Here is a 72,089-nt window from a genome sequence, read left to right as displayed (position 1 = left end):
GCAGCAGCAGTTCCTCGTGTGATGGACTTCACCTGCAACACGGGCCCTTGGGCATTTTGTGGTTGCACCACCAATTACCAGGGAATGCTTGTGATGCCCAAGGAGACTTAATCGACTACAATAATGATTTAGAGCAGCACAGCAATGACATTAGAACGTGTGTAATATAGCCAAGGACACAATTTACTGTATTGGATCATCAAGGACAGATGGGACTTCAAGGACAGCTTGGAGATTAATTATGCTTTGCCTCATCATTTGTTTTCCTTAGCGGGATGGTTGCTGTGCCATTCTGGGTAATGATTTCACGAGACAGTTGGTTCAGCTTTGTATTTTAGGATAATACTCCTCCTTTATGTAATGCAGTAAGGCTGGCTGTTTTGGAGTGTGTCACTGGAAGAGTACTGGTCATACAAGTGACAAAGCAAACAACTGCAGGATTAAAGGCCATAAATCAGTTAAATTGCAGTGTTCTTCAGTATTGCCCAGTGCTGGCCAGACTAAAAAAAAAATGTAATTGAATTGAATTGAATTGAATTTAAATTTTAAACAGTTTCACAAGTCCCTATCCTTAACAACGGACCTGTCTAAAAATTGAAAAAGGAGGAGGGAAAGCAACACTGTTACGTGAATGTAGAAGTCAAATTTAAGTTGGAGATCAGTTGAATCAAAGACTCATAAACTCTCCACACTCTTACAGAAGGAACAGAACCCTGACAGCACAACTACAATGTAGGCCCGATGTTGCATTCTGGGAGGGAGTAGTGATGTACCATGGAGATAGTTTTGAAAAAATCATACTTTGGACACAGATTCGTGTTAGAATTATCAAGCAAGACATTTTTGACTGAGGGCAAAAAAATAAATTGTGCAAAGAAAAATATTGATTTCAAAAAGCTTGAGTGTTCAAAAAGCTTGAAAAGTTTGGAAGAAACAAAATTGCAAGTGACTTAGTCTCCACAGGCAGAGAAAAAATCTGTTTTGTCTGATACATTTCACAGAAATCTGTTTCTATAGCAGAGCAACAGTAAGCAATGTAGGTGCTCCATCTTCGTAATGGCTGACATCAACCCTTTGTCTCTTTTCTCTGTGCGTTGTCTGGGAGGGATTTACTTAGAAATACACATTTTTCTGCATCCGGATATGTCTGCCCTTTCATTTCCTGTAAGTGCAAAACCTCATTATTTAACGGCTTCCATTCAGTCCATTTCTCCCATCAATTTCTTACACCTATGACTAATCATAGATGTAGAACATGAGCTGGCAATAGGATACAATATCCACGGTCTCTCTGCAAGTGCCCCTACTCTTCTGAATGTCAGACATCCACGTAGCCCAGGCCCAGATTCGAGTGCCAATACCGATTTACAGGTAGCGGTCAAACGAAAACGCAAGCGTCCCACAAAAGGATTGTGCTGGTTCTGCTATACAATGAACATACCCTCCTGGGATGAGGCTAGACTCTTAATGACTGAGAGCAGCTTGTGAACAAGCCAGCGGGAATGCAAAAGTGTTCCAGGAGTAGAGGTCTCTGGAGGTTCACTAATGGTGGGTTCATATTCTACTGCGTAGTGGTGTGAACTTCATTTTTTCTGACATGGTTGGACTGAGCTTGTACCATTGAAATTCAAGGTTAATGTCAACAGCTTCTTAATGCTACACTGATATACAGTATCTATGGATGTTAAATCGAGGTAAGCTGAAGTACTGTAGGTGCCATAGGTTGTTGATGCACATAAAGAAAAAAGGAACTAATCAAGTATGCCTACTCCTGCCGCAAGCCATTTCATTATTATGAGAAGCATATTTATATTTTTTGCAGGTGATATAACCACACTTTTTAATGTGCACGGGTTGGAAAAATATAGCACGGCGCTGTAAGCATAGTGCTGCCACAGCACTTGTTTTTAATAACGATAGTAAGTGCGGTATGTGGCAGTGTGGGAACAGCGTCAATGATTGACAAATTAAATTTGACTTATCAATGTGGATGATTGAGGGGTGTAAAGTGATAACTGTCAAACATGCGCCAGGCTCGATTGACCTCATACAGAGAGACGTCTGAAACGCAGGTGAGAAAACTGCTTTGGAAAAACTGGTAACCCTAAAAATACCCCATGCTGGGGCGTGCTTGAAAATTGGGAGATAGGGCAATAAGGTCTCTTTGGCAGTGGTGAGACGAGCTGAAAGAGACACTTGATGACAGGGCGCAGCGAGGAGTGAGAATACAGTCACCAAGCCAAGATGACACAGAAAACAGAACGGTCAGGGTGTGCCTTGAGCCTCAAGACGTCAATAAGGCGACTAATGTTCAACAGACTGTGGGGAAGGGTTCAGTCTCTTCCTTTCAGCATGATAAAGGTCCACTCTGTTCAGTATGATAAGGGTCTGCTCTGTTCAGTGTGATAAGGGTTCACTCTCTTCAGCATGATAAGGGTTCAGTCTCTTCCTTTCAGCATGATAAGGGTCCACTCTGTTCAGTATGATAAGGGTCTGCTCTGTTCAGTGTGATAAGTGTTCACTCACTTCAGCATGATAAGTGTTCACTCACTTCAGCATGATAAGTGTTCACTCTCTTCAGCATGATAAGGGTTCACTCTCTTCAGCATGATAAGGGTCCACTCTCTTCAGCATGATAAGTGTTCACTCTCTTCAGCATGATAAGGGTTCAGTCTCTTTCCTTCAGCATGATAAGGATTCCCTCTCTTCAGCATGATAAGTGTTCACTCTCTTCAGCATGATAAGGGTTCACTCTCTTCAGCATGATAAGGGTCCACTCTCTTCAGCATGATAAGGGTCCACTCTCTTCAGCATGATAAGTGTTCACTCACTTCAGCATGATAAGTGTTCACTCTCTTCAGCATGATAAGGGTTCAGTCTCTTTCCTTCAGCATGATAAGGATTCCCTCTCTTCAGCATGATAAGGGTTCACTCTCTTCAGCATGATAAGGGTTCAGTCTCTTCCCTGCAGCATACATTCAGCGAGTGAGGTGCTCCAGATAATCAACTCTGTGAGTTTTGGCGATAGAGATGGTGTCTATGTAAATGCGGATGACGTGATAATTGTTGCTGCCACAAAAGAGGAACACAACTTCCTTAAGCAGGTGATGGACAGAGCCATTCTTCTCAATGTTTAACCAGGATAAAATCCTGCTCATGGTAAACGAGGTAAAATACATGGTGGGACACATCATAAGTGTTGCGGGTGTCAAACCTGATAGTCCTACGGTCTCCGTGTAACAAGAGAGAGATTGCCTCTCAACACGTTACCAGTCGCCTCTAGCCAAGGCTGATGACGTTCTTTAGAATTTGAGGGTTACATCATCAGGGAGCGTTGTCGCGGTAACCTGCTACAAGCCACTTTCATAGCAAACTAGCCGAGCTAACGCTGCTACGACTGGCATCATGCAGATGCCACCACCTACTGACCAAAAAGCCCTACAATGGGCATGACACATTGATTTTAGCTCAGTACTTACGTAATGAGTAGGGCCACCAGTTTGTCTCCACCATGTGACCTGCAGGGATTTAAACTTTTTAGTTTAATGCTATGAAAAGCATTTATTTGAGCGAGTGGTCCTCACCCTGGAGAGCCTGGAGAGCAGGGTCTACTGGCTTTCCTAGTTACTCATTACATTACAGTATTGGCATTTGGCAGACGCTCTTATCCAGAGCGACGTACAGTTGATTTGACAAAGCAGGAGACAATCCTCCCCTGGAGCAATGCAGGGTTAAGGGCCTTGCTCAAGGGTCCAACAGCTGTGCAGATCTTATTGTGGCTACACTGGGATTAGAACCACCGACGTTGCATGTCCCAGTCATTTACCTTAACCACTACGCTACAAGCCACTCAGCACTTGAGCTTAATGCTGAGGTTCCCAAACTTGATCCTGGGAGATATCTGTATGCGGATTTTTCTTCCAACCAAGCTGTTCATTTTTCCCTCTAATCATGAAAGACACCGAATTAAGAAATAATTAACAGCTTGTTAAAGTTCTGGGACTGCAATCGTGAGTGGGACAAAAACTAGCATATGCAGACGTCCCCCAGGAATTAAATTTGGGAGCCACTGCCTTAATGCGCTCCAAAGTTGAGGAATCTGCTGTTCAGATTAGATTTGGCCATCAGCTTTTACAAACGTCCATATGTATCTATCTTTGTGAGATCAGGCCTCATGCTAAACATATTTATTCATCCTTGTTGGACATGTATAAACTGGTAAGAGTAAAAGTAAGTACTGTGCAGGTTCAGAACTATTCTACATTGTCTTTGCATGCGTACTGTTAATAATTGTACGTGTTGTTTGTTTGCGTGAAGGACATTGTATTTTTGCCAGACCCTGCAGGGCAAGCCTAAAATCGGATTTGTCCCTTACTGACCGACTATCCATCCATCCATTATCTTAACCCACTTATCCTGAACAGGGTTGCAGGGGGGCTGGAGCCTATCCCAGCATACATTGGGCGAAAGGCAGGAATACACCCCGGACAGGTCACCAGTCCATCACAGGGCACATACACCATTCACTCACACACTCACACACTCACACACTCATACTCATGGGCAATTTAGACTCTCCAATCAGCCTAACCTGCATCTCTTTGGACTGTGGGAGGAAACCGGAGTACCCGGAGGAAACCCACGCAAACATGGGGAGAACATGTAAACTCCACACAGAGAGGCCCCGAATGACTGGAATTCGAACCCAGGACCTCCTTGCTGTGAGGCGGCAGTGCTACCCACTGCACCATCCGTGCCGCCCCCATACTGACTGACTAATCTTGTTGAAACGCGCATGCACGAGAAGGCTTGCACAGTACTAATGATGCAGGTTCTGCCCCTGCAGAGTCTATTGTCTCAAGACAGCCCTGGATTTTTAAATGGCATGCTGTATGGATGTCATCAACATTGACAGATACTTCCTAAGGGTAATTACTTTAGCATTTGTCAGAAAGTGTAAGACTATGACAAGGGAATATGGATTATTTAGAGTTCATAAAGGTATTACAGAGATCTACTTCAACAGTGTCACCAAACTAATTACACTACACTTTGTTTGTTCGGAAACTCAGGGTTTATTCAGACTCCCACATTGTGAGTCCAGTAACATCTGTTATGTGTAACCCACTTAGAAAAGGGATTATAAATTGTGCAGGCTGCAAGGTGTTAAGTTATTTTCTCGTTTTGTTCCAAATGTGTTACTGAACTTTAGTTCACCGTCTGGCCATTGCTTTTTTTCTATTCGGCGATTGGCTAATGAGTTGGTCATTTTGTTTTAAACTGATGTCTTTGTTTTTTATTAATGTCTGGGCTTCAGTTAGTCTTTTGTTGAGTTGCAGAGTGGACTGGTGGCAGTGCAGACACTGCAGATACAGATCTGTTGGGCGAGTTTGCAGCTGAAAGTTCGAGAATTTGTGTTGAGATTTTCTACAGAATCATTTATCATTATTATTTTTACATTTTTTACATTTCCAGAAGGGGAAGGCCTTCTGGGGGTAGCTTGTAGCCTAGTGGTTAAAGTACCCGCAAGGCTAGCGGCTCTATCACTTGTGTTGCCACTATAAGACAAGCATAGCTGTTGGGCACTTGAATAAACCCCACATTGCTCCAGGGGGTTTTGTCCCCTGCTTAGTCTAATCAACTGTAAGTCACCATTCTCAAGCATCAGCTAACTAACATGTCATGTTTGGGTTTGTAAGCACACAGCTAAAAGTCTACCATTTTTTGAGGACAGGGAAGTTCAACCAGATGGATTGTGCTTGAAACCTGGAAAGAATCTCGGCCTACATGGGATGGACTAAGCCTTTTCCAAAGTAACCACAGAAATCTTCACTCTCCCTCCAAAAATTCTCTGCAAGGGTAGTGATTACATGGGCTACTGGGCTCCAATGATAATTTAACCAACTGTGTTTGTGTTTTTTTTTTTTTTTGTGTATGGTGGCTGTTGTTCCATTGTTTTAATATTACCAGGTTTACTTACTGCTGAAGTGTAGCTAGCTAACAGCTACTATCTACTGTCATAAACTGAGTACAGTTTGGATGTTGCACTCTCGCTTTGCTATCCTGGCAAGAATTATATTTTTAATACAATTTAAAATGTATTCTTTCCTCTGCTGGTTCAGGTTCCCATCGAGACTGGTGTTACGTATGCGATGCCCCCGAATGTTCCCTGACTTAGCACTGAAATAGGTGGAACAGATTCCAGAACATACCGTCTGCTCTCAATCATGTAAAGGTCAAGCAGACAGATGAATTTGCACATCATTTCATGGAAGCACCACTGTAGGAAAAGGAGAGAATTTCACATGTGGACCAGGCTCCAGGTTACAGATTTTCATGCGATGTTACTCAATCGTATCCATACTCTTTCCCAGAATGCATTTGTGCACACTTAAAATGCAAAGCTTTAGCAGGGCCCACATATTTTATTCAACTCATTTATTCTGAATTAGATATGTGTGCCATTTTCGTGGAATATGTTTTTGTTTTTACCTAGCTTAATCCTGCCGTCCATCCGGCCAAAGGTGCTTTTCAACAGGATGGATCGGGAAGATGGAATTATTTAGCAGGGATTTCCGTGGCACAATGCTGACAGTGTCATTTTTCCATTCGCAAGATGACAGAATAAAAAGGCTGAGTCTCAGATAATAGGGAGAGATGCTCTGTTCAATTTAAATTGTGAAATTATTCATACCCCCACAGTGACAGAGAGGAGCAGGTCTGCATGTGGTAAGTAGTCCTGTCTAAGGTTTAACAGGCTACTTTCCCTTTTAACGTAATTCTGAAAGGGCTTTTCAACTGCCCCAATCCCTACTACAGAGTCCAGCAGCGAAATATAGCTGACATAATCATCGGCCTAATCTCCTGTACCGCACGTTTTGAAAATGTCTTGGAATAAAAAAAGGAGAGTCATTTTAAAAGCCGGGACGAGCTGCAGAGAGATCAATGCACAGCTTCATGGGTTTTGGCCAGCAGATCTCCAGTCAGGAGAAACACCCTGGTCTCCAAACAGAATCATTAGGGTGCAGAATCGCTGAGGCTTTTGATCATTTATGAATTTCTGAGACGTTTCTCTGCATTACCCAGAATTGATTTGGTATGTCTTGCTTAGGCTTTCCCAGAAACATTGGCATTCATCCTGCATCAGAGGGTGCGATCAACGACGTCACCATGCCTGTCACCGTCTGTGTGCAATGGACATCGTACGTCAGACACGGGGCCACGGCTAGGGCGGTGAAAACTGCTGAAGATTCTAGGGGCCAACAGCTTGTGGAGGGTGGGGTCACAGATGGAGAGGGCGCACAAAACTGGGAGGCCCACAGTAGGTATTTCTTCAGGGGGATCAGAATTCCTATCTATTCATGCTCTGGATAACTAAATCACTTTGCAGAGGAGCAATTTCCACTCAAAGGCCTTCTTAGCTTTCTCAATTTACCAATTTACAAACACTGATATCTGAAATGAAGGAGGGAAAAAAGTTATTGTACACATCTACAAGTGTTTTCATCTCAGTTTGGTTAGTCATGCCTAATACTTCAAGAATATTGGAGGCTGAGTGTAATCATATTTAACAGCATTTAACAAGAAATGTGTTTGATTTAAAGAATTGTGTTTTAGGGGAATACAAGAGACACTCAAAAAGGCTATAGCTACAGTATATTCAAAGAATGAAAATTACCTGTGTTATTTACCTCATGTGCTGTCTGGGGGCTCAAAGCCGGAGTTTCCATTTGTTTCTTCGCTTCCCTCACTCGACACGTCTGTGACAGTCCTCTGTGAAAGGTGCTATACAAATAAAATTTCATTGAATTCTTGCAAAATGATAAAAATAGCAGCGCCCACCGAGCACAGTTCCAGTAAACACGCTGAAATGTACCGACAGGAAAAACGCACAAGCAATTACTCACATCAGCACATTTTGGGCCTTGAAATACCTCCCTCAGACAACTGAAACCAACACATCTTATTAGAATTACGAAATAAAAGCTATGTTGACAAAATCATTTTCATCTGTTGCGATACAATACATTAATACAGCATATCACATCCCTTTCCTCAGACTGATTCAATTCGTAACAACTCTTGCACCTCGCCTCATCAAAATCCCACAGCTGTCGGCCCCTGGCAGGTAGACCCATCAGCTCCACGGCTCGATGAGTTTAACCCCTCTGCCCACACCCACCCGCCCTCCGGTTTCAGCAGGGATGATTTTCATTGAGTGCGTGTTTCTGGGTCACTGTGCATGTCACCCGGCATTCACACCTCCCATCAATTCCTGGCATAAGGAGTGTGCCCCTCTTTGCATACCATTAAAATGGATGGAGGGTAGCCAAGCTGACTAGGCCCCCAGGGGCCCAGGAAGACAGCGGGGTCAGCGATGAGGTGGAATTACTTTGCGTTAGGGTCGACATCTGCCAGTTAAGCTGTTGCGCTGCATGGCTGATGACGATGAGCAAGCCCCTCGAAACCACAACCGTGAGAAAGGTTTCAATACGTCTGCCATCACTTCTGTCAATCACCAAGTGGAGTTTCCCTCAGTCAACAGGGGAGCAATGCAGGAAAGCGTCTATAAAAGACAGCTTGGTTTGCACAACATCTTGGTTTGGACAGGAACAACCCACTGTAGACATATGTAGGACCAGGTTGCCCCTCCATCAGACGGGGCCCTAAGTGATGAGCAATCGCCTATGTCTGGAACTGGCCCTGGGAAAACTATTTCATATTAGTCAAGTCAGTTATAAACTGGTCTGGTTTGGTTAAAGGCACAGAAAGTATATCTACACTTAAATATCCTGGTTTTGTATTATTACATTTAGGGGGGCACTTACGTTTTCACATGGGTGATATTGGCATTTTCATGAAATAAATGAAATAATCATTTTTAAATGTACCCATAGTCTAATATTAATTTTTTTGGAAAGATCTGAAACCAGTCCGTGTAACAAATATGCAATAATAGAAGAAATTTGGCATTTGGCAGATCCTCTTACCCAGAGCAACAAAGTGCAAAGTGCATAGCCATCACCAAAAACAAGTGCCCTGAAAGACCCTAGAGTACAGAGTGCTAAGAGTACAACAAAGATAAGGACTAGGGCCTATTTGATGAACGGGTGACAATGGATTATATTTAAAACTATGTTTGTCCCGCAAACGCAATAGAATGATAAGAACTTACGTAGGAACAATGAACAGCTTACATAACCAAACTAAACTAGCAAAAATATCATCCTACAGAACAAGTTATAGCACAAGTAGCGTCACACTATTGAGAACTGAAAAACACCAAGTTGAGTGGCTGGGTCTGAAGTCAGACTGGTGCGGGTCTAGCAGGTTGTTTAGAAGCGGCTCTTTCAATTGTTTTGGACAAAGAGCAAGAAGAGATACCGGGCAGTAGTTCTGGATGATGGAGGGATCCAGGGTCTGCTTTTTCAGCAGCGGGGTGATGTAGGCCCTCTTGAGGGATGATGGAGGAAGACGAGGAGTTCACGAGGGAGGTGACAAATGGGAGAATGTCAGGTGTGATTGCCTGGAGGACAGAAGAGGGTGAAGGGCACAGGCGGTAGGGCGGGGGAGAGCGGGAGTTGGGAAACATTGGAGCCTGTAAGGGGAGAGAAAGTGGAGGTTACAGCAGGCTGAAATAGTGGGGGTGGAACGAGGGGAGGAAGGATGGGGAGAAAGGGGGAGGGAGAAGGAGGTGGAGGAGGTTGCCCACTTTGCGCTTTGGGGGAGAGTGTTGCAGGGAAAGGTTGAAGCAGTGGAGTAGTGGGAGCAGAAAACAGCAGGCTGGGAGGCTCTGAGGTGGATGTCCCTGGGGGGGATGAGTGGGGTGCCATCCTCAGGGAAGGAGCTGGGAAGGAGGTCTAGTTCATCAAAGAAACTTCCCAGGGGCCCTGGAGGACGATAGACAACAAATAGACAATAAAGAGGTTAACCCTCCTATTATAATTTGACCCCACACAGTGATTGACTAGTTAACCCTTTTTTATATTGATACTGTATGATCTTTCTAATTTTATAACTTGGTGGGGTTAAATAGTAAAAATACAAAAACATAATGCTATGTGAAGTCCTGTACCAACTTGGCATACAAATGTGTTGTGCAGTGCTATTTCGACCGTCTGTAAGTGTATAAAATGTAAGAAAACATACAACCATTTCTTTTTTTTCTCAGATTTATTTGAGAATGATTCTGGTGGTACTTCTATTTCTATATTTCTATTACAGTATGTGTGTGTTTATTTCAACTGTTGGGCTCAATTTGACCCCAAATGTAAAACCGGTCATAAAATCTGAACATAATAGGAGGGTTAATAGGGGAGGATATTGAGACAGAATGGTACTGAACAGATTGGTACTCAAAATGGACAGGTTGGAGAGTGGGAGAACTGAACACTTCCAGGAGGGGCAGATCAACAAACCAGTACCACCGCCACGGCCGGATGGCCGGGGAGTGTGAGAGAAGGAGAAGGAGAAGGAAGATGAGAGGGCAGTGGGGGTGGTGGTGTTCTCTGGTGTAATCCAGGTCTGTAAGGGTGAGTAACTGTAGGGACAGGAGGGAGGCATATGCGGGGATGAAGTCAGCCTTCCGAGTGGCAGACTGGCAGTTCCATAGTCCCCCTGTGACAGCAAAGTCCTCACAGGGGGTAAGCGGGGGGTAGCAGAGGTTGTAGGGGCTTCCGGTGTCGTGGAGGCCCATGATGCAACAGGGGTTGTGGGGGTGAGAGCAGACTGGAATGGGGTGAAACGTAACATAACGAACTAGGACGGAGCGTCGCTTTAAGCACACCTCGTCACTTTACTATTGGCTACTCGCTTGAAAGAAATTCCAAATCAAAACTAATCTAGCGAAAGATATGCCAATAACTGCTAGTTTGTTACCATTAATAAATTATGATAAATGTACTATGCATTGTATTATTTTTTTTTTTATCAACACTGTATACTGACTAAGATAACTTTTATTCATAATATTTTCTTATTTTGAGTATCATATTTAACACCTAAAGTCAAAGAAAATATATACATGCATAACACCTGCCGGAGTAGAAATGTGTGCATTATATTTCTCCAGTATATGAACCACTGTAAGAGACAGAGACGCTGTTTTTCCGAAGCATCACAAAGCAGTGTCTCGTCAGGGCCAGACAGTCTAGTACACAAAGAACACTCTGGAACATCCTCCTCTAACAGCCTGTCAGGACCAGCCTCTTCCATTGCTGACAGCCTCCCCCATTTCCTTTGTACACTTGTTTAAAATAGAAAACTTTATTCTTCAAAACAAAAAAAAACACACACAGCTTTAAAAACGATGTGGTTCGAATAAGAACAAATGTATAATGGGGATTTCAGCTATGGTCTTACCAAAAAAAAAAAAACATTCGACAAATGAAATATTTTTGGAATGTACATCTGCGGGAGGCGAATATGGCCCTGTTAAAGTTCTGTGCAAGTGCACAGGCTGGCAGGTGGCTGACATCTCCTTTGTTGGAGGACAGTCTACGGCTGTCTGTGCTTTCCCGAATAAGTAGCGGAGGATGCAGTCAGTTGATGAATACAGTTGGACATTAGAGATAAGAAGGAAAACATCGGGGGGCACAACAGTTGAATTATGATACAGGGAGCCCTTCTACACAGATGAATCTATTCATCCAAAAATAAGAGATGCAGAAATACAACAATGGAATAAATACCAATAATGGAAAATGACAGCTTTTTTTTCTTTTCAAGACTTAAATAAGCTGTTTTAAAGAGCTAAATAAGTTCCACTTCTCCTGACTGCTGGAGCCATGTTCTGTTATGTTGTATATAAATAAATGACCTGGATAAAAGAAAAAAATAACTGGAGCTAAACCTCAAGTAACTGAAAATGTGTTTTAATCATCAATAAAAAATGCTCAATGCATGGCTGAGGTAGATTCAGCAAAAACACACATTTCAACGTTTTTAAGCAAGGCCTTTCAGTATTCCAATTCAATGAATCATTCAATGTATTATCAGAAATAATTACAAAAAAATGACAAAACAGTAGCAAGTTAACAGTAAAGCATGGTAAAGATGGAATACATTTGAAATAAATACTGCATATGTAGCGTGATTTGCTTTGTGGGAGACACTCAAGAACGGGCAGAGCATTTATATTTGTACAGCACGTTGCACTAAGAGGGGTGGAAGTAACAATAATGACTAAATAAATGCTGCATCAATCAAAATTGTGATTAAACATCAAGTAAATTGAATTAAATCAAATACTGAAGTGTTAAAACGCAATCAAATTAAGGAATCAATTTATTATTGTATCTGATTGCCTTGATATTTATTTATTTCCCAGTAGTTTAATCAATTTGATGCACTGCAATTCCAAGTGATGGTGCAATTTGATTCACACATGGCAAGCAGTGTTGAAAGCAACATATTTCTTCCCATCAATGAAGGGTCATATCCCTGAGCTGATCACTTTAAGTTTCATTTGGATTGTCCTGTTACCCATTCTTGGAAATAACCACCGAAGGACTCATTTATGTTGTGGTTATAACAGTGTCATGACTCATGACATCATTTAGACCATGTCAAATAAAGTGAAAACGTTTGTATTTGTCATTAATAGGTCATTAGGAGTTATGACAGCGAAACTCAAGGTAAAGATTCTGGGGTCATCCTTAAATGTTGTTGTCATATGAAGTGCTTGAGAGTATCATGTCATTATTTAGACCATGACAAATGAAGTGATATAAATTTTACATGTCATTAATATGTCATTAGGAGTCACAAAATTCAAGTTGAAGCTATTGGGGCATACAATCTGAAATAAAAGGGTATAGTTTTCAAGTGTTGCAGATACATAATATACTTCTATGGTATTCAAGGCTCTGCAATTGGAGGTGAAATAAGACACAAAGGCATTTTATATGTAAATCAAATATGGGTAACAATAGCAAGGGGGGTAATTCCATGAGCACTCAACCAGGTGTGGAGGGGCTACCACTCCAATTTTGCTCAAACTGTCAGTGAATTTTCTTTATACATTCAATAGAAAACATCCAGAAAATTTGCCTGGATTTGTTGTTCTAGGCGCCTAAAAATTCATTCGGATGTTGGAAAAAAAGCTGTTGTAAACTCTATCAATTTCCATATGCTATGCAACAGGTAAAACAAAAACGGGTTGAAAAACAGGCAGAAAAACAAATTAAGCACATCAGCCGCAGGGGAAGGTCAGAGTTTGGCCCAGTTGTGTACACTGGAGGAACGCATTGGCCAAATTATAGAATACATTGCTGTCTGGAATCACCACGGAGGGTGACAGTGATATGTCTTCCCTATCTCTGCACAAAGCCACAGGGAGGTGTCTGGAGTCTGAACCGACTCACTAGGCACAGCAAACAAATTTGTCTTTGAAGACACGTAACCTCCCACGAAAGTGTGCCATTCGGCAAATCTTCTCACTAAGCAATAATAAAGCAATACATGTACATGTAATGTAAGCTATGACTTCTAAGCTCTATTTATAGCAAACTTCATTCACGTGTTTTACGAAATTTATATTCAACTCCAGTTAAGCATAGAAAAAACATTAATCAGGATTACCTGAATGAAGCATCACTCGGTTCAATGTTGAGCCCAGTTGTGATTTTTTCATATGATATGAGCAAATATATTATTCAATTGGCTTACTATTTCAAATAATTTTGCCACTCTAAAAATAAAAGATGAAGACAAGACAAGCTTTACAACCGTGAAGGATTTTTTTAAAGGATTTTAATATTTAAAAGGATTTTTCATATTTATTGATAAAGTATTCCAGTATTATCAAACCTTTTCAGCTAACCTCTAATCAAACCTATATTGTTGTTTACAATTTGTAACAATAGCAGTCAAGAAATTGGCTTCTGTTCGGCGTTGCTAAATATGTGCTAATAGTTTCACAATACGGACAGGGTCAGCAACCTTTGCATATGCCGCACAACACCTACTGTACACAGAGCCAATCTTATGTGTACTCTGCAGAAGTATAAAACGGCCTTAAAACAGCCCTTACTCTTAAAGAAACAGCGATGGAAAAGGGTGAAATGCGTCATTGCCTTGCCTGGTGCAACTGAGCCAACCAGAATGTGGTGTTTGCATAGGTTCCAATACAACAGGCAATTACGTTTTTCACCCTGGTCTGTCTGTGCCCCGTCTGTGTGGCCTGTCTGAAACCTCCTGAAAAACAGCCAGGCAGACATGAAAAACCTTCTTAAGTCATTAATCTATTATTTCCTGCAACAATAGAATGCATAAAGGCACCATTAGGCACAGGCTAGCACCCTCCGGAAGGAACACAAATCTCTGGAATCAGGACTAAGGTCTTGGGTCTGTGTAACTCGCGTGGAGTGGAGAGTGGAGGGGAGACTCATCGCTAGGGACAGTGGCAGACCGGCCTGCAGGATCAGAGCTGGCATCCAGCAGAGGATGTGCGGGATGACAGGCCCGAATCAAAGCAGCCAGATCAGAGCCGAGATCCAGCAGGGAAGGACTGCATCTTCCACAGCGCAGCAGGAGGCCTGACCACATCCTGTCCGTCCCTAGCTTTGTGAATCTCACGCCCACGCCGCAGTGAAGTCAGGCGAACTCCCCCCTGCTTTAATACCCATGGAAGCACAAACGGCAGGCCCGGCCTCAAATGAGCGTGGCCGCTAGGTAACACGCTAGGTAACACGGGAGCAGGAGGGTCAGACAATGAAGGAAATCGATCCGCCTCACGCAGGATCAGTCATAGCGACACCGGACACTTACATTCACATCTTTGTCATTTGGCAGAAGCTTTTAATCCAAAAGCGACTTACAAGTGCATAGGTTCTTCCACAAGTTAAAGCATCACATCCATAACTAGTAAAATACACATGAAGTGCTGTTCTAAACATATAGTCATCATAAGTGAGAGTGGTGTCATTTTTTTTTTTTGGGGGGGGGGGGGGGGGGTTAGACAAGAGGGATAGGGATATCAGAAAGGGGGGCAGGGGAAATCAGGAGGGAGGACTAACACCGGAATGTTCCAGACTGCCATTACAGGCTTGCTTGTGAATTGAGTGGTTCAGCGGTCGGTTGCAACGACTTTTGGATTATACTAGAACGACGGACGGTTTGATGTTTTCGCTATCATTGTTCTGCCCATCGCGGCACAGTGACCCAGTCAATATCTGTGGCAACATTTCACAAAAGCAGTACCTCTGCACTGTGGCTAAAAACTATGGTAGAAATAACATACGCTGAGGCAATTCAAGTGCACATCCACACTTCCAGAGAGAGAGAGAGAGAGAGAGAGAGAGATTGCTCTGTCATATGTGACTGCATGCTGCAGGGTGGTTGTGGTAAGTGAAGCGGGAATTTGACGGACAGGGTCTGCCCCCTGTGACCTCCTGCCCCCCTGAATCTGAACACATGATATGCACCACTGGACCGACTGAAGCCTGAACCACCAAACGGCACGGACAGTCTGCATACCTCACTGTTCACCAAGTGTGGCTCCAAACTGCATTTTATTCACAGTTTGGCTGCTTTTCTGTGAGAGAACAAAATAAGATGTTCAGGAGTTTTTCAGCTCAGTCCATCACGGATCAAATGAATGTTAATTTAACACAGAATATTTACTAATATTGACTTTGCTTGGGCCAGCCGGTCAGTGACCCAATCAATATTTGTGCCCAAATTTCATAAAGTCGTATCAATGCAGAGATGTACTTATCTGGCAGTCCCTTTGCACTGTGTCTAAATCTGTGGTGAAACAAACATGCTCTTAGGCAATTGAAGGGTCCCACAAGAGGACTAAAAATGATATGTTTATGAGTATCCTTGCCCAGCTCAAAAAGGTTTTAATCCAATTACATATATGGTAAATCACTGGCATTTATATACTGCCTTTAACTGCCATTCATACACACACACACACACACACACACACACACTTAACAGTGATTGGCGATCTGTCCACTGCAAAAGGCAACTGGCTCAAGTCAGGGAGGCACTGACACCCCTTTCCGTTTTTATGAAACCCCAGTCTCTCACGAGACTACCCTGCAGTACTGCACATGGTGGGGCTTGTGTGCTGTGCAGATTCAGCCGCAGACTTAGGCTGAGTCCAAAATCGCATGCTGGTTTACTATTTAGTGTGTCAAAATAGTATTAGTAGGGCGGCACGGATGGTGCAGTGGGTAGCACTGCCGCCTCACAGCAAGGAGGTCCTGGGTTCGAATCCCCGTCGGCCGGGGCCTCTCTGTGCGGAGTTTGCATGTTCTCCCCGTGTCTGCGTGGGTTTCCTCCGGGTACTCCGGTTTCCTCCCACAGTCCAAAGACATGCACGTTAGGCTGATTGGAGAGTCTAAATTGCCCGTAGGTATGAGTGTGTGAGTGAATGGTGTGTGTGCCCTGCGATGGACTGGCGACCTGTCCAGGGTGTATTCCTGCCTTTCGCCCAATGTATGCTGGGATAGGCTCCAGCCCCCCTGCGACCCTGATCAGGATAAGCGGGTTCAGATAATGGATGGATGGAAAATAGTATTAGTATGTCTGAAACCATAGCTGCACAAAATAGTGTGCTAAAACTACTCGAATGACTACATTCTCACTGTGAACACTGGACACTACACTGGCACCAGTATCCTGCATTGTGCTATGTCGCGACCGAAGCAACTGCTTCGCGGAGCTACAACCTAGTATGTACAAAAATCCATCTTACTTCTTATACTTGTTAACTAAAACCGCCTTACACATGCCAAATGTTAGTATAGTATATATAGTGTGTGGTGTTTGGTTTCCTTAGATCCACAACCAATCACCTTCCAGTGGCAGTGGGACCCTATAATCAAACCAGAAGACTTTTTCCAGACTGACACAACCAATGGAAAGTACAGTAATGAGGCTCCTCCTTCCTCATCCACAGCAGACCACTGAGGTATTCAACTGGCGATCTCTCAGGGTTGCACTGTCCGTGGAGCGGCTGGGGGCTAGATTCGTTTTCCAAATTCTCCCTCGGGCAGAAGAGAAGTTCTAGAGTTGGTATGAAGTCATGATATTGGATTACGATGTGAATAAAAAATTGTTATTCTAAATGAGAAGTCCACGTCAATATATTACAGCTACTGTGCACAATATTGCTGATGATGCCTTGGGACTCACTCCTGCCGCTCATGAGAAGGCATTTGGGAATTTTAATAGACTCAAAATCAATTTTCCATTATAAAAAGTTATCTTTATTGCTTTGATAAAAGATAAACCACAGCAAAAAAAAAGGTGTATTGCACATTAAAAAAATAGTTTGAGCTTGTTCTCACTCTTTCACTGAAATGGCAGAGCGGGGCCTTAAGATATTATATTGGCTAGTGTGTGTGCTGACTACCTTAAAAGGCAATGTTGTGCACGCATCATCTCTCCCTTTTAAATAGAAAGCAGAAAAGTTTGGCTGTTTTATTTTGTATTTTGACCGCAATTTTTGTTCTCAGGGCAGCGTAATTATTTTAAAGCTCAGGCTTGCATCACCTGAGAGTGGTGTCATGTTGACCTGCTACAAGGCATCCGCTTTACTGCACCTCACTGTGCTTACTAGCAAAGTAGCAAAGCTACATAACATTACATTACATGTCATTTGGCTGATGCTTTTATCCAAAGGGACTTACAGTTGATTAGACTAAGCAGGAGACAATCCTCCCCTGGAGCAATGCAGGGTTAAGGGCCTTCCTCAAGGGCCCAACGGCTGTGTGGATCTTATTGTGGCTACACCGGGGAATGAACCACCAACCTCCACTCCACATCCACAACACGAGTAAGACAATGTACCATAGTTACTGTCGCTGATATTTCTGCCCTAGTTTTCAAAACCGTCCAACAATACAGAGTTACAGTTGTCCACACTCTCTTGTGAAGGGGGTTAAAGACACATCTCTCCATACTGAGGGGGTTAAAGACACATCTCTCCATACTGAGAGGGTTAAAGACACATCTCTCCATACCAGAGATGTGACCAAGTCCCTCTTATCCAAGTCACAAGTAAGTCTCAAGTCATTTGGTCCAAGTCTCAAGCAAGTCCCAAGTATTTTTGTCTTGGGCAAGTCAAGTCAAGTCAAGTCACAGGTTATGTCAAGTCGAGTCAAGTCGAGTCCTTGGTTACTGCAAGTCAAGTCCCAAGTCGAGTCACTCCCGCAACGGTGACACAACAATAGCTTTTGCTGGTTTACTTCACGCGCTCATACATGGCAGTTGGTGGCAGTTCGAACTGTCAAAAGTGTGACTGCAGCCAGGTCAATATTTTTGCTGGGTACTCGGTATGTCCAGCCTTATAAGTCCAAAGTCCCTGGTTACTTTTTCATAGTTTCAATGGATTTTGACAATAGACATGTCAGACTTCAATCATGTTAACGCTCTCGAGCGTGCGTCAAAGTTTAGGTAGCAAATAACAGTGACATCCTTCTGACGTCATTTACATAGCTACAGAACTGTCCGATCACGCCGAATCACTGATAGAAACAAGATGAATTAATGACGATTCAGAAAATGTATAACTTTTAAAGATTTAAATAAATCCTATGGTGGAACTTTTGCCATTTGTGGACGGTACGACAGAAAATTCCGGTGCCGTCGAACTTAATCGAATGCTTTTATTTATATCGTTCGAATGACCAAGTGCCGTTAAAAAGCAAATTGTATGGCTTTGTGCTATTCGCGTATGCTAGCTACATCATGCTAACATCGTACAGGGACCAGTAAAGGCTTAGAACACACTAGCACTTAGTTATTGTAAGTTTGATCACCTCTACTGTAAAGTAAAAAAGTGGACAAATTACGTTTTCTGTGAGAAATCTATTGGCGAGCTCACGTGCACACACAGCGGTCTACATTCTAAAGCTCCATTTTGCCCTCCCTACTAACTAATATCACCTGCGCCTATTTAGGAATCAGTCTGTTTGTTGTTTGCAACTGAGAGAGGGTGAGTCAGGGTGCCGATATTTCTGTTGACCACTAAACGCTAACACTAACATCTAAGTCCAAATGCAATACCATCTATGCAGAGCAATGTTTTGTCGTAGTATCAATAAACACTCTTTAACTGCAGCTACGGACTCATGCTCGTTCCTTGGACTCGTGTCGGACAGATCTCCCTGTACTCGTCCTCTCAGCGGCTTATAGTTGGTTTTGATAGTCGCATTACAGCCACTAAATTAATCAGCCGTTCCTCCTCCACGACACCGTGTCCTACAGCGCTTTCAAAGCGCGGGGCAGGAGGTACGGGGAAGTAGAAACGGCTTCTGACAAACGTTTAGTACAAGTTATGTATATTAAATGTGTTATTTAAAGTGCATTTGGTGCCTGTGGTCTGTTTTGGGAGCTGGTAATGGAGAGTATTGGGGGTGCAATTGTGTGGGGGCAGCATCACGGTCGAGTGCTGTGGCGGCAACAGAAGGACACACGAAGAAGAAGTAATGCTCACTGAGCATACCCACAGTGTTCAGACTAAAATAACCGGTAACTTTTTGAAGCAACAAGGATTCCGATCAGAGAGTAGAGTAGCAGTCAATACAAACTAATTTAGCCCAATGTATGGGATGTCCCGGCTAATACGGGATAGTTGGTAACTCTTTCAGGACTTTTTTTCTCCCCCTGACGCGACGGAACAGCAGCCTCTTTTTGTATCGGGACCTCCTGATTTACAAACTAAGCACTGGTTATTTCATTTTATCTGGCTAACGTTAGCTAACATGAGCCACCCCTCACACTTACCGATCCGAATGAGTCCTCAAATGACGAACAAAGTTTGATGTTGTACTCTGGCTGTCAGAAATCGTTGTTGAGCAGGTCTTGCATTCAGCAGTTCGTTTTTTTCCATCACATTTGAAATTTTTTGAAAGTGATGACTCTTGGCACAGTCGTGGTCGCCATGATCAGATCACATTCACATGACAGGACAGTCATCCAATCATGACCATGCCATTCCCAGTGTACGCGCTCGCATACCGGTAACCTTGACAACTTGAACATTTGAATAATATTTAAACTGAAAACAAAACGAACACAAACAAGTCATTCGAGTCATCATGTCTCAAGTCACATCAAGTCTCAAGTCTTTAACTTCCAAGTCCAAGTCGAGTCTCAAGTAAATTATTTTCTGTCAAGTCAAGTTGCAGGTCGTCAAAAAGGTGACTCGAGTCGACTCGAGTCCGAGTCACAATGACTCAAGTCCACATCTCTGCTCCATACCAAGGGGGTTAAAGGTACATCTCCCCATACTGAGGTTAAAGGTACATTTTAACCTGCACCACATCAAAAATACTGGCCTTTTCCCATCTAATTCTATCCGACCAACTGAGAGCATCAGCCATTTTATACAACCAAAAAAGCAGCACCTCCATGTTTTTACGTACTCATTGTGAAAGGAGTTATCATCAGCTACATCTGCACGGTGTCTGAACGGTTATAGGAAACAGTAGCAGTGTGTTTTACTGGAGGTGCCGAGGGGACTGTGGCCAGCATCCTGCTATAAATCCTCCCCAAATCAGAGAGTTTGGGTGCGGGCCCTTCTCCTGGAGAGACCCCCACCCCCCCCCCCCCACCCCCCAGCCCCATCAGGAGGGAGAGTGGGTGAGAGCTAATTATACCCCTGAATGATGAAGCTACCTAAATGGAAGTCTTCATAACAGTGTGAGGTGGAATTGTGTTAAATGATGCATTAAATCTTAATTCAGAGCAACTGCAGACAATGTTTTTCACACATGAATTATGACAGCACATTTTAATGAAGATGTGCTGGCTTTTTCGTTTCCAGGAAGGGATAGCGGTGACCTGATTCATGTGCAGGGCCACAACCCCCCCCCCCCCCCCTAATTAAAGCAGACAGGCCAGGACAGCTGGAAAATAAGAAAAATAGGCTGGTCCTAGGGAGCGACAGATGTACTACATCAGGGTGCAGGTGAACAGCCTAAAGATAACTGTCACACTCTGTGTTCCCGTTTCCTAGCGTTTTCTGTTTTATACCCTCCTGTTTGCTCGGATTCTTTGCCAGATTGTTACGTGTCCCGACCCTGATTGCTTACTCCGACTTCTTCTTTTGGATCTGCCTTTTGTTTCATTTCTGGACTTCCTTTTATCGGATTTTGCTTACCCTTTTGGATGACAATTCTCGAATCGTGTTTAGTACCGTTGCCAGTTTGGACTGCTTTCCTGTGTTTGGACCTTTGCCTGTTTTTACGATTACAAACTTTGTTATCCGTATTGTTCCTGATTTTCCGTATCCGACCATTGCCTGTTTGTACCACTAGCTGTCCAATAAAGACATCTGATTTGCGGTCGCGATTGGTTCTCCTGTCATCATGCCTGACAGATAACAAATGTTCACGTTATTTGGCATTTTAATTAGAAGTGAACGGTAGTCTGATTTCAGCCCTTGAGGTTAGGCACCTCTGGAATTATGTTCCCATTTGACATTATCAGATCTGAATGAACTCTTGTGAGTTCATTCAATGGACAATACTTGTCCATTTTGGTGTGGACTGAAAGCTCCTGTAAGTTTTCTAAATGTGAAATTGTGTTTCAGTCTGGACTTGATCCGTTTATCACCACACCTGACAGGAGAAAGAATCGTGGTTCTCCAAGCCATATCTGAAACACTCCAGTTACTTTACTGAGAACAGTTCAGGCAAGCCGCTCTTTTCCCAGTAGAATCTACCCTGTTCCTCACTCTGATCCTCACTTACTACCTGTCTGCCCTGCAGTCAGCCTGTAGGGAGTAGCTTTAACAGAGGTCATTTGTTCATTTTAAAGTAATGGAGCCGGCCCACCCGGTTCCTCAGATCCTTTGTGATGCATGAAATCTCCTTTCATAAAAATCAGACCAGTATAATGTAACTTTAAGTAGTTTCACTTCTGTAAATTGCCTCAAATGGTAAATGGCTGGCATAGGGCACTTTTATCCAAAGCACTTTAGAATTGACATCTCTTGTTCACCCAATCACACACACACACCAACAGCAACAGGATGCCATACACCGACTAGCTTGTCGGGAGCCATTGGTGGTTAGGTGTCTTGCTCAGGGACACTTCAATACAGCCAGGGCTGGGGATCAAACCAGCAACCCTATGACTGCCAGATGACCGCTCGTACCTCCTGAGCTAAGGCAAGAAGTGAATAGTCAGAAGTTCACAATAATATTTTACTTCACAGGATAGTAACCTTCATTTTGCAGTTTATAAAGAAGCTATACACTCAGTGAGCACTTTATTAGGTATTTATTAGATCTATTTTTAGACTTATTAGTCTCCTGCTGCAGTCGCCTATCCACTTAGAGGTTTGACACATTGCATGTTCAGAGGTGCTGTTCTGCTGTTGTAATGTGAGGTTATTTGCATTACTGTCACCTATCAGCTTCGCCCTTCTCCTTTGATCTCTCTCATTAACAGTGTGTTTCTGTCCGCAGAACTGCTGCTCCCTGGATGTTTTTTTTTTTCACACCATTCTCTGCAAACTCTAGAGACTGTTGTGTGTGAAAATCCTAGATCAGCAGTTTCTGAGATACTCAAGCCACCCTGTCTGGCACCAACAATCATTCCACAGTCAAAGCCAGCAAGATCACATTTCTTCCCAATTCTGGGAAACAGGTCAACATTTTCCAACAAGTGAAGTAAAATGAAGCTAGTTTGGGACGAATTGGACAGAACAGGCAAGGAGAAGCAATCCACAAGTGCATCTGTGGGAACATCTACACTACTGAGGGTGTGAACTTTCTTAAAAAGTTAACAGAAAATATTAAGGCGGGTTAAGCGAGACAATGTGATGTTTGTATGGCAGAAGATTGGTTAGCTATATTGCATGAAGGCTAGGATATTTCCTACTGTTATTTTATATTTGCCTCTACACTCGCCGTCACTCAATCTTGGTCTCGTCTGTCAACAAGACCCTTTCCCAGAACTCTGCCGGCTCTCTGCAATACTTCTTCTTGCAAACTGTAAACTGGCCATACTGTTCTTTACAGCGAACTGTTTTTGCAGCTAACTAGTTTGCTTCTTGCAGTGTAGCCTCTATACATATGTTTGATGTTCATGAAGTCACTGAAATGTCCACGCCAGCCTTCTGAATCTATCAGACAGGTCTTTGTGGCTTTTTATTCATTATGGCGATAATTATTTGTTCATTCTGAAGGTCTTCCTTGGCCTACCAGTTGCTCTGCAATTACTGAGCTCACCAGTGCTCTCTTTCTTCTTAATGATGTTCCAGACAATTGATTTTGGAAAGCCTATTGTTTGGCCTCTGTCTCTGACTGTTTTGTTCTTATTTTGCAGCCTCATAATGGCTTATTTGACTGTCTTTGGCATAACTCCTGATGTTCACAAATGCCAATAACAGACTCCAAAAGCAATCAAAAGCCTAGAATCAAAACTAGATACTGAAAGCTTTCTTATGCATATGCTGGGGAAGCAATTGAATATACCTGACTCATCAAAAACAGAAATGAGAAGCTAGCTGTCCAATTACTTTTGGTCCCCTGGAATGGAGGAACTATATATAAAAAGGGATTCACTGGCTCACCAAATATGGATGTAAATACCTTCAAATTAAGAGTGACTTTTTCACCTCATATTCATTGTTTCATTTTAAATCCAACGTGCTAGGGTACAGAGCCGAAAGTTGTACTGCAGTCCAAATACTTACGGACTTGCACTGCATCCGAATACTGTCTGAATACAGAAAGTATGCTAATTTAAGTCACCCATTATGTCAGCTTTGGCTTAATTAATTAATGAGAGCACTGCCAAATTCCTAATTATCCTTCGAAATTGTTGAGCTGTCATACTGAATAAGACAAGCAATTATATCGGAATGAGACAAACAACTGGAGGTGCTATGAGACTGGGAGTGTTATCTCTAACAGGCTGTCCACTCCCAGCGCAGTAGCTGTTTGGTTACCAGCTCCAGGTAAAATTGGGCACAGGCACTGAAGCAGAGGTTCAAGGGGTCTCCAGCACACACACTTCCCAGGGGGGCCCTGTCCCCTTCACTTTAAGCCTGATTTATACTTCTGCGTAGCCTGACTCGCACCTCCCCAGAAATATAACTACGAGTCACGGTGATGCGGACCGTAAGAGCTGCGATTGGTCCGCTTGGTAGCATTGCATTATGCATTTCCGGCTGCCCCGCCATTGATCAGTTTCAGTGGCATGTGCTGTGTGAAACCGAAATCAGTTGACTTGATGCCTCTTTGCCTGATTAATAATGTCCTTATAATCTCCTTCAAAAGAAGGCGACTTCGGAGGTGTGTTACCAGCATGCGATTGAGACGCACTTTGAAAGCAGAAAGTTGTCAGTGAAAGTAAAGTGATTACCATCCATTATCTTAACCCGCTTATCCTGAACAGGGTCGCAGGGGGGCTGGAGCCTATCCCAGCATACATTGGGCGAAAGGCAGGAATACACCCTGGACAGGTCGCCAGTCCATCGCAGGGCACACACACCATTCACACCTACGGGCAATTTAGACTCTCCAATCAGCCTAACCTGCATGTCTTTGGACTGTGCAAGGAAACCAGAGTTCCCGGAGGAAACCCACACTGACACAGGGAGAACATGCAAACTCCACACAGAGAGGCCCCGGCCGACGGGGATTTGAACCCAGGACCTCCTTGCTGTGAGGCGGCAGTGCTACCCACTGCGCCATCCGTGCCGCCTAAAGTGATTACGTGATGCGGAATTACAAGCGATTTAGCCGGCTAGCTCACGGTGGCTTAACACACGTTACATACGTTATTTCAGTGTGTTAAGCAATTTAAATGTTGTTTATAAAGTGTAACTAAAACAAAATGTGGAGCTTGTTGTGTACTTGCACTTGTGGACAATCTCTTTCGCAGTTCTTTGTGAACTCAGCCACTGTTTTCAGCGGCCATTAATTTAACGGAAGTAAGATCCATGCAGTTAATCGCAAATGATTATGGCACAGGTGTCAAACTCCAGTCCTGGAGGGCCGCAGTGTCCTCTGGTTTTTGGGATGTTCTCAGCACCTGTGGTTCATTCAAGTCATTGATTGGCTAAATAATCCACATACTTTGTTCTCAAGACCTTCATTGACAGCTGATTGGAGGGAAACCACAAAAACCTGCAGACACTGCGGCCCCCTGGGAATTCAGTTTGACACCCCTGGATTATGGGATATAATGATGATGAAAACTAGCATTTTGGTGGTGTAATTGCAAGGCGACACAGACACCCCAACGCACAAGTATAAATGATCTCAACGGCGTAGGGGCTACGCGGAGACTCAACGCAGAAGTATAAATCAGGCTTAAGTATATTAATGTGAATACCTGAAATCCCACTGATGGACCTTTAACAGCTCCCCTGTTATTAAGGGGCAATCGCCGTTGGTGTGAGAGTGTGTGTGGTGAATGGGTGAATGAGAAGCATCGATTGTACAGCGCATTGGATAAAGTCGCTATATAAATGCCTACCATTTATTCATACGTTAATGCATCAAACCATACAGAAACAAGCAATGTACTGTGTCTATAGGAGTGATAGTGGATGCACAATGTGTTATTCATGTGCATCCACTAACCATCAAAAACGGTTTTAAAATAGATGAATACTAAAGTTCTATCAAGAATGAATAATTCACTATATCCCAAAGCCTGAGCGAAATGCCTTGGGAAAGAGAAAGCGGTGTCCATTTGATGTTCAGCCCCAGATCATGTTTAACTCGATTGAATTTCCTCTGAGTGAGGGGCTCGGTTGAAAATGGGGAGGGTGATCATGTGACTCATCAGTGCTCTCCGAATGTGATTGGTTTGACACAGCGCGGTCATGACACAACTCGGGACAGGAAAACACTCAGATATAAGCTATCGTGACACAGCCCTCCCCCTTGCACTATGCATTAAGGCCCATCCGCACCAAGAGCTATAACCATGAATCATTTAAGTAATTTAAAAATGTTTTGCAATCGTAATGACGGTGATGACCGTCATCGGATAACACACTGACGCTCACAGAGTTTGACTCTTACAAAGAGCTTAAAATGGCTGAAATTAGGTTTTTATCAAGGTATATGCTTTTCTTCACTCTTAGCAGCAGACGTCAAGGATCATCAAAGGTCAAAACACAGGAATTCAGCTGTGCTGCTGGTTCAGGGATATGGTACATATCCCAGTGGTCACACAATGAGGCTAAAAGCATGGAGCTTTGAAGCAGAACAGACAGAGGCCACAGCCACATTTACAGACAGAGGCCACAGCCACAGTCATAAAGTATTAGACCCGGCTGCAACGTGGGACTGATGTGTAAACTGTCTGTCAGCTCTTAGCAAGTTGAAATTGAGGGTTTAATGGTGGCGCGTTAACAACGGTCATTTCCGTATGACACTTAACGTTGATTAATGAGGGCAGAGCTGCAGTGAGAGAGATAGAGATGGTGTGCATTGACTGATGACACGCACACACAAGCATAGAGTAATGCACACATACACACACACACAGGCACACACACATAGAGGAATGCACACCTACACACGCACACACACACACAGAGGAATGCACACATACACACACACACTCACACATAGAGGAATGCACACATACATGCACACACATAGAGGAATGCACACCTACACACACACACACACACACATATATGGATGGTGTGCATTGACTGATGACAGTCTGCATGCCATGTATACACTCTGTTCACACACACGCACACACATACACACACATAGGGATCATGTGCATTGACTGACTACAGGCCTGCATGCACACCCTTGCCATAAACATACACACACAGACAGAGTGAGATAATATAAACTTTGTTTTATTGAATGGTTCGACCCTGACTTCGCCGTTTTGGCACATAGAGTCCTAATGCCTTCCATTAGCAAATGCATACATAACAACCAGCAGGAATAACGCATGACACCATCAATTCACCCCCATAATTCATAGCAAATTTCCAATCACTATTTTCCTCAGGCAATGTTAACTTATATTGATTGAACTAACACAGGGCAGAAGAAAACTACTCAAGTAACGGCTTAGTCATAGCAGGAGTGACTCAAGCTCCTACAATTCACAAACGCTGAATTATTGAAGGCTGGCTGCCAGTAATAATCTGCGTGGGTTGATTTATACTGTGAACAGTGAATCTTTGTGTACCGTGTGGGAAACATCCAGGCTACTACGCAAGATTAAACTTTAAAAACGCCCCTGGGTATGGGATACTGAAGCTTGATCAACTGGCCCCCGTGCCTCAAGACCGGTGATAGCTTTATCATTAATGCGGAGAGCGTTTGTTGACACTGCAGAGAGAAACTGTGAGGGAGTCGCAATAGCCCAGTCTAATTTTTAATTGTATTCATTTTTATACATAGCCGCTCCATTTGAGGGCACCATAATGTTTGTGCCGCGTATCTGTTGCCTGCAGTAACTGTCTGTGACCCACAGACATAACCAGGTGCTCAGTATCTTCCCTGGTAAGGCTCTGCCAGGCCTGGATTGCAGCCATCTTCAGCTCCTGCTTGTATAAGAACCACTCATACAAACAAATTCGTTCGTAAATAGATTAAATCTCTTTCAACAAATCCGCCAAAAAAAATTAACTTCTTTAAATTTTTTTCTTATTTAGTGTTCGGGAAAAATGCCCTTTTTAACATTTCACAGGTGAGCATCGTCTGATGAAACAGATCCCAGTAAAAACAACGATAGCTATACTTGAGTTTAACTTTCGTATTTATTTGCAAAGAAATGACAGAAAGTGAGGAAGCCTACTGGCTTTCTGATTTGAATCAGACATAGTAAGACTCTTATACACACTTTTCCAGAAGGGGGGGCTTTACCAAAACAAAAAGACATGAAGCTGGCCACAAACATTTATCAGTATTTTGTCTTCTGAATACCCCTTGTTGACCTTGCTGTAAGACCAGAATGTGCTAGCTGAGAAGCAGAGACATTAAGGTGAAAGGCTGTCTGTCTGCTGGGAGAGAGACAGAGAAAGACTCCTAGTAAGCACTTAATTCAGAAAGTGGTCAAATAGTAATAAGGATTGTCACTAAAAGGTTATTTGTAATCACATGATTGTCTATATGTTAACACACATTGTCAATTAAGAATCAATTAAGAAAATTACCCTTACAGTAGGAACAACATTTAGGACCTGACCTGTCATACGAGTCATGTAAACAAGTGCCTTGTAGTGCATGTCAGCATAGCTCACCTAGCACACAGGACTCATTTAAAAATGGCCCAAATACAATACTGTATATACTGTATTGTAACAGACAACTTCATTTCGGACAGTTGTCTGAAGTTAGGTGCATTTGTTGGCACACTCGTATGAAAACTCTAAAACTTTTTTTGTTCTGTTTGGTTTGAACAAAAAAAGTTTCAGAAATAACATACCTGCGCTATACAAACAAATGGATTTGTTTATTTTGGGCAGAAAAGGAGAATGAACAAAGACACCGGTGTAAAGCACTCGTGAAAGATGTATAAGCTCTGAATTGCATGACAACGTATATCATCACTACATGACACATTTGTATCAGTAAATAAATCAAAATCTACCACAATAGTGGGAACTTTCTGCCATCATCATGCTGTCCTGCATTGTGATACTGGTTCTGGGGAGGAGTAATGGATTTCAGCTCATTTGTTTGTGATGTGTATGTGCTGTATGCGGTTTATGAGATGTCAGTATCTGATTCCTTTTGATGTCCCACAGTGTTATTGTTACGGATTACCGCCTGACGCACCCGTATTTGTGGAAGAGTGTTTCACTCCCACCCCTGCTCTGATGGATGCGGCAGTAACGAGTAGTCCAAACAGATAAAAGAGTGGAGGAACCCACCTTTAGATAATAATATAATAAGAATAACAATAATAATCATCATCATCATCATCATCATCATCATAATACTAATAATAATGAGCATAATCATGAGCATAATCATAATCATAAGCATAATAATCATAACCACAACCATAACATAATCATAATAATAATCATGATCATAATCATGATCATAATCATGATCATAATCATAATCATCATATTAATAATGATAATGGTAACATTTTGCAATAAGGTCACATGAGTTGACAATAACTAATGTAGTTGTTAACATGAATGAATGATTTACAAATGCATTAATTAAGCATGAAATTACTTTTCATTCGTTAATGTACTTATTAACATCGGACTAATGTATTAGATACATGACTATTTATACATTAGCAAACCATAGGATAAACATATAATTAGTTAACCATTAACAGATACCATTAGCTGGTTTTCTCATTACAATATGAATTGGCATGAACTAATGTAGTGGTTCGTATGTATTAATGATACAAATACATAAACAAAGCTGAACAGTAGTAAGATAGTTCTTAACTACATTTGTTCATACCAATACATGTAACCTTCTTGTAAAGTGTCACCGTAATAATAATAATAATAATAATAATAATAATAGTAATAATAATAATAATAATAATAATAATAATAATAATTTGTTATTTAGCTGACTCCTTTATCCACTGTGACTTAGTTCAGTTGATTAGACTAAGCAGGGGATCTTATGGTGGCTACACCAGGGCCTGAACCACCCACCTTCTGGATCCCAGTCATGTACCTTAGCTACAAGGCGACAGGCTGTTCTCTGTTCTGGTGCCTCACTGGTGGAATGACTGTCAGAATGGTGGAATCCCTCCCCATACTTCGACACAGGCTGAAAACACATATTTTCAGACTGCACCTCCTGATTTACCCTTCCCATCTCCAATATCTCTCTTTTATATGCTTATGAAAATGTAATTTAAAAACATACTATGATTATTGTTTATGTTTGACTGTGCAACAAGTGTTTCGCTATTTAAGGATTTGACGCTTTTCACATGTTGAGGAACTTCTAAATCACTTTGGATTAAAAGCATCTGCTAAATGATTGTAATATAAACGTTTTGCTGTGAACAGTTATTGATCGAAGTGCACAGTAAAATGTTACGTTGCACTTTAACAGAGCTTATAGGAGCCAACAGGGATGTAGTCTATCCTATTCAATTTTTCTAAGTTGATTTAACATAACAGACAACACACAACAGTGGTTAAGTGTAGTGGTTAAGGTACATGACGGTGGTTCGATCCCCAGTGTAGCAACACAGCTGATTGAGCCGTTGAGCAAAGCCCTTAACCCTGCATTGCTCCAGGGGAGGATTGTCCCCTGCTTAGTCTAATCAACTGTATGTCGCTCTGGATAAAAGCGTCAGCCAAATGACATTGTACACTGCAATACTCAAAAATACATATGATTTATTTTCTGCTATAGCATGCTTTAATCAGGTTATTACACAGTACAAAGACAAATATTTAGCCAACTCCAATAACCATTTTACTTTCATAAAGATTATTCAGTTGAAATTGTCCATACATTTAAATAGTAAGTTGTAAGTTGTTTGAAGAAAGATTGAAGAGGCCTATTTCGTGTATTCTATCTCATCTGGGGCTCAGTTATTCCTTTTTCTGGATTATTTTTTTTATATTAATTCTGCAACTTTCTCAGTAAATTAAAAATGAATCTCTTGTAAAATGACAGACTGGTTCACGGGTAGTTTTATCTCATCAGCACACACTTGAAAATTAGGTGTGAGCAAGACCTTCAGAGCTTCATTTGTGCATTCAGAGAACTTCAGAAAGACCCTCAGTTATTTTTGAGTTTACAAAAATAACTGCTGAGTCTCAAATATAAACTATCACAGTAGAGTAACAGAAACATGGCCTAATTTTTGCTCCAAAATATCCTATGGATGCTGATCTGATGGACAAAATGCAATGTTTTGCAAAAACATGATAAATGATTGTAAACCGGGTTCACTAACTATATAAATATGGTTGTGCAATTATGTGTCCTTTTGTGGATCAGTGGGTAATATGGCATCTGCTGCTGCAATAAACTGCACTCTATTTTTAGTGTATTTACTCTTCTGTCTATGTTTGGGTCATCATTTTTGATGCTCATTTTAATCTCTCTTGCCGCAAATAAGCAGCAAAAGAACAGATTGAAGCAATTATGATTGAAAGTCGAACTGTCAAACTACTTTGTTAAAGAAATCAGGCAATAGAGAATTAAATGCTCAATTTTAAGAACAAATTTATATTAGACAATTAATAAAAATGCCGTTTATTCAAGAGGGAAGCAATAAGATGAAAGACTGGCTGTAATCTGTGCTTCACTGGGGACTGCTTATGAGCAGTGAAAAAAGCACATTTGTTGGGGCATTTAAGATAATTGCAATATAACTCACAATCTCATCACACACAGTCTGCAGTGCTTCTGCATACAGATTCCCTGAATTCCCTGCAGAATTACAATGCATCCCACTGAAGAGATCCACTGTGGGGAAACAGAGCCAGCTATATCCCGCCCAGATCTGAGAGATCCACTGTGGGGAAACAGAGCCAACTATATCCTGCCCAGATCTGAGAGATCCACTGTGGGGAAACAGAGCCAACTATATCTCGCCCAGATCTGAGAGATCCACTGTGGGGAAACAGAGCCAACTATATCTCGCCCAGATCTGAGAGATCCACTGTGGGGAAACAGAGCCAACTATATCTCGCCCAGATCTGAGAGATCCACTGTGGGGAAACAGAGGTGACTGCATCCCGCACAGCAGAGAGATCTTAAAAATAGCCCAGTCTCTGTTAAAACACAGAAAGAGATATTGGGCCGGTTTCACAGATACAGCCTTGGCTTAAATTGAGCTTGTAAAGAGAGGTTTCTTAGGTTTGTCAAAGCTGAAAGCTACCTTTTCAGAATCAAATAAAGTTTTGGTATCTAAGGTTTAGAATGATTTCTTGAAATTGCAAAGACATGTAAATGTTAAATGGTTGGCATTTACAGTGCATCCGGAAAGTAATCACAGCGCTTCACTTTTCCCACATTTTGTTATGTTACAGCCTTATTCCAAAATGGAATAAATTATTTTTTTTCCTCTAAATTCTACACACAACACCCCATAATGACAACATGAAAGATGTTTTTTTGTATGTACATAAGTATTCACAGCCTTTGCACCTTTGGCAGCAATTACAGCCTCAAGTCTTTTTTAATATGATGCCACAAGCTTGGCACTCCTATCTTTGGGCAGTTTCGCTCATTCCTCTTTGCAGCACCTCTCAAGCTCCATCAGGTTGGATGGGGAGCGTCGGTGCACAGCCATTTTCAGATCTCTCCAGAGATGTTCAATTGGATTCAAGTCTGGGCTCTGGCTGGGCCACTAAAGGACATTCACAGAGTTGTCCTGAAGCCACTCCTTTGATATCTTGGCCGTGTGCTTAGGGTCGTTGTCCTGCTGAAAGATGAACCGTCGCCCCAGTCTGAGGTCAAGAGCGCTCTGGAGCAGGTTTTCATCCAGGATGTCTCTGTACATTGCTGCATTCATCTTTCCCTCAATCCTGACTAGTCTCCCAGTTCCTGCCGCTGAAAAACATCCCCACAGCATGATGCTGCCACCACTATGCTTCACTGTAGGGATGGTATTGGCCAGGTGATGAGCGGTGCCTGGTTTCCTCCAAACATGACGCCTGGCATTCATGCCAAAGAGTTCAATCTTTGTCTCATCAGACCAGAGAATTTTGTTTCTCATGATCTGAAAGTCTTTCAGGTGCCTTTTGGCAAACTCCAGGCGGGCTGCCATGTGCCTTTTACTAAGGAGTGGCTTCCATCTGGCCACTCTACCATACAGGCCTGATTGGTGGATTGCTGCAGAGATGGTTGTCCTTCTGGAAGGTTCTCCTCTCTCCACAGAGGAACGCTGGAGCTCTGACAGAGTGACCATCGGGTTCTTGGTCACCTCCCTGACTAAGGCTCTTCTACCTCGATTGCTCAGTTTAGAAGGGCGGCCAGCTCTAGGAAGAGTCCTGGTGGTTCCAAACTTCTTCCATTTACGGATGATGGAGGCCACTGTGCTCATTGGGACCTTCAAAGCAGCAGAAATTTTTCTGTACCCTTCCCCAGATTTGTGCCTCGAGACAATCCTGTCTCGGAGGTCTACAGACAATTCCTTTGACTTCATGCTTGGTTTGTGCTCCGACATGTACTGTCAGCTGTGGGACCTTATATAGACAGGTGTGTGCCTTTCCAAATCATGTCCAATCAACTGAATTTACCACAGTGGACTCCAATTAAGCTGTCGAAACATCTCAAGGTTGATCAGTGGAAACAGGATACACCTGAGCTCAATTTTGAGCTTCATGGCAAAGGCTGTGAATACTTATGTACATGTGAGTTCTAATTGACATGTGATTTTTAATAAATTAGCAAAAATCTCAAAAAAACTTTTTTCACGTTGTCATTATGGAGTATTGTGTGTAGAATTTGGAGGAATAAAATGAATTTCATCAATTCTGGAATAAGGCTGTAACATAACAAAATGTGGAAAAAGTGAAGCGCTGTGAATACTTTCCGGATGCACTGTATACAGCGAATCATTCACCCATTCACCCACACACACACATGGTGATTGGCTGCCCTGCCAGGCACCAACCAGCTCGTCAAGAGCATAAGAAAGGAAAGCCATAGAAAGATGATGGTTTCTGTGTTTGTGGATGGTGGCGTGAATAAGAAAATGGGTTGAATTTGAAAAGTACTGCTGCCCTCTGGTGGTGAAAAAAACGGAATTATTTATGCCTGTAAAGCAAACAAAAGTAATGGATTTTGTGGTATTTAAGAAATAATATAGAATAAAATACTTTTTTGGATATTTATCCGGGTGGGTCCTGGAATATTTATGGATTTTTCAAAGCAATATTGTCTTGCACCATGGAGGGAGAATGTATTTACTATATAATATATTTTCATAGCCTACAATGGCTTTGCATTCAGTGAGGGAGGTTACACATCACCACACCTATAGAATATGTATGAGTGTTTGTGTCACAGTGTGTGTGTGTGTGTGTGTGTGTGTGTGTGTGTGTGTGTGTGTGTGTGTGTGTGTGTGTGTGTGAAAAATATTTTTGGACCCAGCATGCACTATATTTGAATTAGAGCTTTCACTCCAAAAGGCAATGTTTTCCAATGGCTATTCACTAGATTGGAGTAGCCCAGGTATATGTTGGGGCCCAGCAAACAAGGATGGGCAGCCTGTAGCGTAGTGGTTAAGGTACATGACCTAGGACCCAGGTCGGTGGTTCAATCCCCGGTGTAGCCACAATAAGATCCACACGGCCTTTGGATTGTCTCCTGCTTCGTCTAAATCAACTATAAGCTGCTCTGGATAAATGACAATGACATGCAATGTAACATGTAATGAAATGGATTAGGGCCACATATCATCACACCCTTTGAATATGTAATAGTGCTTGTGTCACAGAGTACATGTGAACATAATTGTTGTCCCACCCAGCATCAAATTTCAATAAATGCTTTCCTTTCAAAAAACATTCCGGCAAAGTTTTTCTATGGCCGTTCATCTTTGTGCCCAGTACACAAGGAACAGATCACCAATCACCACACCGTTAGAATATCTAATCGTGTTCGCATCACAGCACGCATGTGAAAACGATTTTTTCTTCTAGGAGGCACAGATTTGAATAACAGAAGAATGTGTTCTCAAAAGCACTACTAGCTAGGCTTCAAGGCCTACCCACAGAAAAACTCCAAATGTCTCCCAGCTTCACTCAGCATGGCACCCCCTCTGGTCAAACTGTACAAGTGGTTTTGCCGCTGATATACAGTACTGTGCAAAAGTCTTAGGCACCTGTATAACATTGTGTACAGATAGGATTCTTTCAAAAATAATTCAATGAAAGGTCCTAAATGAACATACTATACATTACATTATTGGCATTTGGCAGACGCTCTTATCCAGAGCAACATACAGTTGATTAGACTAAGCAGGAGACAATCCTCCCCTGGAGCAATGCAGGGTTAAGGGCCTTGCTCAAGGGCTCAACGGCTGTGCGGATCTTATTGTGGCTACACTGGGATCAGAACCACTGACCTTCTTTCTCCCATTTCTCGTCATTTACCTTAACCACTATGCTATACATTTTACATCACATTTTAGTAATTTGGCAGAATAGTTAAAAACTGAATCAAATCAATATTTTTTGTGACCACCCTTTGGTGTTAAAACTGTATCACTTCTCTGAGATATAGAACTGCAGGACAGCTTTGGCTAAGACAATCAGCAGGGAGGTTGTTCCAAGCATGTTTGGGAACTTGCCACAGTTCTTCTGCAGACTTTGGTTGGGTCCTTGCTTCTGATCTCAGACAGCCCTGATCAAGTTTTTATGTAAAAAGTAGTAAATTGCTTACAGTAAAAATGTCTCTGTAAAGTTAAGTCTTTTGGAAAATGAATATTTGGACATCTCAAATGTGTTATTTTATACTAACATATAAAAAAATAAATTAAAAAAATAAACATATATATAAGAAAGTCTAGGGTGCCTAAGACTTCTGCACAGTACTGTGTGTTCACCCTCTTGCAGAACTGAGCCGGATTCCAGAGTTGCGGGCCAATCAGAATTTCCAAGCAGGAATGGTGTGCTTGCAAAGGGTATCAAAACTTGAAGTTTGATAGGGCACTGTGGAACAATACTACACACTAGTGGTTTGAAGCTTGCAGGTTTAACTCGGATTCCCTGTCTGCTTCGTTGAGCTACTTTTGGGAGGAAATTTCAGCTTCTCAGCCCCACAAAAGCTAATAAAAACAACAACACTACGTTTTTTCCAGAAGTAAATTTCCTTGAGTATACCAACTGGCAATTCAAAAAGCGTTTCAGGTCCCAAAAAAACACTCCAAAATCTAAATGGTGTGCCTGTGCCCCTCAGTTCTCCCAGGAGAGACCTGCAAACATCCAGAAGTCCAGTATGCAATGAGAATAGGAAGGTTGTGGACATATTTGTAAGCCTATAAGACAAGGAAATTGTGGTCACACAAGCACCAACATCCAGATTTTGCATCTTGTCGTGAGCCACGGACCCCTTGCCGAGCTCAGACCTCACGTTCCCATGAGCAGTACCCCACGAGGAGGTGTCTCGGGGACGAACTCAAGTACTCCGAACGTCCTGGAGCCCTGGTAAGTTCTACTGAACTTCCAGCCCAGTCGCGAAGTGAAGGGTGTGATGCAAATCTGATATTCGATGTCCTGTATTCCATGTATTCCTCTAAAGAATCTTTATCACATATGATTATAGTAAGATATACTTTATTATAATCAATCAAAAGAATAGAGTTATACAGATTACAGTGTAAATATCATCTTTCAGTTTGCTGATCACATGCAAGTTACATATACCCCTTTCGCTCTTTCTAATTTACCTTTCCACCATGATGTTTAAAAGTCAAGGTACACCCCTCAAATACCCATCCTCCTCTTTGGCCTTTACCTTATCTTATGGCTCCCCCTTCACGGAGATAAAAGCTACTGAACTTCCATTAATACAATGGGTACGAACGCCCCTAAAGTCTACTACTTATTTATATCGTATATAGTATCTTACTAAAAAATAAAAGACATAAAAATGAAAGGAAACTTAAAATGTATTACTTTTATGTACTACTTTTCCTACTTTTACAAGTAATATAGATTATAATTACCACCCATGTCCTAAATATAGCCATCTCGTTTTCTGCGGGATTTGATCCCTCCTCCTTGCTGTTGATGAGCTCTTTGAACAGCTGCATTGGTTTGGGAATCTGGGGCAGGATCAGGACCCAGACTTTCGAAAGACGTGACTTTGCACTTCGTACTTCTCCTGCCTGTTGTCTGGGATGTGCACTGGTATTTCTTCGAACACGTCGGGGGTTTTGCAGTGCAGCCGCAGCATATGCCTCTCCTCACTGACACTGAGGTTAGGGGGGGAGGCTTCAGGTTCTTGCGTGGGTCCAGCAGGAAGGTGTTCTGTAGCGTGGAGGAACCCCGCGTCCCGTCTGTTGGCCTCCAGGTGCAGTTCACGGCTCCAAGCATGTCGTAAAAGCCCTTTAACTCTTTCACCAGCTTTTCTGTATGATGAGGGATGTGCATGAACACCTCTTCGACATCAGTCCCGCTGCCACAACTCTTGGGCTGAGTCCGCACCGCGTACGTCACTCCTCTCTCCATATCCATATCCTGGAGTGGTGCGCAGAGGGTGCGCGCCACTCCAGCTTGACTACAGCTGTCTTGCATTGCTCTCTCTTCAACAGCCCATAGATATCTTCTGAAGCAAAATTCTAAGATCCTATCCTAAGGTCTAAAAGCTTATTCCTTATATATCTTTTTTGCATACAAAAGTGTACCTTTTTGATAAGAAATGTCCCCAATATTTCAAGCGGGAAGACATTTATCTCTTATGTAACTTGTTTTTTAATGACCATATTCATTATTTCTGTTTTTCCCACTGTCATTTTCTCATACCTCAAAAGAAATTTCCCCAATATTTTATCTCATGTGCCCCTCCGGTTTGGGAATTTCCACCATCTTAATATACGAGTGGAAAAACACTAGCTCTTATGTAATTTTGTAATGAACCTATTCATCACTGGTATTTGTCTCCCTGTCATAATCTCTCCTTGGACTCTCTCCAAACTTTGACTTCATACAAGCCAGAAGTTAGTGCCCTCCACCATCTCAACACACTCTTCAGGTGCCCCTCTCCGCGGCGCCTTAAGGGATCTACAAAGGACATCCAGCCAATAGCTGAGTGTAAATCATCCCCCAACTTCTTCTACAGTCAGTCCTTTGAATCTATCCGATAAATTATTTGTGCTATAATCAGGAAGGCCCTTGAAGCCTCTTAATATTCTTTCGGTATTGACATCCCTTCCATTTTCCTTATCTCTCCTACATTTTTCCATCTCCTCATATTCTTTGATCTCCCAATTATCTTCATTGCTTTCCTCATCCTGTTGCTTTAACCAGGCCTTGTGCTCCTCCCCTGTAGGAGCAAGCCCACACGTGTCAACCAAGTATGTTATCACATCTACCGTCTCCTTGAATGCCAAACTCCCTGGGTCACCAATTTCCCGTTCAGCCTGTTCAGCATCTTCCATGGTCATGCTAGAACACATTCTACGCATGGCCTCAGTCAGGCCTTTAGCCTTGCTCTCTAAAACCCTGAATCTAAGTCCTCTGACTTCAGACTCCTCAGTGTCCATATACGGTTGTACATTTATCTTGTACCATATACTTCTCCTCTTACGGGAGCTTTTACTCCTACCCCATTGGCGTGTGCGAGGGGTTAACAATGCATTCCTGCCTAACCCATCTTCTGTCAATCTCTCATCAGGCGGGCCTAGGGCCGGGACAATCTGTACAGGAGGATATCTGTAAATGTGTCTTCTAAATGTTCCCCTGCAATGTCACAAATGTGTTAGTTATTTTCCCATTCATGTCAAAGAAGCATGTTTAAGTGTATGGCCGGGAACTCTGGGAAAGGGGCTATGTATCACCCTTAGAATTTGTATCAGTGCTCAGTGTCACAGTACACTTATGAAGAATATTTCTTTTGCCCCAGGATGCACATTTGAATGAGAGCTTTCCCTCCAAAAAAAAATTTGTAACAAATTGAAGTAATATTTCCCAATAGCCATTCACATTTGGGAGACTGGCACTAGGATGGGCCCAGAGTATCACTCATATAATATGTATCAGTGCTTGTGTCACAGTATGCATGTGGAAAATAATTATTATCCTAGGAGTAACCAAATTTGAATTACAGCTTTCCCACCAAAAAGGACAAGAAACAGTATGCACTTCTGCTTAAATATTGGCTAACCAGCTACAGAAATGAATGATATAAAATTAATATAAAGTTGCAATAAATTCAATTAAATCCTCTAGGTGGCAGCAGAGTACCTTCTGTTGTCATTTTTGCATTTAATTTACTTATTTTTTCTGCTGTGTAATTACCTGTGCTTCCCTTCCGGATTCCCCCAGATTGTCTCAACATTAACTCTCACATGCTCAATTAATAAAAAGCTAAATACTGTGTAAGCAGTGTACCATGGTGTCCCTTAGTGTCTAAATTGCGCATTGCTGGGAATCATCAAATAATTGTATATCATACTAAAAATCAACTGTTAACTCATGACACTCTGCATCATTTCCAAGTGGCCACTTGACCCTTTTGACTGGCTGCAGCCGAGACACGAAAGCCTGATTTATACTCGTCGCACAACTTTTTGCATTTGTACTTCGGCTCAACACTACGGTCTCCCGTTGTTTTCATGTTCATTTCGAACTTTGGAACTATTCAAACTGGGAGACGCTAGCCAGATTTATAAGTTCGTATTCTGTCCCGCAAGTTAAATCTATGGATAATTTGTCAAAATTTTTGAGGTCTCAAAGTCTACAGCAACGAAAGCATAAAAAAACGCGCATATCTCAAAATGACCTACAAAGCAATGTTGCAATGGAGCGACGCCAAATCCGTACTCGGTGAGCACATAGTGATGTAGTCCATCCACAAAATGGCATGGAGATTGATTTTGAAACAGTAAAAGCAGCCAATTAAGGTTCACGTATGGTGCAGGAGATGACTATGCAACCTGTGTCACTACTCATCATGCTATTTCGTTGCATAATTGAAATGTGTGCCTGAACATTACCCCACCACCACCAGATTTGTCTCTTTCTCTTTTATACTTGTACCCGTTCACAGCCAGCTCACAATCAACAAAGGACGCATCTAGATGTGTTCCTGAAAAAACGTCTTATCTCATTGGCTGTTATCCCTGTCATCCGTTTGCTGTATCAAGTACAAGACAAGGTTTTATATTCAAGCAGCAGGACCACGGACAGCGCCCGCACCACTCACAAAACATGCATCTGTCGTTTCCTTGTGGATTCAGATTCCGTTATTCATTGCTTTTGTAGTTTGTTTGTAGTTCACTTTGTCAGACAAACCGTTTCATCCTTGATTAAAGCGAAGAACGAAAGAGACAAACATTGGAAAAACAACAACAACAACAACAACAACAACAAAACATGTTTCTACAATGCCAATATTGTTGGAGTGACAGATTCTGGACTATTCGACTTCATCATCTATTCGAGTTCCTCCTTGGATTTAAATGTGTCCTTTTCCAATAGCTTTATTGTAGTTTATATTGCCATATGCTCAGTCATCATGCTTCAACATATCTTGGACGAATTTCAAGCTGGTCTTCACCCCCTGAACATCTCCAATGACATCACCCAGTCTTTTGTTATTTCCATCCATTATCAACCAGACATTTAAAGGTAAAATAGGTCATTTCGAACTTCTAACGGTCAAGAGAGGAATAGCAGCAACAAACAATCACAACACTGTTTATCCCTCCCCCTTCTCTGTAAACATGCTGATGTTCAAATGCCATTGGCTGTGTCAATTAGAACCAATATTCAACCAATGAGCTTGAATTATTGTAGTTATACAATATACAATGTTTTGCTACAACAGTGTGTCGGGCAGTCAACTGTCCATTTTGAAACCCAAATTTAAGGACTATAAGTACAGGCAGGGCGGCACGGATGGTGCAGTGGGTAGCACTGCCGCCTCACAGCAAGGAGGTCCTGGGTTCAAATCCCTGTCGGCCGGGGCCTCTCTGTGCGGAGTTTGCATGTTCTCCCTGTGTCAGTGTGGGTTTCCTCCGGGTACTCCGGTTTCCTCCCACAGTCCAAAGACATGCACGTTAGGCTGATTGGAGAGTCTAAATTGCCCGTAGGTATGAGTGTGTGAGTGAATGGTGTGTGTGCCCTGCGATGGACTGGCGACCTGTCCAGGGTGTATTCCTGCCTTTCGCCCAATGTATGCTGGGATAGGCTCCAGCCCCCCTGCGACCCTGATCAGGATAAGCGGGTTCAGATAATGGATGGATGGATGGAAGTACAGGCAGAGGGTTAGTCAACATGTCCGTGATACTTTTTCAATGAAAGAGATTTACAGTGGTCTTGTAACAATGTTTTAACACAAAAATATTACCTATTGTGCCTTTAAAACATTTAAAGTGTCCCTGCTGCTGGAGTAACATCTCTTTATAAAATGGTGTCGAGATGTACCAAGTTTATCAAACTTTTTTCAGACGCTCCTTTATTCCCTCAGCCATTCGTCTGTATAATTCCGCCACCCATGGTGATTCCTGAGGCCCACACTGGTCACCTCTAAATTGACCATTTATTATTATGGACACTTTGCACTTTTATACTTTACTATACTGTCATATGTTATACACATAACTGTTCTTAACATACTGTATTAGTATTTTTAGTATTTCTATCTATTGTGTTCCCCCTATTCATTCCCTTATTCCTTTTATTCTTCTAATCTCTGCTGCTGTGAGATGTTGTCGAGGACCCGGCCCTAGGCCCCCCTAATGAGAGATTGACGGGGGATGGGTTAGAAAGGAATGCATTGTTAACCCCTCGCACACGCCATCGAGGTGGTAGTAAGAACGCCCGTAAGAAGAAAAATATGTGGTTCAGAGAATGAGCAGCCATACTTGTCAGTAGAGGAGTCTGAAGTCGGGGGACTTAGATTTAGGGTTTTAAGGAGCAAGGTTAAAGTTCTGACTGAGAATACCCCAACCCTACAGGGGAGGGGCACAATGCCTGGCTAAAGAAAAACAAAAATAAGGAAAACAGAAGGGACGTCAATACCGAAAGAAAATTAAGAGGCTTCAAGGGCCTTCCTGAGGATAACACAAATAATTTATCGAATAGATTTAAAGGACTGACTATAGAGGAGTTGAATGATGAATTACACTCAGCTATTAGCTGGATGACCTTTGTAGACCCCTTAAGGCGCCACAAAAAGGGGCACCTAAAGTGGGTGTTGGGATGGTGGCAGGCTTTAACGTCTGGCTTACATGAAATCAAAGTTTTGAGGAAGTCAAGGAGAGATTATGAAACTGACACAGACACCAGTGATGAATAGGTTCATTAAAAACAACATAAGGGCTAGTGTTTTTCCACTCATATATTAAGTTGGGGGAAACTCCCAAACCAGAGGGGCCCATGAAATAAAATATTGGGGACAGTTCTTTTGAGGTATGAGAAAATGACAATTGGAAAAACAGAAATAATTAATATGGTCATTAAAAAACAGGTTATATAAAAGATAAATGTCTTCCCGCTTGACATAATGGGGGCATTTCTTATCAAAAAAGGTACACTTTTGTATGCAAAAAAGATATATAAGGGATAAGTTTTTAGACCTTAGAGCAGGATCCCAGAATTTGGCTTCAGAAGATATCTACGAGCTGGTGAAGAGAGAGCAACACAAGACAGCTGTAGTCAAGCTGGAGTGGCGCGCTCCCTCTGCGCGCCACTCCAGGATATGGATACGGAGAGAGGAGTGACGTACGCGGTGCGGACTCAGCCCAAGAGTTGTGACAGCAGGACTGATGTCGAAGAGGTGTTCACGCGCATCCCTCATCATACAGAAAAGCTGGTGAAAGAGTTAAAGGGCTTTTACAACATGCTTGGAGCCGTGAACTGCACCTGGAGGCCAACAGACGGGACGCGGGGTTCCTCCACGCTACAGAACACCTTCCTGCTGGACCCACGCAAGAACCTGAAGCCTCCCCCCCTAACCTCAGTGTCAGTGAGGAGAGGCATATGCTGCGGCTGCACTGCAAAACCCCCGACGTGTTCGAAGAAATACCAGTGCACATCCCAGACAACAGGCAGGAGAAGTACGAAGTGCAAAGTCACGTCTTTCGAAAGTCTGGGTCCTGATCCTGCCCCAGATTCCCAAACCAATGCAGCTGTTCAAAGAGCTCATCAACAGCAAGGAGGAGGGATCAAATCCCGCAGAAAACGAGATGGCTATATTTAGGGCATGAGTGGTAATTATAATCTATATTACTTGTAGAAGTAGGAAAAGTAATACATAGAAGTAATACATTATAAGTTTCCTTTTATTTTTATGTCTTTTATTTTTTAGAAAGATACTATATACGATAAAAATAAGTAGTAGACTTTAGGGGTGTTCGTACCCATTGTATTAATGGAAGTTCAGTAGCTTTTATCTCCGTGAAGGGGGAGCCATAAGATAAGGTAAAGGCCAAAGAGGAGGATGGATATTGGAGGGGTGTACCTTGATTTTTAAACATCGTGGTGGAAAGGTAATTTAGAAAGAGCTAAGAGGGGTATATGTAACTTGCATGTGATTAGCAAACTGCAAAAGATGATATGTACACTGTAATCTGTACAACTCTATTCTTTTGATTGATTATAATAAAGTATATCTTACTATAATCATATGTGATAAAGAGTCTTGAGAGGAATACATTGAATACAGGACATCGATTACCAGATTTGCATCACACCCTTCACTTCGAGACTGGGCTGGAAGTTCAGTAGAACTTACCAGGGCTCCAGGACGTTCGGAGTACTTGAGTTCGTCCCCGAGACACCTCATTGTGAGGTACTGCTCGTGGGAACGTGAGGTCTGAGCTCGGCAAGGGGTCCGTGGCTCACGACAATGTCTATCTATCTATCTAATCTAATCTAATCTAATCTAATCTAATCTATCTAAACAAGCAGCATGTCATCAAGCACTTTGTGCAGTACTGAGACATGTTCGGCCAAATCGATCAAATTGGACTTACTCTTAAATGTCAATGACAGGAACATTTTGTCAACTGTTTGTCAAGTCGATGTTTAGCAGACACTGCAAATTGTGAGGACATCCCTACAAATACTTTTATCACCGATATTATATTTAAAGCAACTTTTTTACCGACAACAACTTTCTTATCCAGTGTACTCTAGATATAGCAAGCATGTAAACCTAACGACACACTCGCTGTGCTCAACAGCTAGAATTTGTGAAGGAGCTGAAGGAATCGTGCTTTCGCATTCAAATACTCTGCTCTCCACAACTGACGGTGAAATCTTGGTAGAATTAAACGATGAAAAAAGTCAAGATGAAAAAATGTCTCCTGTTGCGTCCGCTCTGCTCTCAAATATATATGTAATTGTGTTTCAATCATTTTCATATACGGAACAAGGAATGTACACAATCTAGTTTCAGTTGACAATGGATCACAATGAAACCACATACCCTTAATGGATTTTAGTTTAAGATTGCAACAGAATATGTTTTAGAGACCATCCAATACAGAAACTGTTTACCAGCTGTTCCTGTCGATATCTTCAAAGAATGAACGTGTGATTAATAGTGTTGCTTCGTTGATACCACGTGAAGTCGCAAGGGAAAGGGGAAACACCATCTGCTTTTTGGGCTATATACACTCCCCTTTCTACAAAAAAAGTATTTGACTTTCTTTTACAAAGTGAAACTTCTGAATAACCTGTCAGCAGAACCACGGATGTCCCACCAAACTCAGAGAGGAGCCATCGCAAGTTTGTACACATCGTTTAATTGCACAATGACAGAAAAAGATTAAAACATTGGACGTCTGGTCTTGCGGGTGAGATTTTCCTTTTATCCATTAAAAAACCCCGGTGATGTTGCACAGACGCCCACAAAAGCAGAAGTAAAGAAAAGAAAAAAAAAATTAAGTTGAGGAAATTTATTTGGAAATTGGACCTGTGACGCCCAGCACTGGGCACACACACCTTCAATGCAATCAAACAGTTGTACTACAGGAAAACATGTTACAAGTGTTTTGAGAATGTCAGAATAATTAAAATACACACACGCAGGCACACACACACTTCCACTCCAGCATCTGGACACAAAAAGGCAATCTCCACTTAACCAGTTATCACATCCAGAGGAATTCCAAGCACTTATAACAATTACCCACAGTGCAATAAATCTACATATACACAGATATATTTTTTTTATATGGAATTCAAAAGACTTTGCTCCATTTAAACAGTTTCATGAACAATTCAAAATTTTATAAATAAAAGCTGTGAAAAACACACAACAAAAACAAAACCATTTCCATGTTGTCTTATTACAGATAGTTCCTCAACATTAGTGTGGAAATTGATTTGGAAACTGTCTCAAAACAAAAAAAACGAAACCGAAAATGGGAAAAAAAAAAGAAAAAAAAAAAGATGCATCTTGTCAGTTGTCCACCACAGGGAGATCAATGACCAAAAAAAAAACAAAAAAAATAAAAGACCGGAAACCTTTTTTTCGTATATCTAAACGTACACATGACAGACAAATCACTAACGTACATTGCTCATTTACAAGAGGTTGACTACCAAACTGAGACAACTGTACACGTTTTGGAGATAGGACCATAATTACTGTGTGATTTCATTTAATCTTTTTTTTTTTTCGTTTTTAACATTTTCTTTCTTTTTTTATTTTTTTTTATTTTTTTTTTTTAGTTGGTTTTTGTCATTATTATTTTGTTTCTCTGCTCGGCGACGCCCGCCCCCCTTTATTTCGTGGAGAGGATGAGGGCCACGATGAGCCCGTACAGCCCCAGCACCTCGGCGAAAATCAGGATGAGGATCATCCCCACGAATAGCCGGGGCTGCTGCGCCGTGCCCCGCACCCCGGCGTCTCCCACGATGCCGATGGCAAAGCCAGCCGCCAGCCCGCTCAGACCCACGCTCAGACCTGCACCCAGGTCCAGGAAGCTCCTGCAGAGGGGGAGAGAGGGAGGGAGAGGGGGAGAGAGAGGGGGAGAGAGGGAGGAGAGAGGGGGAGAGAGAGGGGGAGAGAGAGGGGGAGAGAGGGAGAGAGGGAGGAGAGAGGGAGAGAGGGAGGGAGGGGGAGAGGGGGAGAGAGGGAGGAGAGAGGGAGGGGGAGGGGGAGAGAGAGAGAGAGAGAGAGAGGGGGGGAGAGGGAGGAGAGGGAGGAGAGAGGGAGAGAGGTTAACTGGCTAATCGCATCATCAATCTGCAGCCTTTTACACCTGAACGTTTAAACGGTTAACCAAAAATTGATGACCGATAACCAAATCTTTTTTCTTGAAGCTAAAATGGTAAGTGCAATTTTTATTTATTTCCCTTTTTCTCCCAATTTGGTAGCCAACTGTACGCAATCTAGGGCGGCCTGTAGCGTAGTGGTTAAGGTAAATGACTGGGACACGCAGGGTCGGTGGTTCTAATCCCGGTGTAGCCACGATAAGATCCGCACAGCCGTTGGGCCCTTGAGCAAGGCCCTTAACCCTGCATTGCTCCAGGGGAGGATTGTCTCCTGCTTAGTCTAATCAACTGTACGTCGCTCTGGATAAGAGCGTCTGCCAAATGTCAAAATGTAATCTAATCCAATTAGTTAGTGTTCGAATCCGGTCCTCGGTGTGTAACTGCAACGAACTGCAACCGCAAGTCCGCTGCATCCTAGCCTGCTGCGCCACTGTGGCTCCGGTAAGTGCAGTTTAATTAAATAAATGCGCTTTCACCACGCTCAGACCTGCCCCCAGGTGCAGGAAGCTCCTACAGAGAGAGAGCCAGGCCAAGCCAGGTAAACGGAGTTCCGTTTACCTGGCTTGGCCTGGCTCTCTCTCTGTAGGGAGCTGTAGGGAGAGCGAGATTAACTGCCTAATCACATCACGTCAATCTGCAGCCTTTTTACACCTAGAGGTGGGAACGTTTAAACGGTTAACCGAAACAGAGTTGTACACGTTTACCAAAAATTGCTAACCTATTTTTATTTTAAATAAAATTTTTATTAAATAAATGCGCTTTCACCACACTCAGACCTGCCCCACAGGTCTACAGAGAGAGGAAGAGGAAGTCAGGTAAACAGAAAGAGAGGTTAACCGGCTAATCACATTATGGTAATCTGCAGCCTTTTTACACCTAGGAGTGTGAGCAGTTAAACTTCTAAACTGTTAACCCAGAGGTGCACAACAAGGAACGGTCCTTTTCAGGATTTTGTGGCAACTTCTGCGGTTAATGACTTAATTAGCTCAATCTTATCTTGATCTGACACTGTATGAGCACCAGCTACAGACTGAAAGCACAGGAGTGAACCAGCATACTTTACAGAAACAGTTGTCAGAAAACTAAAACATGATTGGTTGGAACGAAAACATGCACGCAGATTAGCCCTCCAGGACTGGAGGTGTGCTCCCTTGGGTTAAAGAAAACCGTTGTACACGTTTAACAAAAATGGCTAACCGAAAACCTTTTTTTCCAAAAAATTTTTTTTTAATTTTTAATTTATTTTTATTAAGCTGAAATGGAAAACTCAGTTTAATTACATAAATGCGCTTTCACTGCCAGAGATACAACGCACAAATTGGTCAGACCGATTCAAGAAAGATTCTGGCTGCATCATAATAAGTTCAGTTAGGCTAGTCCTAGCGAGCAGTCTTTGGCTGTTTCAGGGGGCTAAGAATGCAAGCACCACAGGGAACTGAATGCTGCAGTATTATAGCGATCAAAGAATTTCTGTATTTTAAATATGTAGCTGTTGGATCACTTATGGAGTATTGTATGGCGTTTAAGGTTTACAGAGGACTCTATATTCGTTGACGCGCAAATTCAAACTATGGCAAACTAAATGTAGCTTTCCACTATGCCGTAAATACACAAACAAATAAAGCAATACATTATTGGACAAATGTTGCATGCAACATTAATAAGTAGGCAAGAGAAAATATAAAGGATATAATTGTGTGTAACCAGACCGTGTAGTTGAACTATTTCTAGTAGGAATCAAGTAGGAAAAAAATGAATTTAAAAAAATGAAAAAAAATAGTCTAGTAGCCTATCCTAATCATCAGATATTTCCCTGCTTTAAATTGCCACAAAGATTGCCCTGCCCAGTATAAAATTAAATGCATTGGCAAAGTTTACTGCAAAGTTACTAGTTTAATATAAGCCATATAGAAACCATCGGCATAAAAGTAAAATCATTGAACCAGTCGACTATGGCCTCTGTACAAAATCCAATTTTTATATTTTCCATCGGATTCCCTGCCTAAAATCGAACCGATTCATCATGTCGCCACTACAACAGTGTTACCATGTTACGGTCACATGTTACATGTCATCACGCAAAAACTGGACATTAACATGACCACGGAATTGAGTGCACAAGCCTGTCTGTAACAATAGTTTTTTTTTAAAGTTCTCAATAGCAGCATATTGGGCACATTTCATGCCAATCAAGTCTGTCAGGCATATGGAGGAGGGATGAAAACGAAAAATGATCATTCTAATCGATACATCTGAAATAATTACACGCATTCCTGGATGTAGCCTACACGGCTTTAACTACAGACTGCTGGACATCTGTGAGCACGATACGTGAAAGTAAATTGGCAATTACGCTTTTATCTGACTTACAATGATGACGTTTAATGAAACTATTTTAAGATGGCCCAAAATAAAGTTTGAAAATGCAATTACATTTTTGTCAGTGGGCTACACCGATGCGGCACCGGTTACACGGTTAACCATTTTCAAAACGGGACAGTAAAAAAAGCTGGTGATTTGTCCCATCCCTATCTACACCCGTGGCGTTCCGCGCTACCTAGCGCTCATCCACCACGGCAGGCCGTTGGGACTGAACAGGATTAGCGGAGTACAGGACCCTCCTCTTACTTGTAGAGCGAGATGGTAGCGGAGATGTCGTTGGCGATCAGCACCGCCACCACCAGGCCGTAGATGGCGATGATTCCGGCCATGACCACCGGGATGATGGACTTCATGATCAGCTCCGGCCTCATGACCGACATGGCGGCGATGCCCGTGCCGCTCTTAGCCGTCCCGTACGCCGCTCCCAAGGCTGCGGGGGGAGAGAGAGAGAGGGAGAGAGAGAGGGAGAGGGAGAGGGAGAGAGAGGTCAGGGCAGGATGCCGCTCGCTCAACTGAACAGAGCTGCCGGCGCAGAGCTATCGTGCTAACAGCGCTATCCTGCTACATCGTTTACGGCCACTCCGTCCTCTCAGTCCAGTGAACTGAAGACATGTTATTATTTCTGTCAAGTGATGGCAATGAATAGACACTGCTTTTGGAAGTTGGCTTCAAAACACGATAGGGGAAGGCTTTGGCCACACACACACACTCATTTCATTTTTGGATTGCATAGAATAATGTAAAGGATTATAAACAAAATAGGAAGCATGCATCAATAAAAAAATAATTCAAATAACAGAAAAAAAAAAAGATCCAAGTCAGGTCCATAAATATTGGGACATCGACACAATTCTCCTGTTTTTGGCTCTATACACTACCACAACACAGTATGCTTTAACTGCAGACTTTCAGCTTTAATTTGAGGGTATTTACATCCAAATCAGGTGAACGGTGTAGGAATTACAACAGTTTCTATATGTGCCTCCCACTTTTTAAGGGACCAAAAGTAATGGGACAATTGGCTGCTCAGCTGTGTGCTATTCCCTCATTATCTCATTTACAAGGAGCAGATAAAAGGTCTAGAGTTCATTTCAAGTGTGCTATTTGCATTTGGACTCTGTTGCTATCAACTCTCAATATGAGATCCAAAGAGCTGTCACTATCAGTGAAGCAAGCCATCATTAGGCTGAAAAATCAAAACAAACCCATCGGAGAGATAGCAAAAACATTAGGTGTGGCCAAATCAACTGTTTGGAACATTCTTAAAAAGAAATAACGCACCGGTGAGCTCAGCAACACCAAAAGACCCGGAAGACCACAGAAAACAACTGTGGTGGATGACAGAAGAATTCTTTCCCTGGTGAAGAAAAACCCCTTCACAACAGTTGGCCAGATCAAGAACACTCTCCAGGAGGTAGGTGTATGTGTGTCAAAGTCAACAATCAAGAGAAGACTTCACCAGAGTGAATACAGAGGGTTCACCACAAGATGTAAACCATTGGTGAGCCTCAAAAACAGGAAGACCAGATTAGAGTTTGCCAAACAACATCTAAAAAAGCCTTTACAGTTCTGGAACAACATCCTATGGACAGATGAGACAAAGATCAACTTGTACCAGAATGATGGGAAGAGAAGAGTATGGGGAAGGAAAGGAACTGCTCATGATCCAAAACATACCACCTCATCAGTGAAGCATGGTGGTGGTAGTGTCATGGCGTGGGCATGTATGGCTGCCAATGGAACTGGTTCCCTTGTATTTATTGATGATGTGACTGCTGACAAAAGCAGCAGGATGAAGTGTTTCGGGCAATATTATCTGCTCATATTCAGCCAAATGCTTCAGAACTCATTGGACGGCGGTTCACAGTGCAGATGGACAATGACCCGAAGTATACTGCGAAAGCAACCAAAGAGTTTTTTTAAGGCAAAGAAGTGGAATGTTATGCAATGGCCAAGTCAATCACCTGACCTGAATCCAATTGAACATGCATTTCACTTGCTGAAGACAAAACTGAAGGGAAAATGCACCAAGAACAAGCAGGAACTGAAGACAGTTGCAGTAGAGGCCTGGCAGAGCATCACCAGGGATGAAACCCAGCGTCTGGTGATGTCTATGCGTTCCAGACTTCAGGCTGTAATTGACTGCAAAGGATTTGCAACCAAGTATTAAAAAGTGAAAGTTTGATTTATGATTGCTAGTTTGTCCCATTACTTTTGGTCCCTTAAAAAGTCGGAGGCACATATACAAACTGTTGTAATTCCTACACCGTTCACCTGATTTGGATGTAAATACCCTCAAATTAAAGCTGAAAGTTAAAGCACATCTTGTTCGTTTCATTTCAAATCCATTGTGGTGGTGTATAGAGCCAAAAAGATGATAATTGTGTCGATGTCCCAATATTATTTTATATATATATATATATATTTTTTTTTTGCCTGTAGCCTAGCGGCTAAGGTACATGACTGGGACCTGGACCCAGAAGGTTGGACATTAACCCCACATTGATCCAGGGGGGACTGTCCCCGGGTTAGTCTAATCCAGGGATCCTCAACTCTCGCCCTCAAATCCAAATCCAGCCCTGGTTTTCATTTCTCCTGGGTAATGAACTGAACAATTAGTGCTCCTCTGATTGGCCAGACTGTTTTCATTACATTACATTATTGGCATTTGGCAGACGCTCTTATCCCGAGCGACGTACAACAAAGTGCATACCCATAAACAGGGCTAAGTGCGCTGAAAGACCCTAGAGGGAAGTACAATTTCAATTGCAAGTACAATTTCACACCAGACTCCCAGGTAAAGGGAGGGTGGAAAACCAGCAGTTCTCAGCCCTAGAGGATCGTGAGTAGACCCTGGGACCCGGAAGTTGGTTCAACTAAGTCGGTTAAATAAGAAATTAGTTACAAATAAGAAGTCGCCTTGAAAACACAATTTGGGAAGGCTTTGGCCACACATTTGATTTTAGGATGTTAAATAGGATACATGCATAAATAAAATACTCTTTTGAGCCTAGTGGCTACGGTACATGACTGGGACCTGAAAGGTTGGTTCAACTAATCAACTGTAAGTCGCTTTGGATAAAAGCGTCAGCTAAATAAAAAGTCAAATTATTTTCCTGTATTTATGCAGGAAGATTCCACTGAAAGTTCAATCTCTTGCCAGGGATTGCCTAACATGAAATACAAAGTTATGCAGATAAGGCCAATAACGATATGAGCCAATTGTTTTTCTTATTTTGCATATTATCATTATGACCATGCCTGAGAATAAGAGGAGTATGGCAAGAAGAAGAAATGAGCTCATGGTGGTGGGATCTGTCCTGCAGTTCCACGGAGGCCCAGCGGGGGCGCTGTGCGTGTGACAGATGGGTCTCTGCGGGAGTCGGGAGTGAAGAGCGAGCCGTAACCGCCAGCGCAGCCAGCAGCCGTCAAACCGGCTCGCTCCGGGAGAGAGAGCGATCAATGCGCTTAACAAAACCTTCCCCGCAAGCTCAGCCGGCAGATCCGTAGCCCTGCGAGGAACATCGACCGCGCTCAGCTCTGGTTATTCCGAGCGGGGCGACACACCCGGGCTACACAAGGGCGTTTCTGCTCGCGATTAGCACTCGGTCACAGTGAAGGACATTAAAAACAGCGCAGGTGGAGAGGGCCTCAAAGTGAGCCCGTCGGTCCCAAAGCCATCGGGTTTGATGTTGGATGTCCGCCTTTGTGAGGTTGAATATCCCCCCTTTGAGTTAAAAATGGGTAATTTGGCTTTGATGGCACCAGAATTTTTGTGCTACGGTGCCGCCCGTGCACCAACTGATGCAACCTTTTATAGACAGGTTCTATGAGGTTAGATGTACATTTATGTCAATGTTTTGGGGTTTTCTGCATTTTGGATTGCCGTAGGCATTCTGAGGCCCAAGAGCTGTGCAGAACTTATCGTGGCTTGAACTACCAACCTTTCCAGGTGCCAGTCAAGTACCTTAGCCACAAGGATACAGGCTTCCCTTGGGCAAACAGGTCAATGCCTGGGGGAATAAGAGTCTTTTAAGCTTTAAACAAATCTAAACTGCAGGAAATGCAAATGAGTCCAAGGCAAATGTGTAATTTAGCCAAGCTGCATAGGAACACCTCTCACTCAATGCAGCAACGTCATAAGGATGAAACAAGACAGTTAAGCAGAGAGGACGATGGATGATATTCAGGAATAGTGGTCAAATCAAGACGGTCATGACTAACCGGGGATCTAGGCATGGTTCTCCACGGGTAATGTGTCGCCACGGCAACTTTTACATTTCTGCCACTCATTTCTGGCGAAAGTTTGGGGAACTCTACAGCACCAGAATGCATTCTGAGGGGAAGATGCTTCATGTGCTCTTCAGGAACCTCTGCTATCTTTTGCAAACGGATTTCATAGCCTCCCTTCTCAAATATCAAACAGTACTTTCCCCACACTGTGTTATTCGGCCATCATGCGATCGGGCTCGCCCCATTACGTCATGGCAACCTGATTACAGACATTCCACCTCGCCCGGAAGGCCAGGGAATTTACCGGAATTCAGCACCTGCTCCCCGGAAATAAGGATTTCTGCTTTAATAAACTAAAAATTTTGACATAATGCCTACATAAAAGGTGGCCACACCTTCCATATCCTACTGGTGAAGGACGTGAGCAATTTAGTAATAAAATTGCAGCATTGTATGATCTAATATTTGCGCATAGCTCTGATGCACAAGCGCTTCTCCCCTTCGCCTGAAATGCCACGCCTATTAAACCCATTAGAAAAGTACAAAAGTTCCCATGTTGTTTTCATGTGCCAAGGATCACACGAGAAGCTACAGAAGACCCAGGTCTGCCAAATGTAATGCCACTAAGGAGGTCTGAGAGCCGGTTTCAGCGCCTACAGAAACCCGCTGGTGTGCACACGGCTTTGGGTCCCCACCTCGTGAACGTCTCAACAGGAAACCCAAGCAAACGAAAGGCCGGCGTTCACTTGCATTCAAATATGACCGCTACTTTTACCACAGGTCTCTAGGAACACTTGTAACGGTAACGCTCACCGTGAACGTACAGGTAGCTAGAGTGTTAAAACGCGGCGATGACCGAGACAAAATTAAGTACGGAGAATACTTCTGTAAAGCTAACGCATAATTTATACCCATGTGCCCTAGGCAGGCTTGATGTGTTTTCTAGAATTAATTACAAGACATTACAAGTATTATACATTATTCAAAAAGGAGGTTCAATTCAAGTTGAGGTGTAAAAAATAACTTTAAGTGACAGAGCAGCCATTTAACATGCAGCCCTGCAATACTCCACAACGCAATTCATTGGGATATAAGCTGGTGAATGTAGAAGACAAGCTTGCGCCAAAGTAAAGTGGCCCAAACCTTAACCATTTCATTTAAGCTGAATTCTGACTAACAGAACAAACAGGCTTGCTAACAAACAGGATACTCTGGTGTGTTTGCTAATGAGGAAAGGCAGTGAAAGCAATCTGGGATCAGGTAAACATCTGCAATCAAATTTAATCAAATCTTTAAAAAAAAATACAATCTTTATTTCCCTCTTTAAAGTCCAATAGGCAAGATCTTTTACCCTCAAAAATATAGAATGCTGTGGAACGTTCACAGCAAGGCACCCTGGGAAAAAGCGCATGGCAAGAGGGGACTCGAGTGACAGTCAACCCACAGAAAGCTGGGCCAAGGCATTTCACTCGGTAGCAAGGTAAATCGGTTACAATTCACAGCATTTTGCTGAATTTCATACAGTGACGAACGGAACCGTTGAACAAACAGGTGAGTGTCAGCAGAACCGCAGACGCTCCCTAGCTGGCAAACGTTTGTTTCATAACCACGACGCCAGGAGACGGGCGTGGTCCGTCTCATAGGAGGGGCCACTCTTTAAAACATCGGTCTGCAACATTAAAATCTCAACTTCTGTGAACTGTGACGCAGTCCACACAACTCCCACTCCCACTCTGAAAAAAAAACACCAATACAACTGATCCGATAGACTGTATAATAAAATTGTTTCCATTTATAAGGCAGGCATATCTTTTAGAAAAATACCATTTAAAATAATTAGAATTTAAAAAAAAAAATTTTTTATAAACCTGCATTTAGGTAACAGCCCAAAGCTTGTTTGTCTTTCAGGACTATGGTAAGGCGAATGTCAGAAGCCATGCAAATTTTGGAAAAAAATGACATATAAATAAAAAATAAATTATTGCTGATAACCATTGGGTGTTGACAAGACAGCCAATCAGCAGCAAGAACTTGCACCTTCCGGGTGACAATCCCATGATCACACAGAAGCTGTACAACCGTGTTGCTGATTGGCTGACTTATCAGCACCTGGTGGATGGTGATGTTTTTTTGTCCAGGACGTATTTTGGGTGGTCTCTGACTGGTTCCTTGCAGATCAGGATTGATTAAAGAGATAAAGACAAAAGATTGCCTGTACACCCCATGGGGGCGGCTATTCTCAAAAGACTTTAATAAACGTGACTGGCAGCAGATGGGGCATTCTCTTAACTGATCCCAGGCAGCTACGAGTTCAGTTACATATGTTATGGACAGAATCAACAATCATCAGAAATGGTTCTGCTTTGCAGATCCTTGAATGCAGACCTACTGAAAACCCTGCAATACATATAAATGCAGCCCTTTGAAAACCCTATAATATGTTTAAAAGCAGCCCTATGAAAATCCTACAGCAGCAATCATGAAATCTGGACCTCAAATCCAAATCCAGCCCTGGTTTTTTTCTCCCAGGTGATTAGTTGAACACTTGGAGCTACTGATTGGCCAGACTCTTCTCACCTGACTCCCAGGTAAAGGGAGGGTGGAAAATCAGCAGTTCTCGGTCCCAGAGGGCCATGATTTGCTGATCCCTGCCCTACAGTATGTTTAAATACCAAATGCCATGAATGTAATGTAAAAAATGCAGACCTACTGAAAACCCTACAATACATTTAATGCAGAGCTACTGAAAACCCTACAGTATGTTAAAATGCAGACCTACTGAAACCCCTACAGTACATTTAAACGCAGACCTGCTGAAAACCCCACAGTACGTTTAAACGCAGACCTGCTGAAAACCCTACAGTACGTTTAAACGCAGATCTGCTGCAAACCCTAGGTCTAGAAAATGCGCAGGAGCGCCTCTGGCTCTCCCCACCACGTGAGAGCCGGTGCTGGCCCTTCCAGGAGAAAACCCAGCCAATCAGCCCGAATATTCCCACCTCCGTGTGAGCTGCTGCCAACAGCAAGGTGTCAGTTTCACTCAGGAGGTGCGGGGAGAGAAAGAAAAAAAAAAAACTGCATTACAGATAACCGTCCCCCCACCACCCCCTGTAAAAGACATACAACTTTCAAAAAGCATGCAAATGCATTTCTTGAGAAGGGCTTAGTTGCAACGCTTGTCCTGCAGGCTAATGCTCTAGGAGACCGAACGCTAGTCTCGGCGTGCCATTGAATCCTCCCTGGAGCTTTTACAGCCCATCAGAACGTACAGTACAAGCCCCGCTCACCAGGCCAGTTCTGGGGGTACTAGTACTGTGTAACCTGCGGCGTGACCCCCCCCATCTGTGCACCCAAGGCTGGATGAACCTCTGAGCTGAGCTCCCAGCTGCCAGGCTACGGGCAGGAGAGGCAGGGGGCAGTCTGGGCTCAACGGGCCTTGGCACCCTCTCCCTCTCTCATGCCAACGGAGCGATAAAGTTCACTCACAATAGATAAGGTACAATAGGTAAGATTTTTGTGTTAAAATATTGTTACAAAACCATTGTAAATCCCTTCCTATCATTGAAAAAGGCTCATTGACATGTTGACTCACCCTCTGCCTGTGTTTATAGTCCTTAAATTTGGGTTTCAAAATATGTAGTTGACAGGCAGGCACCAATACATTCTTTAGCTGTACAATAATTCAAGCTCATTGGTTGAAAATTGGTTCTAATTGCCACGGCCAATGGCGTTTCAACTTCAGCCTGTTCACAGAGAAGGGATGGGATAAACAGTGTTGTGCTTTCAGCATATTTGTTGCTGCAATTCCTCTCCTGACCGTTAGAAGTCCAAAATTACCTATTGTACCTTTAACAATAAGGCCCAAACCAGGGACCGTGTCAAAATTACCTGCGCAGGAGAAAAGGGTTGCTCTTTCCCTGCGTCTACAGAGGAACATCCCTAAACTCACTCACCCAAAGGTCAGCACAGGTAACGCAGTCAAATAAATGTTCTCAGTTTTAAGCCTGGTAGCACGATCTATGCAGAATTACTCAAAAGAAACTAAAACTGCTACATAGTCCTCTTTAATCTCAGAGTGCTCCAACTTTTGTATTTTTTTTTTTTTCCTCCAGCGAATAGTCATTGTAAAACTCATATCACCATGACACCAAATCCTGTTTTATGGTAGCCGTTTGTTGCTTCTACACCCCAGCCATATGATCTATGGGGGAATAACTGGTCACTTAAAGTTATTCCTTCCAAATGCCTTCAGGCAGTAGATATGCTTGATGAGTAAACAATTCGACAAATTCCACACTGAATAGTAATTTATTGTGAGTGATAATGAATTAACAGGCAAATGGGACACATCATAACAGTACCTCAGCCTAGCACACAGTGATTGATTACTTCTTTGAAGATGAAAGATTAAATTCTAAAAAAGATTTCTTACATGTGGTGAGGATTCTGCATTTTGTATTTCATTACAGTCGCCAGCCTCAAGACCGCTAGGGAACAGCTACAAGCTAAATCAGGTTTCCGAATTAGACTTTCATGTTTCCTAAATGCAATGACAATTCTTCCATTCCCTGCCACACCAAGAAGGCCCCAGTACCTCTTAATTTTACCAAGAACACAGATGCCATGGGCCACTACAAATAAGAGTGTGAACTTCTCAACCTGACACTAATTACTGCACTGTCAGCGTTTCAAACTTCAAGGAACTGGACGAATAAAAACGATTGTGCTAGTTATTGGGCATTTTATATTTCCAGGTGAAAAAAAAAAGAAACACATTTTTGCAAATGTAGAAAATTTTATGTTCATGACAATCTCCCGTAGGTTCAAAGGTGCATTCAGTGAAGTCAATAAAACGCTTTGAGGTTGATCAGTGTGGAATGTGGACGCTCCTAAACTCCCAAAGGCAAGCGCATGACTTCAGACGAGCATAAACTCCGCGGAAATCAACCGCTACTGTCACACTGAAGCAGGAACAAAAAAAATTCCAATGTGACTAAGGGTCAGAAGACACACACACACACACGCATTCATAATTAAGCGCAAGTACCCGGAACAAGTCCATTGGGGGAAATTCCATTCTGTCAATCATCAAGGAACAAAAATGATCAGGTGCTGGACAACAGCGCGCCACTCTAAGTCAGAATAATCCACAGGGTTCATGTTTTTATCTATGCGTTTACTTCTAGCACTGGGAACTGTACTTCCCTCTATGGTTTTCATAATCTTGTCCCTGGTTATGAATTGAACTTGCTCTGTATAAGAGCGCCCGCCATGTATTGTAATTTAACTCTCACTTCCAAACACCACAGTAGCTGAATGTGAACTTCACCACGCACTGCGAAATAAATAAAACCAGAAAAGCGAAAGTAGCAAGACTGTCAACATTTTAGAAGTACTCCGACGACTTGCCGTTCCTGGACACACGGGTGGAAAAAAAAAAAAAGCGGTATAACCGAACCACCGGCAGTAGCCATGGACGCACGATAAACTGTGGAGCGTCTTATTGCTACATCGTACGAAATTCCTGTGCAAACATTGCCATTATTTTGCACTGCGATGCCGAAAATGGCTTCCTCTGCTCCGAAATCTCCCGTTCCCCTGCAGTCATATGACTCACTACGGGGACTCCCCTCCCCCGCAAACCCGGCCGCCTAATAGGTATGGTGGGAGATTGCGTCAAATCCACGATTGGAATACGAATTGAGCAGGAAGTCCCAGTATGGAAATTGATTCTGAAAATCTTATGTTAACGTTAGATGGCTTGCTAGCAGCAACTACGTTCACAACAAAAGTACCGCCATCATTTCTGTCATGTTAGTTTACTGACGTCAATACAAATAGCTAGCAGCTACAATTTAACTAACAGTTACAGCTGGCGTTTAACCATCGTTGTCCCTAGTGGAGGTCAACGTACGTTATATAGCTTGACTGTCACCAAGAGTGACATTTACTAAAATTTTCATACCCGATGTAAAATGGATAACGCGCACAATTAGGCCCTGTAGCGAAGAAAACGATGGGGTGTCCATCTAACGTTAACGTCCTTCCTTTCCTACACAACTGTTATCTAACGCGTTAGCTAGCTAATTCAGTTCACTTAATAGCCAATAGCAGACGTTAGCTATATTAGAATCGCGAATACATGGTGTCAGTAGCTAGCCAGTAAACGTTACAGCTAATGATACTACAGGTAGCTATATTAGCCTAACCAACAAGCAGCACGGTTAACCTAGCTAGCTAACGTTAGGCAAGTTGTTAGCTAGCACCAGCTATATCAGCAATCGCTACCCATGTAACGTTAGTAGTGGAATAGCCCAGATAGCAGCCAAGCTGGTTAGCTTGAGAGCCATCTGGTAATGTTACCAACTAGCTAACGTTAGACTAGCTGTCAACGAAGATCAAGTAGGCTAGAGTCAGCTACTGTGCGACAACTAGCTAATGTTAGGGATCAAATCGTCCAGTTATATTAGCCTAAACAGCTTGCTCGTTTGCTAGCTGGCGTAATTAACCGTGGGCTAGCTAGCTATCGTCTAAACTCAGTGGCAATTTGCCGATTGATATTTTTGCCATGTCATCTAGCTAACTTTACCATAATACTGCCTGTAAAATATAAAAGAATTTTAAAAAGATGGAATTACGTCAATGGCGACGTCATCCAGCAAAGCAACATGAAATTTTCCCATCCCTTCCCCCAACCATCCATCCATCCATCCAGCCAGCCAGCAAGCTGCACCATCATCCTAACACAGATACACTCATCGCACCCTCTACCATACAAGTTTACAGCAATTCGTTAAAAGTGCACCTCTGCTACACAACAGAACTGACAACATAAAATAGAAAACATGAATAATATTTTCCAATTACCGCTGAACACCATAGCCGCAGATGCACCCATCACTGCGAAGAACGGAGAGTACTCGGGGCTTTCGGACATTCTTGCTCGCTCACAGGAACAACAAAATAGAGTAAAACTACTGTAGCCGCTTCGCTTTAAATCGTTTCTCTTTAACTAAAACAAAGAGGACAATATTTAGCTGTATATTAACGAACGACTAAAAACGGACTGAAGGAAGGAGTCACGAATTTGCCCTATGGTGTACACCGGCGCAGCAGTGGAAAATGGCGATGTGCAAAATGTCAGCTGACCAGCAATTCGGAGGTAGTCCATCCCATTTTTTGTAGGGCTGGCACATATGAAACAAATGTATTGATATTCATTTATATGCACCATTTTCATTAAAAATAATTAACAAGCGGTATCTGAGTACATACTAGCATATTGTATTAGTTAATACTGAATCAATTTCAGAAGGAAAAAAATCAGTTTCTCCTCTTGAGATTTTAACGTGACCCCCTATTGTTGTGTTCTGGTGGTATATCCCGCTGCAGCCTGTCACTTGAAAACGTGAAGTTGCTTGTCTCACGTTGACTTGAGGTAGTAGGAAGCCGAATTGTCAAATTAAGTTAGGGTAACGATTAATTACAAAAAGCCCACGTTTTAAGTGTAATGTTGCATCTGACCAGAACGTTTAGTTTTGCTCTCACTTGATCATTTAGATTATGAACGTCAGATGAGACCAAAACTGAACGTTTTGGTCAGATACAGCATCGGCATGTATCTGACCAACAGGAGAGGTGCCTGATACCCACGGTTAAATGTGGAGATGGGTCAGTGATGCATTGGTTCTGTTTTAATTCCAGAGGTCCAGGGTCACTGGTTGAGATCAATGGTAAGAGATTACACCAAGTATCAGGCCATTTTGGATGACAATCTTGTTGCCTCAGCCAGAAGGCTGAGATTTGGCCATTTGGTGGACTTTACAGCAAGACAATGACCAAAAACAAACCTTAAAAATCGGAATGTTCTACAATAAATGTTCTACAATGGCCATCTCAAGCGCCACACCTCAGTCTAATTGAAGACCTGCGGGCTGAACTGACGAGGGCAGTTGATAAGCAAACCCAGGAATGGGAAGCAACATTGGTGACATTGGCTCAGGAGGTAAGAGCAGTCGGAGGGTGCTCTTACCAGTCAGAGGGTTGCCGGTGCCAAAGTGTCCCTGAGCAAGACACCTAACCCCCAATCGCTCCAGAGGAGCTGGTTGGTGCCTTGCATGGCAGCTAATCACCTTTGGTGTGTGAATGTGGATAAAGGTGCTATATAAATTCAGGACCATTTACCATCTTGAAAGGATCTGCATTGAGGAATGGTCCACAATCCCTCTAAATGTGTCTTGAATTAGAAAATTTGAGCTTCACACTCCATCTTGTTTTCCCAGTAGAACCAGGGTGTCCAAATGAAAAATGTGTCACGATGCAGAATGTGATTCCATAACTTTGTAAATATAGAATTCAAATCTCACCTCAAACAGCATGTACTGTCTCTATTTTCATTTTGGAGATATTTGGCCCCAAATTGCACCAGGGACCAAATTTGGGGGCTCATATCTCCAAAAGTAAACATATTTTTAGTGTCATTTTATTTGTAAATGAGAGTCATCTGAGTAATTCTGTAAAGATAAACACATTGCTAATAACATTAGCTGAGATATGACCCGTGGAATATTCAATATGGCCGAGTATAGCCACCGTGGACTGTTCCACTTTTTAAACAGTGTTGAATCTATTACTACATACATCCTTGTTCAACTTAAACCAAATAATCTGTTGGGTCTTATTGTTGGTCAATGTGCCAGATGAGTATGAAAAGCATGTCACAAAATGACCAACAGAATGTGTCAGAATTATCTTTGCACAAAAATATATATATATATATATAATTTTTTGTGGTATTAATGGATTAACAAATGACTATACCAACATCAGTATTTAGTGAGCCTGTGGCGATTGTAGTCCACCTGTGGAATGGCATTGGTTTAGAAATGACGGACATACGGAGGTTCAAAAATAATTATTTTACATGGGAGAGTTGGCCAAGGCAAAGACTGAGGTCAGTATAATAGTGCCTACTAAAATTATTCATACTGTTGAAAGATGAACATAGACTGTACAGTATAAACACAACAGGCCAGTTTCACAGACACAAATCATATCAAGTCCAGGACTAAATTGATTTTTGAATGGAGATTCTCCATCCAAAACTCAATTTATTGTAGGACTAAGCCTATTCTGTGTCTGTGAAACTGGCCCTTCAAGTACTGAGCTTATATACAGTACAGTACATTACTAAAATATGTCACTTCAATGATAAAATTTTAAATTAAAATGAGAACTATTTTCCAAAAATAAGTGTCATATCTACTCACAACTCAGTTTCCATGAATATGTGAACAACCCTCCCTTTGAGAGGGCAGCACAATTAAAATAATTATTTTGGGTGTGATAAATTGTGACACATATCAAAAGAATACTTTTTAAACAAAATATTTCTGTTACTACATTTGTTGAGGATACAATTTATCCCATTACTGTATTGTTTGTTTTGTACAACCTTCTTTATGAAGCATGTGAATAGTCTTAAAGGGCACTATCAATGCTATCAATGACTATTATGTACATAGTGCACTAGCTAACTATTCAATAATGCATCAACAGTTATTTATAGTCAGCAAGTTACCTACTGGGCGGCACGGATGGTGCAGTGGGTAGCACTGCCGCCTCACAGCAAGGAGGTCCTGGGTTCGAATCCCCGTCGGCCGGGGCCTCTCTGTGCGGAGTTTGCATGTTCTCCCCGTGTCTGCGTGGGTTTCCTCCGGGTACTCCGGTTTCCTCCCACAGTCCAAAGACATGCACGTTAGGCTGATTGGAGAGTCTAAATTGCCCGTAGGTATGAGTGTGTGAGTGAATGGTGTGTGTGCCCTGTGATGGACTGGCGACCTGTCCAGGGTGTATTCCTGCCTTTCGCCCAATGTATGCTGGGATAGGCTCCAGCCCCCCTGCGACCCTGATCAGGATAAGCGGGTTCAGATGATGGATGGATGGATGGAAGTTACCTACTGCAACTGATTATACATACCTATATTTACCTATAAACATAGAGGTAGAGGTCCATAAGTATTTAGACTGTGACACAATTGCTGTGTAGGAATGGCAGCCGTGTTTATACATAGTATCCCCATTTTAGGGAGAGCAACATTAAATGGACAAATCTACATAATCTTATAAAGTGGTCATATGTATCTTCTTTGCAGAGGTATGTGACCCATAGATGGGTATCTTCCCTGGTGATGCCCGACAAGCTTCAGTTCCTGTTTGTTTCAGGGGATTTTTGCCTTCAGTTTTGTCTTCAGCATATGAAAAGCACGTTCAATTGGACTCCAGTTATTGCCATGGCCAGTCAAGATGCTTTTTCGTGTGGGATTGTTGTGCTCAATCAAAAAAAGTTGCTGTAGATGCATACAGTGAAAGCTGGAAGTAAGAAAAAGGAGCCAACTGGACTGTGCATAAATCTTATTGGACAATATTTTCTTGGCAAAAAAATATATATTTTTTATAATAACGTAGTCACAAAGAGCAAAAAAGAAAAAGTGTGCATGTGAAGTGCTGGGCGAGTCTAGACCTAATACTTCAACTATAACACGCTATAACTATAACAGCTATAACTTTCTTCAGTGCTCAGAAACTTGCAGTAGGATTCTACTAATGAAATGACAATATAGAGAGCTACATTTGGCCAGTCGAGAACAAACTAATGGGTTGCTCTAGCAGTACCTTTGGGGCCATTGTCCTGCTGCAGTAAACCTTTGGGGCTTTGATGCAGAATTGTACAGTTTTTCAAATGTATGTACTTTTTAACTAACTTAAACCTGACCGTTCTGCTCTTGAGGCTCGCCAGAGGTTATGCTGGAGTAGTTACTTTACAGTAACGTATGACATGTCTATGTCTACATCCTGGAGCGTTTTCATGACAGTTCAAAGAGGGGGTTTTACTTCCTAATTGAATGCATTATTTGGCCATCCACTACAGTGGTGATCCACCTGATTTGCTATTGCCGAGCTTGGTGTATCTGATGTATAAATGACATGACTAAATAGTGACTTTTCTGCGTCATGATGATCTGCTTCACAAAGCTTCATAAAAGTCAAATAAAAACAAAATATGAATTTGTTAGCATCGCTAGTGAACAAATGAAAATGAACATATTAATACTACGGCTTATAAAGACATATAATTTATGTGTGACCAAAATACATTTCTGTGAAGTGATCTGTATTAGTTAACAAACAACCCTAAATCCTACTGTACATAATATTGTTTGTGGCTCAGAGAATGTTTGACTAGCATGACTTCAGTGCCGTGCATAATATCACCTGGTTTCCGCTTGATCATGTGTTCAAATATGACACATGCGATAAACTCCAATGCTTGAGCACAAAGTTAAACATTAATAAAGAGCTGCAGTATTGTCAGAGGCCATGTTCAACAAGTCAAAGGTTATTAATCTTTCTTCCTCTCATAAAATATGTTATGGATTTGTTTGCTTTCAAATGTCTTCCTTTGCCAAAAACAAAGTAAACAAAACATCTTTAAAGGTTCGTCTACTCGGGTTTCTATTTGAGACCCAGTGAAATGTAATTAATGATTATTTTGGAAATGTATATTCATAATTGATAAAGGATGATAAATGCATGTGGAATGAGGAAAAACCTATTCATGATCTTGTAATGAAATCATACAGAATTCTAATTACAGAGCCATCAAGCAATCGGTGACTGGATAAAATGTGGGTTCTATATATAGCCATTCCAGCAGTGTTTCATTATATTGTTTTTCAGTTTGTTTCTATGAAGTGAGTTCCTTTCTGATGAATTTCATCACAACCCCGGGCTCCTTTCAATACACTCTTATTATTTTATTGAAGATTGCATGAACATTCATACATTATGAAGATTCAATATTGAAACACATTATAATCTTGAAGTTACACTCCCAAATATTTTTATAATTATTTAGTTGTCGACATAGTAAAAAGTTGCCTATGATTACAACTTTTACAGGGCCATAAAAACCAAAGGAAGCTTCATTTGTGGGCTACATTCATCAGCGGCCAGGTTTGGACTGTTGAAAACATGAAAGCTTTATTAATAAAATACATTCTTAAACAAAGTGAAAGAATGGAGGGATGCAAAAGTTGAGGTCATTTTGGCTGTCTTCCTCGTTTTGATCTTGTCTTCTGACAGCATTTTAAACTCACAGTAAACATGTTCTTTGCAAGGGCAGAAAAACACTGGTACTTTCCCAAGCCCCACTGTTTAATTGTTCATAAAGACCACAACTTAATACTGCTGATGATATGAGAAGTAGCCGTTAGAAGTGTTATTTCCTGGTGGAAACAGCTGACTAGCTGTCATGTGAAAGGCTACAATGTGGCTTATCTTGGTTGATAGCCTATTAAATAGCCTTCTCTTTGCATATTAAACACCATATGAATAAGAAATTGTCATTTTGTCACAGTTACATGTGTAAAGCTTCAGTTGCCTGTGTGGATTACACGTGTTTTTAGTGTTCCTTGCGTACTGCAACCTTATTTACCTATTATTTAAGCAGATGAGCATACGCTATGTTAGCCGATGTTAGCCCAGAATGGCACGGATATCTCCCCTTGGTCTTCTCATATCAGTGTAACAGGAGGGTGGGGAGTAGAGCTGAAGGCTGTTTCAGGGCTTCACGGAGGCTTGCGTGGGTGTGTTCGTGTGCCCGTGTGCGATTACGCGAGCTCAGCGCGTGCGTGCGAGGGAGGGAGGACACTCCCGCTGGAATCGCTCCCGTAAACTCGGGCAAACGGAGAGAGAGCGAGTGAGTCACTCAGCGGACGGGAATCACGCCGCGCTGCCCCTCCCCCAAACACATCACACGCCTGCTTTTTTACACCGGCAGGCTAGCAAGCAGGCCGGACATTACAAATTCGCTTATGGATTAGAGACGCTGTGGAGATATTACATTTACATTCTATTATATTAGACTACATTTGCGATGCACTCTTTCCAGGAAGAATGGTGTAAGGACATCAACTAATCCTCTGTGATACCATTCCTGCAATTCATGCTTTCATGTTTGATCGCTAAAATGATATTTGTTTAATTTAATGTGGGCAGCGTGTAGCCTAGTGGTTAAGGTATATGTCTGGGACCTGCAAGGTTGGTGGTTCAATCCCTGGCATAGCCACCATAAGTTCCACAGAGCTGTTGGGCCCTTGAGCAAGGCCCTTAACCCCACATTGCTCTAGGGGGGGATTGTCCCCTGCTTCATCTAATGAACTCTCAATCGCTTTGGATGAAAGCATCAGTGAAATAATATGTAATGTAACTTTAATATTTACCGATTGCTTTTCATCCCCTATGTGTGTTCATTAGATTTGATATGTCCTGTTATAAGTCAAATAGGCAAAAAATCTGTTTCACGATACATATTTCTAAATAAATAGGGAAGAAATCGTTGCTGAGATAGTTGTGAAATCTTGGGTTCCCCAGTTCAAGACCTTCACACACCCCATATGGAGGAAATCATTTTTACTGTGAAACGTTTCCCCAAAACAAAGGACTCTCATGTTCAATGAGGTCTCCAGCCTGTTCACCAAAATGTAGTCTTGCAACAAAGCTGCCATTCTTACATTCAAATCTATACATATTATACACCAGACCAGGGGTGCACAACTCCGGTCCTCGAGGGCCGGTCTGCGTATTGGTTTTTGTTCCAACCAATTGCCATGTTTTTATTTTGCTGACGCTCTATAAATTAACCCTGGTTCAAGCCTGTACTTGAGTACAGTAAAAATCATTAGGATACACTTGCAGTCTGCAGCTGTAGCCAGTACTCATACACATGTCAGATAAGATATGATTGAGTCTATGAAGTAATTAAGACCAGAAGTTGGCACTAAATCCTGAAACGGATCGGCCCTTGTTGTGCACCCCTGCACCAGACACTTCTGCTTTTGTCATTACAAACTTATCGGCACTTCCTTTTGCTTGTTATATTTACAGTGGGAGCAATAATTATTTGATCCCTTGCTGATATTGTAGGTTTGCCCACTTACAAAGAATGGAACTGTGTAGAATTTTAATCATAGGTACATTTTGACATTGACACAGAATATCACAAAATAATCCACAATAACAACATCATATCAATTTTATAAATTTAATATCAAATTTTCACATTAAATAATTATTTGATCCATAGAACAATAGGACTTAATACTTGGTGGATAAACCTTTGTTGGCAAGCACAGAGGTCAGATGTTTGTTGTAGTTTTTCACCAAGTTTGCACAGATCTTGGGAGGGATTTTGGTCCACTCCTCTTTGCAGATCCTCTCCAAATCCTTAAGGTTCCGAGGCTGTCGCTTGGCAACTCAAAGCTTCAGCTCCCTCCACAGATTTTCGATGGGATTTAGGTCTGGAGACTGGCTAGGCCACTCCAGGACCTTAATATGCTTCTTTTTGAGCCACTCCTTTGTTGCCTTGGCCGTATGTTTTGGGTCATTGTCATGTTGGAAGACCCATCCACGACCTATTTTCAGTGCTCTTGTCGGGAGCGGGAAAAGCACCAGCTGACTCCTGCCCCCTCCACGGGTTCCTATTATTCTCTGCAGAACCCACCCACCACAAGGAGCTCAGGACAAAAGGTTTTATTTCATTTATTATGGACCTACAAAGAGCACGCCACAAACTTGCACCAACCCCACCGTCCTTCGACTTCCCCACTACTCCTTCGACCCTACTCTCCCCCCTCCAGTTACCCAGAGCCCGGCACAGGTTGAGCGCAAACCCGTCACACCACACGCCAAGAAAAGCACTGCTGAACTCCCCCGTGACTATATCACACTTCAGTGCATTACACTCAGGGCCCCCCTGCTACCAGGCCCCTGCCCAGGAGGGGGGGAAACCCCACTCAAAGGGGAAGTCAACCAACACAGGCAGGGTCTCACGCATACACCATACCCACCTTTCACTGCCACGCACATGAAAGAAACAAAAAATAATAATTTTAAGGAAGGGAGGTAGTTGGCCCCCACTGCTGTGCTGGGCCTCTATCTCCCAAAACAAAAAAACAAAAAAAGAAAACCCAACCCCCCAGTCTGCTGTCTCTCGCTGTGCAATACAGTCTCAGGGCCGAGCTGCGCCCCGAACCGCCCCTCTGTACGCTGCAGGCTGGCCCCTCTGTACGCTGCAGGCTGGCTCCTCTGTACGCTGCAGGCTGGCTCCTCTGTACGCTGCAGGCTGTACGCTGCAGGCTGGCTCCTCTGTACGCTGCAGGCTGTACGCTGCAGGCTGGCCCCTCTGTACGCTGCAGGCTGGCTCCTCTGTACGCTGCAGGCTGGCTCCTCTGTACGCTGCAGGCTGTACGCTGCAGGCTGGCTCCTCTGTACGCTGCAGGCTGTACGCTGCAGGCTGGCTCCTCTGTACGCTGCAGGCTGTACGCTGCAGGCTGGCTCTGCTGTACTGTCCGCCCTCAGCGTCCTAGCGGTACCACCGATGGTGAGTGAGCCGGCGCTGGCTCCGGTACTGGTACTGGTACTGGTACTGGTACTGGTCCGCCCGCTGTGTTGCAGCCGCGCAGGAGACTCGCAGTTCCCTCCACCCTCGTCAGGGCGAGTGTAGTCTCGCTGCGTCGTTCCCTAGCGAAGTCGTACGGTCGTCGCTACGGCACCAGACCGGCTCCACACAGCGCCGCTCCTCCAGAATCGCCCAGCGTTGGTCCCACTTAATAGCAGTATCGCACGTGTAGCGTACACATTTTCCGGGGCTGCCAGCCAGCTAACCTCCGCCAATGCGGGAGACAGCCTAAACAAAAAAAAGCAAGAAAGAAAAGAAAGAAAACCAAACACAACAAACTGAAAAATAACCAAAAACTAAAATTCCGTTTGCGGAACCCAACATTCAACCCCCGGCGTCTCTCTCGCGTCTGCCCCCTACCTGCTCCTTTTAAACCCCGTTTCATTCGGCAAACAGGAAACAGCTGCATCACACCCCCAAAACCCGGCAGCCGGCACGTCACACGCGCGTGGATCAATGTGCACGCCGAGCCCCTCTTAACTGGCAAATCCAGCCCAGCTACCAGGTTCCTGACACTCTCACTGAGGGAAGGTTGTCGCCCAAAATTGCCTGGTACATGGCCCCATTCATCCTCCCCTCGATACGGTGAAGTCGTCCTGTTCCCTTAGCTGAAAAACACCCCCAAAGCATAAGGTTTCCAGCTCCATGCTTCACAGTGGGGATGGTGTTCTTGGGGTTGTACTCAGCATTTCTCTTCCTCCAAACATGGCGAGTCGAGTTGATGCCAAATAGCTCTATTTTGGTCTCATCTGACCACATCACCTTCTCCCAAGCCTCCTCTGGATCATCCAGGTGTTCTTTGGCAAACTTCAGATGGGCCTGTACATGTGCCTTCTTCAGCAGAGGAACCTTGCGCGCGCAGCAGGATTTTAATCCTTCATGGTGTCGTGTGTTACTGATGGTTCTCTTCGTGACTGTGGTCCCAACTGCCTTCAGGTCATTAACAAGCTCCTCCTGTGTAGTACTGGGCTGATCCCTGTCCTTTCTCATGATCATTGATATCCCACCAGGCGAGATCTTGCGTGGAGCCCCAGACCAAGAGAGATTGGCGGTGACTTTGTGTTTCTTCCATTTTCTAATAATTGCTCCAACAGTTGTTAACTTCCCACCAAGCTGCTTGCTTATTTTCTTTTAGCCCATCCCAGCCTTGTGCAGGTCTACAATTTTGTCCCTGATGTCCTTAGACAGCTCCTTTGTCTTGGCCATGGTGGAAATGTTGGAATCTGATTGACAGGTGTCTTTTATACAGCTACATAACGATGTAACGAGTTGACACAGGTGTTTTGGGTAATGAGTTGATTAGGAGTGCTTCTTAAAGGAAAACGAACTGGTCTGTGGGAGCCAGAATTATTGTTGATTGGTAGGGAATCAAATACTTATTTCATGCAGAAATATGATAATAAATTTATAAAATTTATATGATGTTTATTGTGGATTATTTTGTGATATTCTGTCTCTCAATGTTAAAATGTTCCTATGATCAAAAATTCTACACAGTCCCATTCTTTGTAAGTGGGCAAACCTACAAAATCAGCAAGGGATCAAATAATTATTGCTCCCACTGTATGGTCAAATATGTACACTGCAAAGACATGAAGAATTAGTGTTTCGCTTTTGATCCACGCTGTCCCTACTGTAGTTGATGCACCCCCACTGTAACAAAATGGATGAACTGACTCTGTTCTATCCATCACCAGAAAGATACAACAGTGTCTTTGTATCTAACCAGTAAAAACGGTCAGATACAAAGTGCATTTCAGTTCAGTTCAACTCTCACTTAAAAGGATTAAAATCCTCCTTGGTCTAAAGGAAGCCGGTATGTCAGGTGAGTTCAAGTTAGCCCACTGGGATCAAATTTATTTGGGATGTGCACTCCAGGATAAGCACAACATAACTAGAGATAAAAGATTTTTTCATCCTGGGCTAATGTTCGCCCCTAAAACATGTAGTGAAAATATTTTCTGTATTTTTATTGAACGTCCCTTGTTGTGTAAATTTCAGCAGGGTTCGAATTACGAGGGACCCGCCTGGGATTAACGAATTACAGGAAACTAACAGCCCACTTTAGAATGTGCAAGTGTGTGCACTCGCTAAGAGATATTTTAGCCCAGGCTAAGGACAGAGTGAATAGACTCGATACAGGCCTTGAGACTATGACAAAGCTCGTATCCACTGCAGAGTATGAAAATGAATTGCCAGGTTTTCCATGGGTGTACAGTACAATGTGCAACAGACACTGTGTTTGCTGAGATGCCGCTGTGGGGGGGGGGATTGGAGAATGTAGCGACCCAGAGAGAGAAGCTGTGCTGAGAGCTGCTAGATACAGTTATAGCTACAAGGCGTGAAGCGAGTCAGATTCCAGGTACAATTCACACTACATACAACACTTACACTCAGTGTGAGAGTGCAGACCTAAAGTATGCCTTGGTCTGCTTAATTATTAACCGTTAGCATGTGGGTCAAATATCTCTCGAAATAAGCCATGTCAACAACTATGAATTCACTTACAAACTTTTATTGACATTACAGTTACTCAGCTGACACTTTCATTCAAAGCGACTTACAGTTGTTTAAGCAGGGGCCAACCCCCCCGGAACGATGCGGGGTTAAGGACCTTACTCAAAGGCCCAATAGCTGCACTGATCTTATTGCGGCTACACCGGGGCTTGAAACACCGACCTTCCCAGTCCCTGTCATGTACCTTTGCTACTAGGTTATAGCCTGCACCCTATTTTTAGAAAGAGTTGCAATATACCTAATCAGCCTATATTTTGTTAAAATCTTGTTTTTTTATTATGATTATTTTTATCACACTGCATCTACTTTGGGTCAATATTGAATTTCGCCTGAGGTACCCTTTACAGTAGTATCAGAAAGTTCCCGCTTGCATAAGAAACAGGATTGAGGTGGAAACCAGGAAACCAGGTTAGGTAAGATAATTGTGTATTTCACTGCTTTAATGAACATATTAAGTGCAGCGTTACAATGAAAACTAGCTGACCCCGTGGCCCTCCAGCAAACCTTGTGGCCCTCCAGGAGCTGGGTAGAGATCACAGCATCATCTGGTATGGGCTGGCCAAGCCAGAAATATTTTGCCATGGATAGTGGAACTGGATAGTTTCATTGTGATAAAAGAGAGAATTTACGGTCAGATGCGGAAGATTACGCAAATAAATGCATTGTAATCTCTTGCTAAAGTGGCCACACGTACTGTGCAACTGATGTTGAAATGAATTTCCCTTTTCATGTTGTTTCCCTTTAATGTATTATTTATTATTTACTGGAATTGGACACATAATTCATCGAGAATTACTGCTTTTTGGAAAATTATAGAAAACGGTGTGTCATTATCCTGTTTTCCAGACATAGCGAGGCTGTTCTCCATGCCTTCTGTTTTCATTTGGGAAGAACCAATGCATCTCGGTGGGGAGAACTGGTATTGTGTGGCAATTGGCAGTTGACCGTTGGCAACTATAGTGGGGCAGCCTGCTTCTCACCAATAAGGATTATAGGAAACAGAGAGAGAAAAATATTTCAGGTTCAAAAGTAGTTGGTAGTTCCTGAAGTGAAGTACACCTCAAAAAAAAAAGTCATGAACTACTAACTAGTGCACACATCTGTGTAGATGAACTACTGCACCACCAAACCTCTGCAATGTAATTAAACTACCACTTTCCTACATGTAGCCAAGCTCCCCAACACTGTTTATATGATATTTTACAATAAATGTTCATTTTGGATGAAGTTAGTTATATATTTTACAAGAAAACAGATGACAGCTTTTGAACTCAATAGGGGTTGTGATACTTGTGTTGTGTAACCAGTTTTGAGACTTGTGATAGGAGTTTTGAAGGTTGGGCAAGTACACATACAAGAACAATGAACGCTAAAAACACTGAGGAAAACCTGTGCTGGCCGTGCAAAGATAAATCTGTAAATTAGTAACCGATAGATCCTGTTCCTTAATCACTCCAGCAAGCTACTTTAGACCGATTGAGGTTTCGTAGCATAATGGGAATAAAGACACAGCCTCGGAAAACAGAGACACCTGTCATCAGCACACGCTAGCGCTGTGAAACACTGAAATGAAATATACGCAAACGTGTTCAAACTGACTCTTACCTTCAGTCC

At 42.6% G+C, this 72,089-nt stretch overlaps 1 protein-coding gene across 1 annotated transcript; it reads right to left on the bottom strand.

Annotated features, from left to right (window-relative positions):
* Positions 1-44,326: 44,326 nt before the first annotated feature.
* Positions 44,327-59,581, bottom strand: LOC133115358 (V-type proton ATPase 16 kDa proteolipid subunit c). The gene is made up of 3 exons (XM_061225228.1): positions 59,306-59,581; positions 48,452-48,635; positions 44,327-45,535 (listed from the first exon to the last, which is right to left on the bottom strand). The coding sequence occupies exons 1-3, from the start codon at positions 59,373-59,375 to the stop codon at positions 45,331-45,333; spliced, it is 459 nt and encodes a 152-aa protein (XP_061081212.1). The 5' UTR covers positions 59,376-59,581; the 3' UTR covers positions 44,327-45,330.
* Positions 59,582-72,089: the final 12,508 nt, after the last annotated feature.

This window comes from Conger conger, chromosome 16 (genome assembly GCF_963514075.1).
Source record: "Conger conger chromosome 16, fConCon1.1, whole genome shotgun sequence".
Classification (NCBI taxonomy): Eukaryota; Metazoa; Chordata; class Actinopteri; order Anguilliformes; family Congridae; genus Conger; species Conger conger.
Note: the sequence above shows the minus strand (reverse complement) of the source record. Positions and strands in the feature narration are given on the sequence as shown.

Excerpts from the sequence above, each read along its gene's own strand:
- LOC133115358 (XM_061225228.1), bottom strand. The coding sequence starts at position 59,375 with ATGTCCGAAAGCCCCGAGTACTCTCCGTTCTTCGCAGTGATGGGTGCA. Across the intron at positions 48,636-59,305 it reads TGCGGCTATGGTGTTCAGCG|CCTTGGGAGCGGCGTACGGG; the intron begins GTAATTGGAAAA and ends CTCCCCCCGCAG. Across the intron at positions 45,536-48,451 it reads GCTACCATCTCGCTCTACAA|GAGCTTCCTGGACCTGGGTG; the intron begins GTAAGAGGAGGG and ends CCCCCTCTGCAG.